The 72,089-nt window shown below is 34.0% G+C and overlaps 4 protein-coding genes across 4 annotated transcripts; 2 read left to right on the forward strand and 2 right to left on the reverse strand.

The window, feature by feature from the left end:
* Positions 1 to 9,892: 9,892 nt before the first annotated feature.
* On the forward strand, positions 9,893 to 11,536 carry LOC107779545 (uncharacterized). Its single transcript, XM_016599994.2, has 4 exons — positions 9,893 to 9,922; positions 10,031 to 10,205; positions 10,403 to 10,532; positions 10,750 to 11,536. Exons 1-4 carry the CDS (start codon positions 9,893 to 9,895, stop codon positions 11,342 to 11,344), a joined length of 930 nt encoding a protein of 309 aa, XP_016455480.2. The 3' UTR covers positions 11,345 to 11,536.
* Positions 11,537 to 16,346: 4,810 nt separating this feature from the next.
* On the reverse strand, positions 16,347 to 22,536 carry LOC107779542 (uncharacterized). The gene is made up of 5 exons (XM_016599991.2): positions 22,151 to 22,536; positions 19,021 to 19,121; positions 18,545 to 18,661; positions 18,360 to 18,461; positions 16,347 to 16,715 (listed from the first exon to the last, which is right to left on the reverse strand). Exons 1-5 carry the CDS (start codon positions 22,383 to 22,385, stop codon positions 16,545 to 16,547), a joined length of 726 nt encoding a protein of 241 aa, XP_016455477.1. The 5' UTR covers positions 22,386 to 22,536; the 3' UTR covers positions 16,347 to 16,544.
* A 966-nt stretch (positions 22,537 to 23,502) lies between these two features.
* Positions 23,503 to 28,941, reverse strand: LOC107779543 (uncharacterized). Its single transcript, XM_016599992.2, has 3 exons — positions 28,657 to 28,941; positions 28,472 to 28,534; positions 23,503 to 23,734 (listed from the first exon to the last, which is right to left on the reverse strand). Exons 1-3 carry the CDS (start codon positions 28,848 to 28,850, stop codon positions 23,629 to 23,631), a joined length of 363 nt encoding a protein of 120 aa, XP_016455478.1. The 5' UTR covers positions 28,851 to 28,941; the 3' UTR covers positions 23,503 to 23,628.
* A 6,000-nt stretch (positions 28,942 to 34,941) lies between these two features.
* LOC107779544 (heavy metal-associated isoprenylated plant protein 3) lies at positions 34,942 to 37,590 on the forward strand. The gene is made up of 4 exons (XM_016599993.2): positions 34,942 to 35,364; positions 36,151 to 36,386; positions 36,565 to 36,652; positions 36,892 to 37,590. Exons 1-4 carry the CDS (start codon positions 35,085 to 35,087, stop codon positions 37,293 to 37,295), a joined length of 1,008 nt encoding a protein of 335 aa, XP_016455479.1. The 5' UTR covers positions 34,942 to 35,084; the 3' UTR covers positions 37,296 to 37,590.
* The last annotated feature ends 34,499 nt before the right edge of the window (positions 37,591 to 72,089 follow it).

Raw genomic sequence — 72,089 nt, forward strand, 5'->3', positions numbered from 1 at the left:
CAAACTAATTACAAAGACTACCCATACGGTTAAAAATAATTACCCGCCCCTTCACTTATGTTTAGCCAAGACGTTGCATTCACAAATCATGACGTCATTGTTGTTATGATCATCTTCCCCCATTTTTCACTTATGTGCTTAACTCATTATTTAGTACAACTATTTATAGAGATTATGGAGAAATCAATATTGTCCTAATATATATGATGAAAATATATCCTTTTTGTGGATACTCACAGGGAATGGTTTGAGCTTAAGCATTTATACTTGTAGCCCGAATGTGATTTTTAAGTAAGATGTTATACTATAGTAAAAGAAAAGATATTAATCATACTGAAATTTGGATTCATTTGGAGCTGATTTGAGGTGCTTGGGATTGAATTTTTAAAGACCCACCATTATTGAGTTTGAAGCTTTTGAATTGAAATTTTAACTTTAAGATTTGTTGTTTGATTCAAAGTAGATATTTTAAAAAAGTTATTTATAGTATCTTTAGAAAGTTCATACTGGAGATTTTTGAAGATTTATTATTAGAAAAAATCAAATGCACAATTGAAGGACCTTAAAACTGAAAACACATATAGTGGGCTCGTTGAGTTTGTAGTTGTCTTGAGCTGATTCTGCTTGTTATTTGAAATATTGATTAGAAGTTGTAGCAAAAGCTTGAGCCAATTTGATGGAGATTTTGCAGTAGAGTTGTAAAATTTGGGTTGAAATTAAATTGAACTAGCAAAGATGATGGATTTGTACTGTATAACAAAATGGTATACATGTATACCACTTTACTATATAATTTTTAATTTATACAATTTATTCCAACAGTATACTCTTATAATATACAGTATAGTGTAATATTATACCGTTATAATTTGGTCATTTTTAAATTTATTGAAATTTTTTATTGGGATCTTTTTAAATGTTTAATGGAGTTTTCATGCCTTTTTCAAAATTTTATTAAACAAAAATATTTTCTTTTAAATGTTGAATGGAGGTTGTGTCTAAAGTTGAGCCAATTTGGTGGATTGTTTGCACTTGGGTTGAAATTGAGTTGAACTAGAGAAGAAGATAAATCTATATTATATACCAAAATAATATACTTGTATATCAGTTTGGTATCATAAAGGACTGGACTCTTTTTTGAAGGAATTAACCAGAACTCTATCTTGTAAGTATATAATATATACCATGTGGGTATCATAGAGGACTGACGAGTATTTTTTTTTGTTAAAGGAATGAACTAGTCCTCTATGATACCATGTTAGTATATGATATATACCAGGTTGGTATCTTTTTCATTGGAATCTTTTTCAATATTTCAATAGAGTTTTCACGCCTTTTTTTTTTCTTAAACAAAAATACTTATGTTGAAATGTTGAATGGAGGCTGTGGCTAAATTTTAAGCTAATTTGGTGGAGATTTTGCCCTAGAGCTGTGAAATTTGGGTTGAAATTAAGTTGAGGTAGCGAAGTAGAAGAATTTGTATTGTATACCAAAATAGTATACTTGTATATCAGTTTGGTATCATAGAGGACCGGGCTCATTTTTGAAAGAATTAACCAGAAATCTATCTTGTCAGTATATAATATATACCATGTGGGTATCATAGAGGATTGACGAGTATTTTTTCTGTTAAAGGAATGAACTAGTCCTCTATGATACCCTGTTAGTATATGATATATACCAAGTTGGTATCTTTTTTATTGGAATCTTTTTCAATTTTTCAATAGAGTTTTTACGTCTTTTTTTAATTTTTTCTTAAACAAAAATACTTAGTTTTAAATGTTGAATGCAGGATGTGGCTAAATTTTAAGCTAATTTGGTGGATATTTTGCACTAGAGCTGTGAAATTTGGGTTGAAATTAAGTTGAGGTAGCGAAGTAGAAGAATTTGTATTGTATACCAAAATGGTATACTTGTATATCAGTTTGGTATTATAGAGGACTAGGCTCTTTTTTAAAGGAATTGACCAGAACTCTATTTTGTCAGTATATAATATATATCATGTGGGTATCATAGAGTACTGGCAAGTATTTTTTTTGTTGAAGGAATGAACCAGTCCTCTATGAGACCTTGTTAGCATATGTTATATACCAGATTGGTATCATCAAGACTGAGTGTTATTTTGGAAGGACTGCCACATTATATCATGTCTGTATGGTATAGACCATAAAGGTATCATAGAGAACTGAGTGTATTTCTGGAAGGAATGAACCCGACCTCTATGATACCTTGTCAGTATATGATAATATACCATGTGAGTATCATAGTATGCTATAACAATATACTTCAATTGCTACTAATATGCTATTTTTTGTATACTATATGCTAAAGTAAGTTATTTTCTGATAATTAGTATAAGAAAAATAAAATAAAATAAAAAGATGTACTATATCGGTTATTATTTTATTGATATAGTAAAAAAAAAAAGGGGGAGAGAAAAAATAACAAAAATAAAGGAGCCAAAAATATGTGTAGAATTAGATTATGAGGAAAAATAGGAAATACAGAAAAAATAATTTAAAAATAATAAAAATAATATTAGAAAAGGAGAAAAAAGAAAAAAATGCAATGAAAAAAGAGAAGAAAACACATGTATAAGTTGTTCTATTAATTGATTTAGAGAAAAAAGTGAGATAAAAGACATAAGGCATATTATATCAGTTATATTAAAAAGTAGTGAATAAATATTTACTATATTAATTATCTTTTATTACTGTATAAAATAAAGAAGAATAAAGAAAGAGAACAAAAAAATGAATGCGATTAGATTATGTAGGAAAAAAAAAGAGTAAAATGAAATTAGAAAAGGAACAAGAAATAGAGAAAAATGAACAAAAGGAAAGAAACAAAATAAAAATAAAGGAGCCAAAATTATGGATTCAAATTATGGTAAAAAAGAAAATAAAATAAAAACAATATGATTGAAAAACTATTTGTGATATTTCCATATCTATAAGTGGTCTTCTTGATTATTTCAAATGCCATCTAAATATATAAGTGGTCTTCTTGATTATCGTCACGATCCAAATCCTAATCTATTGTGATGGCACCTATCGATGGTACTAGACAAGACGTCATTTCCAAATACTCCAAATATTTAACAGAAAAATAAATCAAGATATTTGAAATAGGCAAAGTTTTCATAAAGGGGGGGGGGGGGGAGGGGTGTGTAAAACCCAAAACACAAGTGCGAAAATAACTCCCAATATCGGGGTGTCACTAAGTCATGAGCATCTATACATAATCAGTCTAGAAATGAAATGACTGCAACAGTTTGGATCCAAATACAACGAAAGAAAGGATAAGGAGGGAGAAACATGGACTGCGAACGCCAGACAGCTACCTCGATATCTCCTACGGTCAGCTACACGAAATATCAACACTCTCCGCGTCCAAAAACTCGTGGATCTGCACACGAAGTGCAGGGAGTAGCGTGAGTACAACCAACTCAATAAGTAACAATAATAAATAAGGAACTGAAAGATAGTGACGAGCTACACAATTATAATTCATTTTCAGTAGTCTCAACAAGAAAAGTAGACATGCTTTCAAATCCGGTAAATTAAGTCAAATCAGTTTATTCGTGCCAAATTCAAGTAAAAACCAGATAAAAGTATCCTTCAGAAGTTTTTCAAAATCAGTGATATATGGCAACTATGTGCAACAACAATGAAATCGTATATAGCCTCTCAGGGCAACAATCATTCAGTCCTCCTATTCACTCCAACCTCACAATTACTCATTCTTCACAGCCACTCATTCCTTACAGTCACTCAGCACTGCACTCAGTAGGTACCTGCGCTCACTGGGGGTGTATACAGACTCCGGAGGGGCTCCTTCGGCCCAAGCGCTATATCAAGCCAAATCATGGCATAAATCAATGAAAATATATTACGCCGTGCTGCCCGATCCCATAAATATCCTCACAATCACGCCCTCGGCCTCACTCAGTCAGCAATCTCTCCAGTCTCTCGGGCTCTCAGAAATCAGGAAAATCAGCCCAAACAACAATAATATGATGTATCAACAAGACTAATAGAGACTGAGATATGATATACGAATAAAACTGAGACTGAGTACAAATAGCATTTAGCAGGTAATTCAACATGTATCACGACTTTCGTGGGTCCCAACAGTACCAACACATAGCCTAATTATGGTCTCTAACATGATTCACAGTCAAATTTCTATAACACATGAAGAGCATATAGTTAACAACAAATTTATTCACCTTCTCAGTTTCACGGAATGGACCAAGTCACAATTCTCACGGTGCACGCCCACACGCCCGTCACCTAGCATGTGTGTCACCTCCAAAACAATCATATAACACCAAAATTCGGGTTTCATACCCTCAGGACCAGATTTAAAACTGTTACTTACCTCAATCCGAGCAAAACTCTACTCCAATATGCCTTCGTCTCGCGAATCGGCCTCCAAACGTCTCGAATCTAGCCACAAGCAGTACAATATAATCAATAAGGACTAAAGGAATCAACTCCACAAGAAAAATACGAAATTATAAGCCAAAATCCGAAATTGGTCAAAAGTTGGCCCCGAGCCCATCGAAATCCGACAAAAGTCATAAAACCCGAGAGCCCATTCACTCACGAGTCTAACTATGCCAAATTAATCAAAATCCGACATCAAATGGCCATTCAATTCCCCAAAATTAACTCTCCAAATTTCTAGCCTCAAATCCCCAAATTTCACCTCAAAAACATACCAACTAGGTGAAAAATTGGTGGAAAAATATCATTATTAAAGAAAAATGAACACAAGGAAATTACCTCAGTAATCTCTTCAAAAACCCTCTCAAAAACCTCCAAAGTCCGAGCTCAAAATGATGAAAAAGGTGAAAATCTCGAAGTCTCGCATTTATAGGTTCTGCCTAGGTCTTCCGCACCTGCGACAACTTAGTCGCTTCTGCGGTCTCGCAGGTGTGCCCCAGAGCCCGCTTCTGCATCTAACTCCGCACTTGCGTCCCTTTTTCCGCTCCAGCGGACTCTCTTCTATGAGATAATTCTCCGCTTCTGCGGAGTCAAGCTTCAAGGCCAAATCCGCTTCTGCGGCCCTTCTGCCGCATCTACGGTTACGCAGATACGCAAAAGCCATCGCACCTGCGACCTTCTGCTGCATCACTCCTTGGCCGCTTCTGCGGGCACGCACCTACGGTTCCCACTCTGCAGGTGCGATTATACCAGCAGTGGAAAACCTTCAGCAAGCTTACAACTTCAAAACTTCATCCGTTAATCACCTGAAATCAACCCGAGGCCCCCGAGACCTCAACCAAACATACCAACACATCTTAAAATATCATGCGGACTTAGTTGAATCCAAAAATCACCTCAAAAAAAGTCAAAAACACGAATTCCACACGGATTCAAGCCTAATGAACTTTAAAATTTCCAAATTCTACAAACGACGTCGAAACCTATCAAACCACGTCCGATTGACCTCAAATTTTGCACACAAGTCATGAATGACACCACGAACCCATTCCAACTTTCGGAATTCCAATCCGACCCCGGTATCAAAAAGTTCACTCCCGGTTAAACTTCCCAAAAACTCAACTTTCGTCATTTCAAGCCTAATTCCACTACGGACCTCCAAATCACAATCCTGATACGCTCCTAAGTCCAAAATCACCTAACGGATCTAACGGAACCATCAAAATTCAAATCCGAGGTCGTTTACACATAAATCGATATTCGGTCGACTTTTCCAACTTAAGTTTTCAATTATTAGACTAAGTGTCTCAATTCACTCTGAAATCTCTCTGGGCCCGAACTAACCAACTCGATAAGTCATAAAATAATAGTGAAGCATAAAAATGAGCAGAAAAGGGGAACGAGACTACAACTCTCGAAACGACCGGCCGGGTCGTTACAATTATTTCAAATGCCATCAAAATATATAAGTGGTCTTCTTGATTATTATAAATCAAAATTATTTTAAAATATTATTTTCTATAGATACCTTTTATATTTTATAACAAAATAGATATTTATGGTATATACTACCATTGAGGCATGAAATATGCTATTTATGTTTTTCCTCTCTCTTTCTTTCAATTAACACAAGATTCTCTCTCAGTTGTTTTCTTCTTTATTTCTCTCTCTTCCTTCTATCTTTTTCTTTCAATTAACACACGATTCTCTCTCAAAATCCCAACAAAATTTTTCTTCTCTCTCTCTCTCTCTCTCTCTCTCTCTCTCTCTCTCTCTGTTCGAGCAGAATACCTGCTTAGTTTATATGTCGGATATTGCAATAGATTTGTACAATTAGTTTTTACGCTGGATATTTGCAATGGATTTGTACTGCAATATTAGAAAGAAAGAGACTGTGAATTTCTCTACGCTGAATATTGCAATGGATTCCTCTACACGAATACTGCAATATTTTTTACGCCGGAGAAGATTTGAGGGCCGGAATTTTTGTTCGTCTCCATTTTTAGTTTTAATACGATGTATACAATATTTTATTTGGCCGAAAAATGCCATATTCGACGAATTTTCTTCCCTTCTTTGCTATTTAGTCACATACAATGATACAAACACGTTGTATTCTGTATAAATTCACTCAAATATATTGTATTTTGGTATAAATATATTATTTTTTGCCTGTATTTATGTATTTCGAAGGTTTGTATTTTTTTAATACAGCTGAATACACATGTATTCATGCATGAATACACATGTATTCATGCGTGAATACAAGATATAAATATTGAAATACACTGAATACAAACATTAAAATAGAACATAATATAAATAGTGAATATATTTAATTTCAAAATACAGTGAAATACAGTAAAATATACTGAATACATATAGAAATACAGTTAATATAATCAATGAAATATATTGAATACAACAGTAATGACATGTATTAGAAATAACTAAAATGATGCTAATACAAATTCATTTGAATACAATGAATATAAAATAGCGAATACAGTAAATACAAACATTGAATGAATGCAACAGTAAAAAAATATTGAAATACACTAAATACTAAAGTTAAATACAACTAAAAAATTATTCTAATTAATTGAGTTGATAATGAGGCATGTGAGAATTGATTTTGTTAAGTTATATTAGGAGTGTATCACGCTAATTGATATTATTTCCGTTATTAGACAGTTGGATATACCTATTTTTAATGTGATTTTTACTGTTGTATTCATGAATGCATGGTGCGAATACATGTGAATACATGCGCGTACATCTGGACTGCCCTGATTTTAGGCGCTTTTTGTTATTGTATTCATGAATACAGCAGCGCGAATACATGTGAATACACTACCGTAACAACTGAATAGTAGCTGTATTCATGAATACAGCAGCGAGCATACATGTGAATACATGCACGTACAGCTGGACTGCCCTGATTTTAGGCGCTTTTATACAGCAACACGGATACATGTGAATACTTGCGCGTACAGCTGGACTGCCCTGATTTTAGGCGTTTTTTGCTGCTGTATTCATGAATACAGCCGCGCGAATACATCGAATACACTACCGTAACAACTGAATAGTAGCTATATGAAATAATTATGTATATGATAAGAATAGAAAGTTAATAGCAACAAAACAACAGTGATTTCTAAAAATTCCTCGATTTCAAATGCCATCTACCTTTTACCAAATTTGCCCAACAACTTTTGGAAACCAATAATGTTGAGTAATTTAATTTTCATGAATACAAACGTAAGAGCAAGCTAAGTAAGTACATTTGAGAACACCGAAATCGACTGCTTGACAGCTTAAATAATTTGGATAGCAAATACCAAAGTCAAGTTGATAGTAAACAATAGTAAGTATGTAGTATTTTATTAGTCCAGTATGTGTAGTTCATTTAATCTTAACTTGCCTCGACACGCCATGTGTTGTTTATTGAGCAACTTTCTACCTCCTTATTCCTTTTTTCGGCCATTATTTTCAAATATTGAAGATTCCAAGGCCAAGAAGATAGATAAAACCACCCCCTCCACCCACCCCCCAAAAACCAACGAAAAACAGTCACTTGCTCAAAATGTTTTCTTATATTTATCTTTCACCCGGTGTCCACGTGTCCGGTACTCCCGATTCGCGCTGCGCAACACATGTTAGAGGGGAAGTGTTCTCTATCAAAAATTTTGGTCTAGGACACGAACCTGATAACTTTAGTTAAAGATGGAATGATCATATTCATCCCACTATAATTCTTGCTAGTGTTTAAAATAATTTCATTAAAAATGAATAACTTCCTAAAATTTTAAAAACATAAATAAAAAAGGATAACTTCCTAAAAATTTTAAAAACATAAATATAAAGATGACGATAATTCTTTTTTTTTTGGGGGGGGGGGGGGGGTCAAAACTTAATTAAGGGGTTGCATTTATGGGTATTAAAATACATAGTACAATATTATTGCAATAATGCATACGGAATACTATATTAGTCAAAGGTGAGTTTGTTCTTTTGTTGTGTATTCCACCAATTTAATCCCTTCTCAGTCCCCACCCCCCACCCCACCCCCACCCAAACATAGCCTTAATCTTTTTCAGAATGCATGTAATTGGGCAGTTGCGGTAGTTTTTCTGTTTTCTTTTTTAATAAAAAATAATTAGCGTAATTTTATTAAGTTGTTCATATTGACTATAATTTATATGAAGTTTACCTTAGGAAGATTAGAATAAAAATCGGTAAAGAAATTAGACCCAATATCATAATTAACATGCAAAGGAAAATTGAAATAAACTAATTACAATTTGAACAAAATCTTTATACTAAGTACAACCATAAGTCTAGACATTGCTAATTTCTTCAAAATTTATACTCTCCTCATACTCCAATATATCAAGCTGAATGTCAGTTTTTACTAGCAAATTCACTCATAATTAATCTCATATTCGAGCCTGTCACTAATTGTCACCCAAATGAATCTTAATTCCTGGTAATAATATTTTACTTTATACTTGTTTACCCAAAAACCGGATAGAATTGAATTTATACGTAGTTCTAAGGATACGTGGTATAACTTGGTACAAATTGAAAAAAATAAGTAAAGATATATCGAATATTAACTGTAAAAAGGAATGAATACAAACCCAAATTGAGTAGAGAATGATTGATAAGTGAACAGGATGAATCAATATCAAAAACCCAAAAAAAGATAATATTTGCTAGATGTTATATAAATTTCAATAAAATCTGAATCTGAGAATGTATGAATGTATGAATCAATCACTACCCTTTACAAATGATAGCAACTCTTAATATAGTGGAGGAATTCTACTTTGGATATAATTAAAAATACATAGTGGGGATCCCGCGATAGATTAATTAATTAGCTTTTCCTTGATTCAAGCCGTGATTCTCTCCCCAAATGCGGCTATAACGCCTTTTTTGTTCCTTGGCTCAGTCTCGATCTTAGTCGGTCTCTGGGTCTCGAGCTCGACCTTGACTCAATCTCGGTATTGATCGGTCTCTGGGTCTCGAGCTCAACCTTGACTCGATCTCGGTACTGATCGGTATCTGGGTCTCGAGCTCGACCTTCCAACTTCACATCACAGCTCGATATTATAATGACGAATCTCGGTTCATCAAGCTCCAATCTTGATTAGTCACACGAAGGACAAACTCGATTTTGACCGTATACAATACTATCTGTACTGTTCATATATGTGGTATAAAAAAAAAGTTTAACGTATAAAAATTTACACTATTAGATCACTTGACAGATAAATATAACTAACTATTTATAATAATAAGTATGAATTAGTTTCCTATATATTAAGCAGGTAACCTGATACAATAGGTTAAAATGAACCGATAATATAAAAATTCTTTATCGTATATAAGTAAGAGGACCAATGGAAGGTTTCTTTTTGTGCAAATAATATATTATGGTTGAAACTTCAACTAATCACTCAAGAGTAGTGTTAGATAATTGAAGTTTAAGGTCTGTCCTTTGACTTATGTATCTTTCTGATCAATAAATATATACTACTGTTTGCTTTTTCAAAACCAGTCATCTAAGGTAGACCATATTAAAAAACAAGCAGAAAGTAGAAATCATCAAGACGGGGAGAGCTCCTTGTTGTGACAAAGAAAATGTGAAAAGAGGGCCATGGTCTCCTGAAGAAGATGCAAAACTAAAAGAGTATATAGACAAATATGGTACTGGTGGAAACTGGATTGCTCTTCCACAAAAAGCTGGTATCTTCAATAATATATTGATTGTTCAGTGTTTTATGGTTGAATTCTATATACATGTGCAAAAAGCAAGTATAGATAGAGTTAGATATACATTTTAGAACCTATTCTTCCGACTTAGAACTCACAACATCTAAATTTTGGATCTGTTATGTCACTTAAACGAGTTATTAATTCGTTGCATGATTACTTGTTATCAGGGCTGAGAAGATGTGGAAAGAGCTGCAGATTGAGATGGTTAAACTATCTTAGACCCAACATTAAACATGGAGAGTTTTCAGATGAAGACGACAAAGTAATTTGCAGCCTTTATGCTAAGATTGGAAGCAGGTATGTTCTATTACTTTCTCCATCTCATAAAAGATGAAGTAGAGGAGGTTAGAGGCGGACTTAGAGTATCAAGTGTGCGTTTTCTGAACCTATCATTTTCATTATAGACCATAGATAATTTTGTGTGTAAAACTAGAAAAAGTAGAATAAATATTACATGTTGAACTAATATTTTCAAAAGACTCATAAAATTTAAATCTTGAATTTGCCTATACAGATGGTCAATAATAGCTGCTCAGCTACCAGGCAGGACAGGCAATGATATCAAGAACTACTGGAATACCAAGCTCAAGAAGAAACTCATGCCTCTTGTCTCTTCACCTCAACAAATTAGGCCAATTCACCAAACTACATGTCATTCATCAATTTCACCTCTTCAAGCTAATTCATCCCTAGTTTCATCACTATATTCTTCTATATCACCAGCTCTTTCATTAGCAACAACAGCTCATAAATATACAAGTAGCCATTTTTATCCCACTTCAACAGCTACAAATTTCCCAGGCTATGAAACCAATATTATATCTACCCAATCAAGCAGTTTCTTGAGTACTTGTAGTTGTTCAAGTGGAGGTGAAAAATTGGTTAGCTATTTAAATGATGGGGTAGATGAGAAACAGAATAGTTCTAAGTTCTCAATTACAAATGGTAGTACTAATAAATATGCTGAAGAAAAGCCAAGTGGAAAGGGTTGTTATGAAGAGGAAAATCAATTAGAGTGTAGTTTGGAGGAGATTAAGCAGCTAATTAGCACTACTAGCATTTATAACAACTACACCAACTTCTTTCTTGATGAAAATAGGACAGAATAAAAAGTCATATGATGTACACTAATGATTATGATCATGAAAGAGTGATGAACAATATAATGCTGACTGTTTGACTTCAAATCAGAAGAGTTCAAACAGGTTTTTTTTATTCGAGTTATGTATATTGACATGTAAAGATTCTTTAGACGATCAGTGAATTCGAATATGTGATAACAGTTGGTTATCAGTTTAACCAATTACCAATTAATGTTTATCAAAAGATTTATCTATAATTATCAATTAATTAATCTGGTTGATAAATAGTTTTATACCGTCGCTGAATTGAGCTTAAATATATTTTTGTTTGTATAGTTAAAACTTTAGTTTAATTTGTGCATGTGTTACTACTGCTGTCCTAACTTCAAGTATTCAGATGTACAATGTACCAGAAATTAGAGAAACCATCAGTTCACCGTTCAAATTTCAAACTGAAATTAAATATGCACAATTTTTTGTCTTCTCCATTGCAGTCTCCCCGTTTTATTTATTTATTATTTTTATTGTTTTGCTTTATTTAAGACAAGAGTGAGTTGCTCTGGTGGTAAGCACACTCCATTTACAACCAAAAGGTTGTGAGTTCGAGTCACCCCAAGAGCAAGGTGGAGAGTTCTTTGAGGGAGGGAGCCGAGGGTCTATCGAAAACAGCCTCTCTACCCCAGGGTAGAGGTAAGGTCTGCTTTATTCCTTTAAATTCGAGGGAAGTCTACTTGGGTGCTCATGGTCTAAATATTTTCTGTTAATCCGGTTCCAATTTTGAGATTTTTACATGGCTGAGCATTTTTTTAAAATTATTTAACAAAATGATATTAATTTTAGTTTATTCCTTAAATAGCAATTTTTTTTTACAATCTTAGCATACTGTAAAGATTATGCCACAATTAATGAATGCACAAATTAAGGAATGCCACTAAATAAGGAATTTAATATAACTGACTTTTCTCTATCTCACTTTAGGTTTGGGTGGTGGGGATCATTTTTCAATCTACATATATTCTTTTCAAATATTACCTAATAATTTTGCTATTCCAATTTTTTTCCGCCTTCAAGCTACTTCTTCTTTGTATATACACAGTGGCGGAGCCAGGATTTTCACTAAGGAGAGTCAAAATATAAAGAAATAAACTCACCAAGAAGTCAATGAGTGTCATTATATATAGTATATATACATATTTAAAAATAATTACCGAACTATATAGTGTAATTTTCCGGCGATACAGTGTAATTTTCCGGCAAACATGTGACTCCGCCGCTGTATATACATACATTTATATTTATAATTTATACATTACTGCATATATGACTTGTGGCACATGCACATATTTAATGTATCATTTATATATTTTGGGTGTAATCTAAATATAATTTATGTATATTTGACATGAAATATTTTTTGGACTTCTCCATGTCTTTGCAAACATAATAAAATATAATGTATATTTCATAATGATATACATTAAATAAACAGTGTATATATTTTGATGTAATTGTTTTTTTAAAAATACGTGGTATATTCAACGTTGTAGTATTGTTTTAACTGTTATCCTCAATATATATAAGAGTAATATTTGATATTATTTTATAATTGTTTGATTTCATATGTATATTATTATACATTATATATTCTAGATTTATTAGTTTCATATTTTATAAATGATACAAAATGAAAGAAAATATATAAGGAGAGTATTTTATAGCAAGAAAAAAGAAGAGATTATTTGAATAGTTACGAACGTGATTCTCGGTCCACCAACAAATTTGTAACATGTTAAAACAGAATGTGTAGTATCCTAATTTGAATTATAAAAGAAAAAACTATAGGCCATATTGTTTCATTTTCTATAGAAAATAATTAAACATATCCTTAAATTTAGGTGTATGATTCCTAACTTTGAGGTGTATGATTCATTGCCCTTGTTTGAGAAGGAATCTTTGGGGATTTAATTATGGGCAAAAAAATAGGAATGATATGTTAGGGTTGATTATTGTCTAGCTTGATTTTAGGGATTTTTATTGAATCTGCTATGCTATGCTATGTTAATATTCAGGTGTCATAGAATGACAATTAATTATTGCGGCTACGGGTATGCAATTTTTCTTTAAATATTGTCTAGTTATGTTTTTTGCCCTTTAATTTTGGATATCTTTTCATAAGCTAAACTATAAATCGACCCATAACGCTCGCGACCAAGTGGAATTTTATTGCTTTGATTATAGAGGGCTTGGTAAAGTGAAATTGTAAAAAATACAATAACATAGGTTAAGATTTCGTAACATTCTATTGGTTTTCTTTTACCATAGTGAAATTGTCCCTCTTTTTTGTTAGAGGTCATATCAGTTGAACCTCATAAATTTTGTGTTCATTTTTTGTATTCTTTATATTGTGTGATTGATGGTATATTCGTATACATTTTGTTACGTGTTTGTCATAACATTTCCTAGTGACTTGATGTTGATGGCCCTCTTCTTGTTTAAAACATTTAAGTTCAATGATTGAGATGCTCCAAAATCCATCTTTCATGCATTAGTGCTTATCTTTTTCTTAATAAAGAGTATAATTAAGAAAAGGAGGAATGATTCACGCCACGAGTTGCTTAGTTCAAAATGTTAGATTTTGCATCTGTTACTGTTACTGTTTTCTAGAATAATTAGTTGTTTAGTTTTAGGAGGAGTCTGCTAGAAGATTCAGAATTTTAATTATAGTAAGAGTTTAGTAATTTAGTTGTAGGAGGAGTCTACTACTTTATTTATTTGGCTATTTAAAGCCCTATGATTAATAAAATTTTAGAGACAGTTTTTCAATCCTATTTTCAACCTTCTTGCTGCTTGCATATTTTTTCTAAAATCTATAACACATGGATCATTACCTCGAGCTAATGAAATACAGAAATTCGCTAAAAAACAACCAATTTCAATCACTTTTAAACCATACGCATTTTTATCCATACTGATTTTTAACCAAATTTTTAACAATGGCAAGCAGCGGTCTCTCTTTGAATACCCCACAAACTTTCACTGGTAAAAACTATCAGATTTGGTCAGTGAAGATGAAATCTTATCTTGAAACTTATGATCTATGGGAAGTTGTAATGGAAGACAAACTTATACAACCACTTCCTGCAAATCCTACCCTTGCCCAAATCAAAGCTCATTCAAATGAGAAAACCAAAAAAATACAAAGCCAAAACTATAATTCAAAATTCAGTTGCAGATTCAATCTTCTCTAAAATCATTGCATGTGAGACAGCAAAAGAGGCTTGGAAAACACTCAAACAGGAGTATCAAGGAAGTGAACGAGGCAAACAAAATCAGATTTTAAATTTGAAAAGAGATTTTGAATCTCTTATGCAAGATGATATTCTGACCGAATTTCTTTAATTGTCAATAAAATCAGGTTACTTGGCGAGGATTTCAAAAATAACAGGATTGTTAAAAAAATTCTTGTGACAATTCCATAGAGATTTGAATCCAACATTTCCTCTCTGGAAGAGTCTAAAGATCTCTCTACCATCTCTGTTGCAGAATTAATAAGTGCTCTTCAAGCACAAGAGCAAAGAAGGGCCTTCAGACAAGACAAAGTTCTGAGGGTATTTTTTATGCAAAATACCAAAAAGAAAAAGTCGATTATCCCTTATTGCAAATATTGCAAAAAGAAAACACACTTAGAAAAATTTTGTTGGTGGAGACCTGATGCATTATGTGAAAATTACAAACAAAAAAGTCATGTTACAAAAGTGTACAAGTTCAAAGGTGCTCATGCACAAGCACTAATAGCAGAAGAAGGAATTGATGATGACCTTCTTTAGATTGCAGTAACAGAAGCAAGGAGGAGTGTTAGATTTTGCATCTGTTACTGCTACTGTTTTCTGAAATAATTAGTCATTTAGTTTTAGGAGGAGTCTGCTAGAAGATTCAGAATTTTAATTATAGTAAGAGTTTAGTAATTTAGTTGTAGTAGGAGTCTACTACTTTATTTATTTGGCTATTTAAAGCCCTATGGTTAATAAAATTTTAGAGACAATTTTTCAATCATATTTTCAACCTTGTTGCTGCTTGCATATTTTTTCTAAAATCCATAACACAAAATTAGTTAGACGCCGCTGATTAAGACGGGTGATTAGACAATATACAAATATTACAAGGCCGGTTAATTTCCAACTGTAACACATAATTCATATATATCCCCTCAATAAAGAGAGAGACTATGGGAGTTATTCTGATTCTATTATACAATTCATCTGCACTCTTTCAATTACATATTAATAACCCTTTTGATATGACTTTAGAGTTTGAACATTTTTATATCATAAAAATAGTTACTTGGGAGGTACAAAAGACATAATTATAGAAAGTGGAGACTCAGATCTTTGTAATAAGTGGAAACTCAAGTCAGTTTAGAAGCAAGTCATGTTAAAAGGAATCCTCAAAGGGAAGCAGTCCAAAAAAATCCAAATCATTTTTATTTTTATTTTTGATGCTGTATAATTTATAAGTTTTTCATTTACTAGTAAAGTTTATTGACCTTTTCACCCCTTTTTTGTGAGCTTGTGAATAATATAATAACAGATACACGTAATGGATTTTGTCAGCTACGTCAACAGTTTATTTAAAAGAAGATCATGGGAAAATGGTTCTCTAAGAATGTCTTCTCTTGTGTGCAAAAGGTCAAAAGGTGTTAGACACTTAACTAGTTAATTCATCACTCGAAAAGACAAAGGAACACATTTATGATTGAGTTATTTTATTACGGAATATTAAGTAGTACCTATTTTGTAAAGTTTCTCAATTATGGGTCATCATATTTTGGCTATACAAAGAGAATCATTATACTGTAATTAAGAAACTCTTTTAACTTTCTATTTAGCAGGCGGCATAAGCTTATTGTGACGGAAATATGTGAACAAAGTAGTATTAGTTCAACTTAAATATATCGAAAGCTGGAAGTAAACAGTTGCTCTACAACCTGAACCTGAAGGATCTTTAGCTTAAAATTTATGAATATGACAGATTTCAGAGTAATTCAACTTAAATTTTTATAGACAGGTAGTTTGTCATCTTGAGGGGGCCAATTTACATTTACAGTTCAGAATAATGGATGAACTATTTTTAACATCCAGTGTCCACAGGTTAAGCTACATTTTCCAATTTTGTACAAAGAAGAATAATATTTACAAATACACAAAGGCCAGGGAGCTCACATATTTATCTACAGGAAGTCCCATCGCCAGTAAACTTTATCTACAATGCCTCCACCATTTCGAACTGCAAGGCGGATTGTTTCAGATGCAGGAGGAACCCCCCAAAGTAGCGGCACTGCGACAGTCATGGTTAGCTTTTCCTGCAAATCACCCTTGATGGCTTTCTCCGCAGAGACAATCTGTAGCATGACAAAGTAATTTGTCAAGCCATAATAATAAGTGATGAATTCCCTAATAAAAAGACCAGTGACGCCTAATTGAACATTTAGCGGTTAAAAGAACATGTTTATACAAATCAGCAAAGAGCAATTTTGTGTATGTTTGAGTACTGGTACAAAGACTTGATATGAAATTCCATATTGAACAACCAAAGGGGTATCCAGCGCGAACATGACTAGATGTCAACAGACGGCTTAAATGAGTAATCAAAGCCGCATAGTCCAACTAGCAAAAGAACAAGAAATTGCAAGAACACCTTCCTAGGACTTCTTTGTTTCAAACATCTAGCTAAGAAGCGATGACACAGTTTCCTAGTGCACTTATTTTTGGTACCTTAATGTTGTTTAATGCGGGGTGATGGTGAGTCTTGTGATTAGTTCAAGGAAATGTCTTAAATAAGTCTCAAAATTCCTTGTTTATGTTTCAAGAATTACCTGGTTTAATAAGTTGACCAATACTAATGCTTTTATGATAGGTTATAGCCAGTGGCGGAGCCGGGATTTTCATTAAGGGGAGTCAAAATATAAAGAAACAAACTCACCAATAAGTCAAGAGGTGTCATTATATAGTATATATACATATTTTTTTTTAAAAATTACCGAGTTATACAGTGTAATTTTCCGGCGAAGGGGTGTCGGTTGACACCCCTTTGGTGCATGTGGCTCCGCCACTGGTTATAGCCAGTGCCGGAGCCAGAAATTTCACTAAAGGTTGTCAAAATATAAAGAAGTAAATATACAAAGAAGCTAAGGGATTCAGCATATAGTATATATACATAAAAATAAATTTTTGACCTAGATACGCAGTATAATTTTCCGGCGGTGTCAATTGACACCCCTTAGCCTAAGGTGGCTCCGCTGGTTACAGCAGTACCTGAATATACTTTAGTGGTTATCCAGAAGAAAGAAAGCACATAGGTCAAAATTTGCGTCAAGAGTTAGCTTCTTTTTTCTTTGTTGTTGGGGGTGGGGGTGGGGGTGGGGGTTGGGGGGGGGGGGAGCTGTTTGATATCTTATGTGGACTTCCTCAGGAGTTATACCAGAAGAAATGTTAGATATGATCCCCAATTGAATTTTCTCTGAATGGATATACTCCAATTAGTTTCTTGGAATTATGCCACCCAACAAAATCCAACTCACTAAAACATCATTTAAGTAAACAAAGCCACTAACCTCATTAAGTAAGGAATAACACTACGGCTGCAACTTACAAGTATAATTAGAACACTCCACGTTCCTTTTTTTTTTTTCCAATTAGAGAGAGTTCTCCACTAAAAAAATGTATTCACAAGTCAACCAAAATTGAAAAGAATGACTTACGAGTCCTATGATAAACAAAATAGAATTAAAGTTTTTGACTTGGGTAATTGATCGCCAATGATATTTGAGGCCTAAATATGTTGATCCAAAGCCTACAATAGGACTATAAGTCAAGACGTACAAAAGCAGGCCGATAACTAGACTTTACGAGATGATTACAAATGCAGTGGATTCACAAAGGAACAGAGCAAGGCAGCCTTGTGCTTATCATGCAATTGCAATCAAAATGGTACATGAAAGGATCATAGCCAAGAAAAAAAAAATTAGTGATATAAGTGGATCTACCTCACCACCGTGCTCCAGAACAGTGTCTTCCACAACGTCACTCAACATCTCTATAGAACGGCAAAAACCAATTATGCAGAGTTTCCTGCCCATGTCAAGGCCCTGGTAAATTCACCAATTCCAATTCCCATTAAGATGAAAGGAAACCTTGAATAATAAAAGTCAACAAGTAGCAGAAATTTTACATTAGTTGCTGCGATGTCAAAGAGAGCACCCAAACAGAGGCCTTGATTTGGATCCATGTAACTGCTCTCGCGAAATCGTTGAAATCTTGGAGATGCTTTCAATTTTCCCTGCTTCTTCTGCATGTCAAAATAAAATATCAGACGAACTGTGCATAATCATTTGCAGAAGCAACTGTCCTTACTAAACAGAGTAGATTAAGTACGGGAAGAGGGGAGCAGGGAGTATCCCAAGAAGATATGTAGATTATGCGACGTGTCTCATAAACTTCTACAAACTGCAGACCTAATCAATTTTACAAGTATGTTGTGTATCTTCCAAAGTCGAATAAACTAATACACCTAACAGTGTTGAGAGATCCAATGAATGAGATATAATTGTTGCAAGAAAATAGAAGAATGAATATTCATTTATATGGCAAGATAAAACAAGGATAGAACTAATGTTTCCTCCCCAAATGGGGGGAAACTAAGCATACATCAAAGGAAGACATTTGTCGCGGGACCATGTTGCCCCCAATTTGAATCAGTCCATCAGCAGTGAACAGTGTGATTTTCTCCTCCTGTACCCACTGCACAGCTGCACATATCAGAGGAACACTTCAAACAAAATGATTGAACTCAAACAGAAAGTTAATCGACTATGACAACCAAGTGACTATAAAAGTGAAGACATATCCTACTTAAATGATGAACTATATGTATACAAAACAGGACATTCCACACATAGTCAAAAGGAAGAAAAAATTAAAAAGAAATAAATGCCTGTAAAACATCAAACCAATAATTACTCTTTCATTCGAGTCTGTGCAAAGGGACCTTTGGAGTCAGAAGTATGCATTTTACATGATTGGACATACATCTTTCTAGTGTTTGATTTTATGCTACTTATTTTAACGCGCGCGCGCACACACACACACAGAGAGAGAGAGAGAGAGAGAGAGAGAGAGAATTCATCAGATATTTGGACCTGCCATAGAACAATAAACTTGCCCATAAACCAATGAAAACATGGTTGATGTTTCAGGACAGTATTGGAGTCACAGGACCAAATGTGACATGATACAAATGAAACTTGACTGTCCTTAACCAATCCTAACAGAGATTCCTCACCTGTTATCTTTCATCTCAGATCAAAACAATAAAAAGTTCGTAATAAATTAAAAAATATCCGATCCTCGATGAGGCAGATGTGTGAGCACCAACTTTGAAGAATTCTAGATGCTTCTTGCATATATGCTAAACATCAAGTTCAGCGGTGTTCAAAATTTTACAAAACTTTCTCTCTCTCCTATAATTAGCTATGCATTTCTTGCCTGACAAAATATTTTATCTTTTCCCAATAAGAATTCCATTACCACAATTTAGGTTATTAAAGTGTTAAATGGTGTTTGCCTCTCTACCTTACCGGGTAGGGGTAAGGTCTACGTACACATTACCCTCCCAAGACCCCACTTGTAGGACTAAACTGGATATGTTGTTGTTGTAGTTATTGTTGTTGTTGTTGTACAGTGTTAAATGGTGTGTCTAAAGAAGCCTTGAGAACATACTTACCAATTAATGGTTCATCACATAAGTGCAATATGTTCATAGTAAAGTTAGAAGCCACCATCCCTGGTTTTATGGTGAGTCCTAGTCCCAAAGAAAAGAGGGGGAATAAAGGTAAAGCCATGTTGAGGGGTGTGATATATGGCCAAGCAGAAACATAAACTCATTAGAATCTCAAAAAATTTGTTTCATAACAAGCAAGTCTCTACTATTTGGTTGATAAAACACTACTTCTTCCTTTTTGAATTTGAATAACCATGTTCACCATTTCTGCATGGTTTCGTACTACTGAGAAGTTTAACATGATAATTGTTATCCATGCGGCCATGTTAAAAGAGTCTCTACCAAAGATACACGAATAAGCATTATGGCTGAGAAAAACATCAATGAGATACAAAATGACACTGATTCGTCCATCATGTTGCACCGAAAACCAAATTCCTCATCACTTAAGTTATCTCCTATTTTCTTAGACGATGGAGTCATGGAGGTGTTGCTCATTTTTTTCCCTTTGGTTTTCAAGGACAACTATTAACTATGGATCACAACAACAGATGCATATAACAGCATCAAGCACAGTGTCCTTGATTCGGAACTGTACTAGGATTTTCTGTATATGAAATCTGATTAAACTGTTTAACAAATTGTTTGCACAACTTGAGATGTAATGCATTGCCCGTAGGATATTTTGGAGTCGTTATCGAAGCATTCCAAGCTAACGCCATTTCTACCTTCCTTCTATTAAGGGTGTATGGCCACAAAATCCACACTTAAAAACTGTATAAACATCTATTGACATACTAGTGCATCATGGTCACTAAATTAAAATCCGTCAAGGAATTACAGCTAGCACAACTTTTTCAAATTTGGCCTCGTTTATCCAAGAGAGAGAATTGAACCTTAAATCAAATATGGCCTCGTTTTCTTAAGCAGAATATAAAAATATCAATAAACTTTAACTTTGAGGTGGAGAGAAGAATGACCTAATGACTCCAACATTAACTGACAAGGAAACTAACACAAGTACAATTCTTTCTAATATTGAAGAGAAAGACTACTTCCCCTTCTTTTTTCTAGAAAGAGAAGAGCAACATTACACTTCCTAATAAAACGTCTTTAACCACACACCCCCCCCCCCCAACCACCACCACCACCACCACACACCACACACACACACACACATAAACTAAACTACACAACAGGAAAATCATTAATCTAAACAAAGATAGAGTGATAGTAAAATGAAAAAGGCAAACTATAGATAGAGAATGAACATTCAGCACCTAATTCGTATGAAAGCTTAAACAAGTGTCTCTATGGCATTACTGGAAACAAAAGCTAAATCCAACACATACATCAAAATATATCCTTATTTTATGCTCAGTCAAGCCTTAAAATTTTTTCTAATCTACCATTAGATACAGGGGCGGAGCATATAGAGCCAAGGGGGTTCACTTAAATCACCTCGGTTGGAAAATTATGCTACACAAGTAGGGAAAAAACGAATTTGTTGGTCATATATAAATTGTTAGAATCCCCTTGGAATAAAGGAAGATTTTAGTGCAGTGGCAAATGTGAATTTAGAAATTGCTTTAGGTCACAGGTCCAAATAAGAAATGTGACATTTTGGTTTATTTTTTTTGAACCACCTTGCATAATTTCTAGCTCCTTGACTCATTATATATGATACCAACTAGTTGAAATTAAGCTCAATCGTTGTTGCTACATTTCACTTAAGTATGATATTTGATAGTCTCTTTTATTTTGGATATGGGTCTTAGCGCAGGATAAGTGTAAGATTTAAATATCCTCTAGAACTGAAGCCTAATTTGCCTTAAAAATATACTATTGAAATAAAATAGACTTGAACAGATCAAATATATTTAAACAAAATTCATATAGCCGAATCCAACTAGCTTGAGATCGAGAAGCTTTGACTGATATCATCATAGGCTAAAATGAACAGTAAAGAAGAACATCTCAAAGATCAAGCAGCAAAAAGGAAAAAAAAAAGTAATTTTTTGCTTTTAAGTTTTAAACAAAAAATATCAAGAGACATACAAGGATCATCAGAGTCAGAAGATTCCCAAGGATAAGGTCCAAGTGCATCACCGCCAAAGAAACCGCCTGAACCGGACGCCTTCGCGACGAACCGGATGGAGCGGATCGACGATTGACTCGAGAAAAGCGGCGGTTTACGATAAGGCAAAGATGATGAACCGGAGGAACACGGGGGTTCTTTTAGGAGAGGAATAGAATAGACGGAGGTGAAACAGACAACTGCGATCTCCGACATTGTTCGGACGGGAGGAGGAATCTCAAGGGAGGAATCGGAGAAGGAAAATGATCGGAATCTGAGAAAGTAAAGAGGGAAAAGAAAAAATGGGGAGAAAAGGAAAGGAGAAGAAATTGACGCCACAGGAATTGAGGATGACACGTGGACAAAAAAATCGGTTTAATTACGTTGGGGGCGGTGGTTAATAGGATTATTATTATGGGAGATTGAACCGGGTCTGAAACGGTTGGTCCTATTGCCTTTTACGTTTCTGGATAATTTTTGCATGAAGTATTTTAAAAGAATTCTTTTGGGGGAAAAAAACAGATGTGCTTAAAAGAGTAAGTGTTTGGATGCATATTTTCTAATAAGTAGTTCGAATTTTGAAATAAACAAGCAATATTCTTTTCAATTTAATTTCTCTTAACTGGAAACATTTTTATGATTATCTGATTGTTGGTGATTTCTTATATACCTGTAGAAAGTTTAATTAATTAGTGTTTTACACAGAAAAAAATTAAGTGTTAAGCTGTTTAATAATTGTAAATATATACTTACAAAAACACTTCTTCGCATACTTGTAGATAAAATTTATTCATAATTTGAATATTGTGAAATTAGTTAAAATCATATTTAGTTAAATTTTTTATATTTTATTTTGGTGAAGTTTTTATTCTTTATATAGATTTAAGACTGGGCTAGTTAAAATCACTGGGTTTGTTGTTGTATATAGATTTAAGACATTACACTTTCAGGACACTACTTGTTATATTTAGAATTCCATGAAATGGTTAAAGTTGAATGATTAAATGATTAAGAATCCAGTGCAATTAATTAAAACACTCAATCTCTTCTATATTAACAACATATCACTAAAAGGGAATATCAGAAACTAGAAATGAAATATTATGTGATAGTGTTGAAAGAAATAATAACTAAGAGAACCAATATCGACACTTCCATTAGTGGAATGAGATACGACCTTTCTTAGAGAAATTCTTCCCTTTGATGAAATAAGCACATTTTCTGTCGACCCAAAATTATTGAGGGGGGAAGAAACTAAACATTAAGATCCTTTGTTGACGCAAAAGAAACAAAATTTAGGACACTACTAGCAAAGCTGGGAATCATGAACACATGAACAGCCAACAAAATTTAGCTATATTGCTAGTTCCTTACAGAAACTGTTAAAAACATTTACAGAACTCAAATAAGTAAATTAGTATCGAAGGAGCTACATAGACAGAAACAGAAAAGGGGAGGTTCAACTCATTGACATTAACTTCGGACCATTATCTGGCATGCCCATTCCAGCTGCCAATTCAGCATCCAGTTGTGTGTGTGGTGCAGGGCCCATCATTAGCTTCACTCTACATAAACAACAACTAGCCAGGTAAATATACAAGGTTTCTCTACCTGTTTTCCAGATTATAAATCACAATCATAAAACCAGAAATAAGTATACATCAACTAGCATAAGAAACCACGGGCTAACAACTAATAACTCAAACTTGTATATGTGAGTTGCATATTTCTAGCTGATAAACATCCTATTTTTTTATAGCCAAATGAGAGGAATTTTTACTCCCATACACCATCTCCTTTCACTACGTATGTCATATTTACACCTCAGGATATATCCTTAACTATCCAAGAAACCAACCCACTCAGCGCTGACTAAAACGAAATAGAAAATCTGATAGAAAAAAATTGTTCAGGGTGACTTCAAAGCTCTAACCTATTGATTTGTATATGTAACTACTACAAGAACAAAGGCTATTTACAACCGAAGTTAGCACCTACCACCATAACATTCATTTATTCTACACTAGTAGCATTTTTTAATGCAAAATAGTATTTGCATTCAATTTGACTGGTACGTATATCTTGATAAACACATTGCATTTAATAAAATACCTATTGCAGTCAACTTACTTCGATTGCAAAAGACAACTTTTATTTACAATTACCACAGGTGATATTCAACACAAAATGCTGAAATTTCACACTTCAGCATTCAAAAATCCAAGTTGAATACTCCCATAGCCAGAACCACAGGAGTCATACACATATATTGTCTTGTCATTCAACTTTAAAACTCCTAAAAAAATAATGGGAACTAGTATCTAACTACATCTTGAAGTGTGAAATTCCAGAATACTATCTTGGATTCATGAATGCATAAGTGTGAAATTTTAGGTACTATCCTAGGGTTCTACCTATAGAATTTTGAAATCCAAGATACTATCCTGGATACAATGATGAAATGTAAAAGTTCACATCACATGCATCAGTTATAAGTGAATGTTTTTGTCTTTTGCAATTGAAGGCATGTATTTTATTAATACACCTTCTCAATGATACATGTATAAGATGAATTGAATACAAACACTATTTTCATTTATTTTGCATTGAGAAATACTACGAATGCAGAGTAAATCAATATGCATGTGGTAGGTGTTAACTTTGGCTATAAATAGCCTTTGTTCTTGTATTAGAAACATATACAAATTAATAGTTATTGTTTTTTACTTTGAACAAATGTCTAGAAAACCTGTTAGCAGTGAAAGGCACTTCCAACAAAATAAGGGAGGAACTAGTCTTTGATGGTGTCCATGTCTAAGAACGAAGAATTGCACTTTGTTACTCCCATTCAGGCCAAATTAGAAATCTTCCGGTATCAGTTTGATGCTAAACGTCGTCGTATTAAGCTCGCTCATAGGGAATGTAGTCCGTTGGTTGAGTCTCCTATTATCATCTCTGATTTTGATGATCCTGCTGATCTTTGGGTTCTTGGCTTGCGATAAACATTTCTGTGCAATAAAAATGGTGATATTCTAAGGATCAATTTGTTATCCTTATCATTAGGTATTTTTATTTATTTTTTGAAAAGTTATTTTTGTGCAATGAAAATTGTGCTCTTCTTAGTATCATTTTATTAGATATGGGCAATCCGGTGCACAAGACATTCCACATTCACGCAAAGTCCAGGGAAGGGCCGCCCCCCAAGGGCTGTGATGTAGACCAATGTTGTGAAAAGCGCTCGCTTCAGCGCGAAGCAAAGCGAGGCGTCGAGTCTGTGAATGTTGGGTGAAGCATAGCAGGAGGTTGGAAGCGAGCGCTTCTGCCAAAAAGTGAGAAGCGACAGAAGCGCTCGCTTCTGTGTTCAAGTCACTGCCAACGAAAAAAAACTCAGTCTTCTATCACAAAATCAGCAAGCAGCAGAGCGGCGACTAGGGTTTTCAATTTTCAGCACTCTTCAAGTTCAAAGTTCTTCGAGTTCGAGCCCGGGTATGATTTCTTCCTCCTCCTCCTCCTCCTCCTCCTCCTCCTTTCCTTCCTTCTTTGCTTAGAATTGCAGCAAAATGCTGCCAATTTTTTTTTCTTCTTCAGTTCTTCTTTTTCTCGATCTCTTCTTCTTTTTTTTTCGTTTTTTGGGCTATTAAATTAAAACGAGTTGCTGCCAAAAAAAATTTTGTTTTTCAGTTCTTCAGTTGTTGTGACTGCCAATTTTCTTTTTATTCTTAAGTTGTTCTTTTAATGGCACCAAAAGAAGATAGGAAAGACTCGACTTGGGCTTAATGATAGTGGAATACAAGAATTTGACAATCTTGTAGAAGAATAGGATGCTCATCTTGTGCTTTCATTGATGCTACTCTTTAGTTTTTACATTGAAGTATTGAACATTTGTTTATAGTTACATGTGTTGTCTATGCAATATTTATTTTAGTATTTTTTTTAATTCCGTTTCACTTCAAAAAAGTGAGTGTTGCTTTAAGCGAAAAGGGGCTTGTCGTTTTTCCTCGCTTCATGCTCTTCACAATACTGATGTAGACAGCCTGCCTAATGGAAGTATTAGTGGATGATTCCACGGCTTGAACCCGTAACCTACAGGTCATGAGGAGACAACTTTACCGGCGCTCCAAGGTTCCCCTTCCCATTTTCTTAGATATATTAATGCAAAATTATATGCTTTTTAAAATTTAATGTCTAGTTGTTTTTGTTGCTAGAATTTTTTAACACCAGGACAATTTGCATCTCATTTGTCCAGGTTCGAAATCCACTACAATGTCCTGGAGTTCCAAATTTAGCAATTTCCATGATATTTTCAGAAATTTGAACTTCAGGGTAAACTACTGGATTTTCAATTATTCTTATTTACACTTTATACATAAAATAGTATCTATAATAATTTCAGCCATGTCTTTTCATATTCATTTTTTTACGCTTGAATGGAACGTGACTGCAAAGAAGAATATGAAAAGACACTACTTAATTAATTTGCATTAAAATAGGCATCTAACAAAGGGTAAATGAATCATCAACCGGCAGGTGATAATTTTTGCTAAAAAGGCTTTATTTTTGTGATAATGATGTGCACAAAACTTGGAAAGGAGAAATGGCTAATAACAACGTTCCTCCTTCTAAACTCAACATTGAAGAGTTGAAAAAAGACACTGAGGTTCTAAGCACTCAGCTTCAGAACTCCAGAAATCAATATTGAAGGGACATAGAGGCTGAAACTCAAGAGGATCTAGTGATTTGATCGTGATGGAGGGAACTCACCTTGACTCCCTCTCGTATCGTTCTTCCAGTTCCTCTAATGGAATGGACGATTAGTTTTTCTAGATTAATATTAAGTATTTTACAGTGTTTTGAAAAGCGAGCGCTTCGTCGCTTTAAGCGAGAAGCGAGGCGAAGCGAGAAACCGTCGCTTTTTCCTGACTGAGGCGACATGACCGGCAGAAGCGATCGCTTCAGCCAAAAAAGCGCGAAGCGACCAAGAAGCGAGAAGCACAGAAGCGCTCGCTTCTGTTCAGAGGGGTCATTTTAAAAAATAAAAAGTTTGAGTCTTTATTTTTATTATACAAAACAGACCCAAAGTGAAAAGACCATTCTTTCTCCTTCCCAAGGTTAGGAGCAGCAGCCAGCTAGGGTTTCAGCCTCCAGGTAATTTTTCTTCTGCTTCTTCTTCCATTCTTCTTATTTATTAATTTTAATATGTATTTTAGTTTATAAAATTAATTATTATATATATATATGTTATATTTTTCAGTTTATTTGATTTTTTTAATGTGTATTTCAGTTTATAAAATTAATTATTATATATATGTTATATTTTCAGTTTATTTGATTTTTTTAATGTGTATTTCAGTTTATAAAATTAATTATTATATATATGTTATATTTTCAGTTTATTTGATTAATTTTATATGTATTTCAGTTTATAAAATTAAGTATTATATATATATATATGTGTGTGTGTGTGTTATATTTTCAGTTTATTTGATTTTTTTAATGTGTAATTCAGTTTATAAAATTAATTATTATATATATTATATGTATTTTCAGTTTATAAAATTAATTATTATATGTATTTTCAGTTTATTTGATTATGTATTTTCTTATATCTTAATAGGGATAATATGAAGATAAAAGAGGAATTCAAGATTTTGACAATCTTGAAGAAGAACAAGAAGAGTAGAAGAATAAGATGTTGATTCTAGTAATTTAGTAGCTTTGATTTTGCTTGTCCTATGGTTTGTGGAGGATTTGGTGGTACCTACTTTTAAGTCTTTAAATTGAACTTTTTGATTATTTATATTGTGTCTTTGCAAGGTTTACATTATGTTTTTTTAAAATTGCGCTTCACTTCAATGAAGTGTGCGCTTCGCTTTTGAAGCGAGGCGATCCCCTGTCGCTTTTTTGTGCTTCTCGCTCTCAAAAAAAACACTGGTATTTTATAAAGATGATTCTTCATCTCGGAAGGATTCTCTTAAAAATCAACCCTACATGGAGGACTGGTTTTTATTCTATTTGCTAATATGAAATAATTTGTAAAGATATCCTTCATGTTAGAAGGGTTGTCGTAAAAATAGAGTACTCTAAATGTCACACTACTTATCCCTATACAGAATTACAGACACACAATCTAGGAGTGGACTCATAGAATCAGCTTTAAGCTCCATTACCTCAGAGAAATAGAACTAAAAATAAAATTGAACTCCAGACCTTCACTTAATTTCAAATTTGACTCATGCGAACCAATATTAAACAATTATACATGTAGAAAAAGAAACTGAATTAGGTGGAAAACATAATCATACCGCTTCCTGTGCTTTTTGGTCTTGAAATGTTCGTCTCTCACCGTAACATTTGCAAAATAACGACTGATACAATTAGGCAAGACAAAATTAAGGACATTTATAAGTAAACACAAAACAAAAGAAGAAAAATGTGTTAAATTGAATTAAAATATCTACTAATTGAGTTGTAAGGAAGTTGGAATTACTCGCAATGGAAACAGTAATATTGTCCCATGCCGGGAAGATCTTCGTCGACGGGCAATGGTTTTCGCTCCCCTTCCGGCCGTTTGAGCTCATCAAAAACGGCATCGTCGCCTTTCACAAGGAATTTGGTGCGGCGAAATTGTTTATGGGAGTACCGTCGCTTCTTCACGCTCCGGTGAGGACACTTTCCCCCCATTGTTCACTGCAAATTGAGGGTTTTACGATTGACGGTTCAGAAGCCGAAACCCTAGAGTATGTAGTTATATATAACTTCCAGCAATACGATGTCGTTAAATCCGGATCTCGTTTACGTTAACTATATTCTCGGCGAGGGGCAAGAGTTGCTTAGTCATGAAATGTTAACCCCCTCAAGTACCGATATTTATTATTTGACCCCCTTCATTTATATGAGATGTTTGTATGAGTTTTTAAACAATTGTGATGATCTCGTACCAGGTAGATAAAGCAATGAGATAAAATTTAGACAATTTTTTAAGTATTACATTTGGATATATGATGTGTAAGAGGTGTGAATCAAAGTTTGAAACACTTAACGTATTGTCATCGAAAAGTAAGGGCTATTTGTATACGGTAAAATTAGTTAGCGACAGTTGGACAAATAACTAAGTGACACGTGGACGGTAATTCCATTTCGAACTTTAAAATCTCCATGTAACTTAGCAGGAAACTTTTGATAAAACAATCGTGAGAAAAAGGCAAATAAATTCGTAAGAAATATTTGACAAATGTTTATGAATAAGATACATTAATTATTTTAGTGTCGAAACTTTAATTTTTTTCTTCTTTGTCAATTCATTTGTTATTTTCAATCTAAAACTCATAGAATGCCTCACTTACGCGTTTTCTCCTTGGCAGCTGCTCACTATAAATGCCTAGATCTTATTTTCTCTATTCGGTGTGGGACAAAGAGAGACCTAAGCCATTTATCTCATAATTTTTTCAATTCACTAAATCAAGATGTAAATTTATTTTTTTTGTTTGAAGAAAGATACGGTGAGTACGAATTCCAAATTCACAAACTAAATTTTTCTTCAAATATAACTAGGTGGATAGAATTACGATCATTTCTTTAAGATTTAATTGATTGTTGAAAAATTTTCTTTTCTTTCAAGAAAAATAACAAAAATACCATTTCGGGAATTAGAAGTCTCAAATAAGGAACAAAATGATAATGAGACATTTAAATACCTTGAACAACGCATTAAAACTTTATATAATAATTCTTCTAAACAAGAGTTAAACACACTGTACATAAGTAACGGGTAAAAATTATTTTGCCAATTTTAACTACGAACACAAGATTCAATTACTTCAATAATATTATTAGTTAATCAAGATAGTACGTTTGAAAATAAAGTTAGAAGATTACTCAATCCTTAAATCTCACTTATAATATTTACTATACTTAAATTAGAAGATCACTCAATACTTAAGTCTCACTTATAAGTTAACCGTTAATTATAAATGTAACTGTATATTTTTTCTACTTAAAAGCTATACTTACGTTAAATCAATAATACACAATTTAGTTTATGTTCGAATGATATTAGTTCGATTAATTATTTTGTTTTTAATTTAATTTCTTCATATTTAATTCTTTTGTTAACATTAATTAGATTTATGATTATTATTTTATTATTTTATTAGTAACTATATTTAGTTTTAAATATTGATAAATATGTCATGACATTATCTTCATGAAATAAATTAATTAAATATGATGATTTTATTAATAATTATGTCAAAAATATTACTTTAGACCTTTTCTTTTCAAGAACTTATTAGAGTGAGATTATTACATAATAAACGATTTGAATTGAAAGAGGAATCTAGAGAGAAAACATCCCCAAGTAATGTTTCAAGTAGGAAAACCCCAAGAAAATTTCACAACTAAAATTGCAACAACGAAATCCCTAGATAGATCCCCATGAAAATCCCCAAATAAATTCTCAAAGCAAAAATCATATCTAAACTATAAATTTCTCAAGTAATTCCCCATGTAAGAAAATCTCCGGGAAAACCCCAAAGAATAAATCTCCAGATAATTACGCAGACCAACAATCACCAGGTAATTCCCCAAATATGAAAATTCCCAAGTAAATTCTCTAGTAATTATCCACAGCTAAATACGTAGATAGCTTTACCTAGGGAATTTTCTACGAAACAACAAAGGAATTTATTGTTATTTATTTACTTGCGAATTTACCTATAAAAATGATACTTGCAGATAAATTTTCCAAATAATTCCCCAGGTGATATTTTGGCGCAAACTGGCGCCAAAATTACATGGGAATTTGCCTGAAAAAATATTTTTCGCAGATAAAATATTCATCAACTTAGGAATTTAAAATTTTCGCATGAAAATCCGTAGAAATTTCATGCGAAAAAAATTTTCATGTAAAATTCCCAGGTAATTCACACTTTTCTTGTAGTGGATGTGAGTCAGCAAATAATTGGCATCAGATGCAAGTATGTGACCGGTGCTGGATGAATCCCGGAGGCAGAGTAGCCGGTAATATATTCGAAGATTTGATATCGGATAGCATTCAATGAGCATCTGTTACAACGAATATCAGCATTTATAGCCAACTGTTATGCAACCACCAATGACGGTTTTATTTTCATTCAAGTAGAATTTGATTTTGGGATCTTGTCTCCTTATATATAGCTATAAATAGGAGAATTAGCCTCCACTGTAAGGCAAGAAAATACTATGTACACAAAAGCTATATATTCTGCTCTCCAAATTATAAAATTATTTACTTTCTTTTGCTCTTAATATTGTCTGCTACGGGAAAGACTAAGCTCATAGCCAAGCTTGTGTTTTCTTTAATTCTATTTCATAATCTTATTTCTGTTTCATTTCATATTTTCTTGGGTCAAATCAATTCACTTATCTATAATTCATGTAACAAATTTAACTGTACCGTTTTATGGGTAAACAATAATAAACATTAACGTTTACGAATCAAAAATCATTTGTTAGTAGTAATACTATGAAAGATAACACGGAGTTTGTTTGTTCGATGCAAAGTATGATTTTTTATTTTTTATGTCACAATTTATGTGACACTCTTTGCTTTTGAGAGTTAAACAAATAAATTTTTTACTGCAATTTATTCGTATTTACTTTAATATTTTAAATTGTTAATTATTATAGCTTATAGTAGTAAATCCGAACTTTAGGTCATAAATTGGAAGGGAAGCAGTACTAAAAGAAAACGCCTTCAACGAAGTTTCTTGATCTTTCTTTCTTAATTACTCTTCATCTTCTTACTAAAAAGATCGATGTGAACCACTAGTCTAAATCAATGGCACGAAACGAAACTTCTTTCCTCACGGTAGGGGCCTCTCTCTTCCCTCCTTTTAGGCCATCACTTTCCAATTCCCAAACGGCAAAAATGGTCCTTGCTAGCTAACTCATATTCATTTTCTAATACATAGGGCATCTCCGATCTTTATCTCATTTTGGTCCGATTTTCCCATTTTGAAGACAACTTACTCTAACCATTCCCTCATTTTTTCCCCAAAAGAGAATATTCTTTTTATATTCTTCTCTCTCTTTTATATTATATTATTGTCTTTCATTTTAATTTTAATTTTTTAAATTCCATTAAACAAATTCCATATTTTATTTTCATTAATTTATAATTTCCATTAAAACAATTTCATAAATTTTTAAATAATATAATTTTGGAAGCAATTATTATAGATTTACTAATAATTCAAATAAAAGTGAAATCATTGTGATACAAGATTAATTAAATACATATTATACGAAGACAATTCAATCAGAAAATAATCGGATGGTTGAGGCGATGAATAATGCAACCGAGGCAAAAAAAGAAGTTTTGGATGTTCAAAAAGAAAAATTAAGAGAAAAAGAAATGAAAGAAGAAAATAAAGTTTTAATGATGGATATGGATTCTATTGTCGATCCGACTCATCGTGAATTTATGCGACAAGAACAACAACGAATAATGTATAAAAGAAGTCAACAATATCCACACTCACAACCACAACAATCCTCAGCCACATTCACTCAATACTATAATGATTTTGGTGTATCTGGAAACGACATACCTCCCTACTAAGTTATTATGTTATTTACTGTAATTTTAATTTTTATGTATTTTAATTTAATGTATTTTCAATTTTCATGTATTTCCAATTTTAATATATTTTCATTTAATGTATTTTCAATTTTTACTTTTCAATTTTAACAACATCTAATTTTTTATATTCGCACCTTTCAATTTTAGCAACATCTAATATTTAATATTCGCGCCATTCATTTTTTGAGATGATTATATATTTTTTGTACAATTATAACTTATAATAAAATTAACTTATAATTTTACATAAAAATAATAAATGCACGAAAATTAATTTATCAAAATTATACGCCAAAGTTAAGATGTAAAATTAATATTATAAATATATTACATAAACATAATTAGGTATATATAAAGAGATAAATTTAAAAAGTTAAATAATAAAATAATAATAAAATATGCATGAATAGTAATGGGGGAGATGAATAGTGTACCCCATATTTGGAGAAACACTATTCATCCCCCATTTTGGAGGCAAAAATAAGGGAGGGTTGGAGTTTCATTATGACAAAAATTGCCCCCGTTATGACAAAATGGGAAGGGTCGGAGATGATCTTACTAGTTACTACTGGCCTGCTTCCTTTAATGGAGGTCCGGGGTCCCCTAAGAAATGACATAGAAGTCACATGATATGTATTCAAACTTCTTTTTCACTATGTCATTTTAGTTCTTGTTACCATTCCTCTACACGGCATGATTCATGAATCGTGCGTGTCTCTCTCTCTCTCTCTCTCTCTCTATATATATATATATATATATATATATATATATATATGAGTATACTTGGAGATACATTTTGAAAATTTGAAAAACTCCAAAAAGTTATTTTTCAAAATTTTCACTCACAAAACTTAAAAAACAACCCAAAATTATATTCATGTCCAAACACAACTCTGAATTTCAAATACCATTTTTATTTGAATTTTTTTTTCCCTGTATTTTGAAATTTTACAATTTTTATGTCCAAACGCCTACTCAGGGTCTCTTGTTCTGTAATTCCACACGTCAATGGAATTACATATTAATGTCAAATTACATATTAATGTCAATGGAAGTTTCGCTTACTGAGTTGATGTCGAACACAATATCAGAGGAGAATAAAACATGTATATATGTTTGTTGGGAAAGTCGACGGAGGAAATGATAGTCGATAGTTGGGGAAAATTTGAACTTGTTTCATATATTTTAACCTCCAATTACGAATAGTACATTTTTGGTTCGTCTATAACACGTATTAACGGATATACCTGATTTACAAACTATCATTCATGTAACGTATGTTAGTCGTAACAATGGAAAAGAATATGTGCGCGCGTAACCAGCAATTGTTTATGCTAGTCGAAGATTGTATGGACTAAAAGCGATTAATTTTACCGGAAAGTAAATATACGTGACCACATCTTATAAAGATGAAAACTAATATTATCTTCGGTTTATATTATGTTTTTTAAGATTTTTACATACCTCTTAAAAAGATATTTAATAATCTTAAATATAAAAGAGTATTTGTTTAAACTATACTATATATTTTTCTTAAACATATGAGTACTAAACACTCTACTAATTGGATAAATAAGAATGAATTTTAGAAAGAGATAAAAAATAAATTACTTTTTGTTTTTTTTGTGAATATCAAATATTCTAAAACAAGTATTTAATTTACCAAATCAACTAATAGTCGGAACCGACAGGCTTTATGATTAGCTGTAAAATATCATGTTTCTTCATGTGTTTACATCAAACCAATAAATATAAGACATATGTCTTGCATATATATATATATATATATATATATATATATATATATATATTTTTACACCTAACCATGGTTAAGTGATATGTATTTTTACTTTATTTTGTTGATTCTTAAAATTAATTATTTAGTTAGGTGTAATATAATTATTTTGTTTGTCACTGAATTTGTTCAGGGTGTGTACCAAATTAACATACTTATGAAATTCATTTATGTGGTGTATGTATTAAATTAATAAATTTATGACATGCATTGACACACAATTTTTAAACTTAATTGTAGTTAAATTAATTAATACCTATGTAATAACAATCCGAAAGGGACCTAATGCATACGCGTCCCACTTTCTCCCCTAAGAAAAACTGAAAAAAGAGTCCTACTCCTATAGTGTGTGGGAGGTGGTGGTTTCCTATTAAAATACTTGTCCTGAAATAGTGAAATAAGTACACTAATTAGGAAACTGAACTAACTCATTGTCTATATATTGTCCACTTTGCCTCTCTTTTCTCTCTTCATACCATTCTACTATTAATTCCTTTCAATGACCAAATTTACGAACTCTAGTATTCCCTTAATTCAGCCTCTACGAATTCTCCAATTCCTTAAAAAAGAAGTAACCAAAGCCAAAGGAGTAGAAAAGAAGAATGAAGCCGGAGAGATGACCGCCGGTGGTGGCGGTGACGCTGGAGAGAAGACCATCGGCAGTGGCGGTGACGCCGGCGGAAAATTAGACGATGGGCTCGCTACCATCCTGTTAAAACTCGATTTGCATTGTGAAGGTTGTGCCAAGAAAGCCAAACGTTCAATTCGCCGATTTGAAGGTAATCGACTTACCTAGGTCTGATAAATATTTTTCTTTGTAATAATTAATATCACGTATGACCAATATTTGCATCTAAATACAATTACTAATATATATTATTACAACAACAACAACATGATAAGATCTGCGTACACACTACCCTCTCCAGACCCCACGGTGTGGGATAATACTGAGTATGTTGTATATTATTATCTACAATAATTAATATAATATTATTTAAGACCAACATTTAACGGGATTCAAAGGCCTAATTTATAAAAGTACAAAAAATTATATATGTGATATTTTTATTTGGATTTTCTTTTCTATTCTAATTTTTTCATACGTATGTCTTACATTGTTTTAGTGTTACGAAAATGTTGTCTTTTATTTTGATTCGCTTCGCGCAGACTATTTAACTAGTTAATTTAAATAAACATCATTATCTACATAATAATACATTATTTAGTAGGCATTTGGACATAAAAATTATAATTTATGAAAAAATAATAATATTTGGAGTTAAGTTGAAAAATGATATTTGAAATTTGAAATTATGTTTGAAAATACATTTATATTTTTGTGAGTAGAAAAAAAAAATTAAAATTTGAAAACGTAGTCAAAATGATTTTTTTGGTTTTTGAATAATTCATTTTCGAATTTTTTCCAAAAACTTACAAAATTTCATGGACAAACATATTTTTGAATGAAAAAAAAATCTTTTCAACGGACAAACAGATCCTTAATCTGATACAAGCAAATTATATGAAGGTTTGGGCTAATTTTTATTTATTTTTAATTGAAGCTGTGGAAGACGTAAAGGCGGATTACATCAGTGGGAAATTGACGGTAAAAGGGAATGTGGATCCCTTATGGCTCCGGGAGATGGTTGAAAACAAGACAAAGAAGAAGGTGGAGCTCATTTCGGCTCAACCCAAAAAGGACAGTGGCGGCGGCGACGACGACGGAGATAAAAAATCCGATGACAAAGTTGAGAAAAAGGCCGAGGAGAAGAAAGGGGAAGATAAAAAGCCCAAGGAGGTAATTTACTTTTTTTTCCCCTTCTAACGTACACTTTATAGTGTTTATCATAATTTAAGTAAGCCAGGAGTTACAGTAATTACTGTTTAGTTTTTTATCAATAAAATAAATAAATTTGTGGTTGGATTATTAGATTTTTTCCTAACTTTCTGCTATTTTCTCTTTGGTTATTGTTTAGCCTCAATTTAACACTGTGGTACTGAAGATTCGGCTGCAATGTGACAGGAATGCACAAAAAGCAAAGCGAATTATAAAGAAAATCGATGGTAAGACTTTTTCCTTTGTAATTTGATTTAATTTATAGGAGTATATACTGATTGTATGTAAAAAATTACGCTATCAAATTATTAACCTGTCATGTTATAAATTTCATTTATTAGGAAAAATTATTTATAATTATATTTAGGTGGTGCGATAGTGTAAAAATTCGTGTTCAAATCCTATTCTTTAGACATATATATTGTTTTTGTTGTAGTTGATTGCTTTTCCGTTTACCCTTATACAGGAGTGGAAGAAGTGAGTGTATCTCTAGAAAAAGATTTGGTGACAGTGAAGGGAACAATGGACGTAAAGGAGCTAACATCATCTTACTTGAAAGATAAATTGAAGAGGAACATAGATGTTGTTACACCAAAGAAAGATGGTGAATTAAAAGTGGCAAGTATAGAGCAAAAGACAGAGGTGATCAACAAAATGGAATACTATGGTTACACTACTCCAAATACGTACTATGCAATGCCAATTTACAATCACAATTACATGGATCAAGCTGATTATGGCTTGGCAATGCACAATCATCAAATGGTTACAGGCCAAGATTATGATCATACTGGCTATGTGCCCCCACCATACTTAACAGCGCCTCAAATGTTCAGTGATGAAAATCCTAACGGTTGCTCTATTATGTGACAAGATTACAAATATATAAGTTCAGCTAAAATGTAAATATATAACTATATATAGAGTTTAGTATATACAGAATCATATAGATGAAATCATAGTTTTTGTCTAGGAAATACAGGTTAGACAGAAACAGTTAAGCTGCAGCATGTGAATTATTTGGTTTCATTTATTTAGTTCACAAGAGATCAGCAAAGATACCTTAATGGTTTCTTGTGGCATCATTTGAATTGTCTTCTTGACACTATTTGTTTAGACTTGTAAATTTTAAGTTTGCAATAATATCATTCAATTGTTGTGCAAATTGTATAACTTCCTATTTGTTACGTGTTCTTTTTGTACCATTAATCAGTTTAACACACACACAGTGCCAGTGCGTACACACAATAATTGATGTTTTGACCTTCGGATAATAAGAGACCACTCGGCACGCGGATTTCTTTTGATAAATCATAATAATACTGGCATTGGTCTTACTTAACATTTTAATATTAGATTTTGTATACGAGTTTGCGCGAATAGGCTATTTCCGTGTTACACTATTTAAGTTTTAATCCCATTTAAATAAGCTTGGCAAAAATAACTTGCGGGTCAAAATTTGAAGCTTGTGATTTAGAAGTGTGGCAAATCTTGATGGATCGCCAAAAGTTCGGATGGAGGGATAAAGACTTGTCTTCCACGGTCCTAGCGGATCACAAGGATTTTAATATAAATTGTGTCGTAATTTTGTAAATTGGTTCAAATGACTTCAAATATCGATAATTTTTAATAGTTAAATTCTATTCAACCTTGAAAAATAAATATATCTGTTTTTTTTTCTTCAAAAAGATTTTTTCCAATCTCAACAATTGTGTTCTTCAATTCTTTTCAACCTAACCAAATCAAATTAATTATGGATATAGGCTCAACGGAATATTACCATCTGATTCTAAACACAAATAAAGTAATAGGTCTTCAATATTTTTATAACATATCTCAATTTTTAACAATTTTATAAGTTGTGTGCTCATAATTTATTGTTAGAAGAAGAATGATAAAGAGGAAGAAGGAGAAGAATAGGGAGGAGGAGAAAAAAGAGGAGAAATTCTGGCAGGTACCTATAGTGGCTACTTCTATAAACAGGTACAAAAGTTAAACACTAAGCCTTAAAAAGGCCATTCGGTGAAAATACTTGCATGTTCCCTAGAACTAGAAGATGGGACTATGGTTTTCCATCACATCCACAAATTGGTAGTTGTATAATTGGATTAGTAGGTACCTTCTTTGTAAACTTGAAATTACAAGCAGTCAAGCAAAACTTAGAAATTTAAGTTTTAGATTTTCTACTAACACTGTGAAAATATAATATTTTACACGTTTTACTGTAGGGTTGTCTCTGTCACATCCACAAAAAGTTAAATAATTTCTTGTAATATTAATCATGTTAGTTTTCGTTAGTGTACGTGGTGATTTCAGATTTGGATGCATTGTGACGACAGAATGGCAAGAACCTTTCACTATAAAACAAACTAAATACCTAACATTTTTTTTCTTTCAAATTCTTCTTTTTAATATTTTAGGATTGAAAATGAGATTAAGAAACACGTGTGCATACTTACGGATGTGTCTAGAATTCATTTTTCTTCTACCTAATGAAGCCATGTGGGAGTTAGTTCAGCCAAACCTTGTAAGTCGAACATTATACCGTGTAAGATTAATTTTTTTTTATGTATATATATTAAATGTTGAATTCCCTTAAGTTCTTTATATATTTATTTTTTATATTTTTTAAATCTTCTTGTTGAAAATCATGCTTCTATCTCGGCCGAAAGAAAGTAGCCACAGATTGTTAGAAAAAGACGCATTTCCATTGTGTGTTTGAATATCGGTTTCATGTGTACGTCACTACTAAACCATTTAGAAGGGTAGATTTATAGCATCCAATTTCAACATCTCTCCCTCATCTTCTTCTTACCGGCTGCTACTCCTATTTAATGGGGTGGATTTGCAATAGAAGATCCACGTACCTACATAAAACAATATCTACTGGTTTAAATTAACTAAAACTTTAAAAACATTTAACAAAATGTTCATTCCACAATTCTTAATTTACTATCATATATACTTTGCCGACTATATAGTCATTATGTAGTTGTTTGTTAAGTTTTTGCTTCAATTGAAATGATTCGAAGTAGTGAAATTGACAGAGACACAAACATTCACACGAGTTAAACCACGTAGTACGTACACGATTATCCTACTAAAGTTAAAGCTACCATTAAACTAGAGTGTGACCACCAAAAATATGAGAGAGAGAGAAGTGTAGCTTCAATTCCACATCATCTCCATAATTGTAATTGCAGTCTTACCTAATACATGTTGATTAGATTTTATTTATTTAAATATATAATCGTTAAACAACTACTTCATCCTCGTAAGCTATTTTATTTGTTAGGACTAAACCGACCACCATTGTAAATTCATTTCCTAAGACCAGCATCGGATTATGTCTCTCTCTCTCTCTCTCTCTCTCTTTTTTTTTTTTTTTTTTTTTTTTTTGAAATGAATATCTTTGTCGCTTACACATCGATTAACATTGTCCAAACAGATTAAAATCTTTATTTTTGTATAGCCGTCCTACAACCGACATTTTCAAAGCCACGGACTGTTGCACACGTATACTTAACTTATCGTCAGACAAATTTTAGTAAAGCTTATATTTTAATTTTGTAACGTTTAATTTGATGATCTTTTATTAAGGTATTTTAGTTCGATTAAAATTGAATAAACTTATATTTATCTACTCACGTACGAAAAGAAAAAAAAAAGAAAATATTTGATCTTCTTGGCTAGAAATAGAGTTTATTACCTAGAAGGTCACTTAACTATTGGAAATAGGTGAATAAATTTATTTTTCTTTCTTTTGTATCAGAAAATTTATTTACATCTTTTGATATTTCACTGAAAAAGTCGCTTTTATTTCTTTTATCTATATCTATATCTATCTATCTATATATAATATTATAAAAGCATGAATTCAATGTCGGTTTATAAAAATAACCTTATAATATTAAGCATAATAACTCATAATAAAAGGACATAACCGGAATTCTAGATATTAGTTTTATAATCCTATTGGTTTTAGGACATAATACTACACGTTAGGAATCCTACATGATTACCTTTAGGAATTCAATTAGTTTAATTACTTTCGGACGGTCTAATTCATATAAAATTGAATAAGTAAATATCTTTAGTCATTTAATCCTATTACTTTTAGGATATACTTCTTAAAAATTTCTATTACTAATTTAATTCGAAAACGTATTATAATGTCCTATTACTAATTTAATTTGAGAATGTATTATATTGTCCAAATCCATTTAGAAAAAGGAGAGCCTATTTTATTATAAAAGCATAAATACAATATTAATATACCAAAATAGCCCAAAAATATTAAGCGGAAGAACTCATAGGGAAATGACATAACTGCAATAACCTATTTTTGGATTACAATACCGTCTTTGTTAATTTTTAATATTTAAGATTTTAAAATTAATAAAATTTTATCTATTAAATTCTTATTAAAAATATGTAGGAAGGTTTAATAAAGTCAATTTCATAAGAATCCTCCGTATTGGCAATACATTACCACTCCATAATGTCCAATACAAAAAATAATAATTTAAATGGACAACATAAAGAGTTAAAATTGAGAAAAAAATAACCCCACGATAATATATTTTTATATTATATTTGAACTATTTTTCTACTCAAAAATATTTTTTTATCAATTTTTTTTTGTGTAATATTAAAAAATATCCAATTATTAAACATGCAACTAAGAAAATATTTAAGAATATAAATATATGAGAAAGAGCAAAAAAATGGTTGTTAAGAGTCAATACCATTAATGATTCTACAAACATAAAGATCTAAAAGTGAAATGTCATATCAATCTTTTACTCTTTGAAAATAAAATTTATAGTGGATAAAATTATAATTAAGATTAAATATTCAAAACAAGAGATGAACTAAAATTAAGATCTGAATCAACATAGAATAAATTATTTTTATGTTAAAACCAAATAATTAAATCTTTTAATTAATTATTTATCAAGAGAATCCAATTCAGTTATTTTTTAAATTCATCATATGAGTAAAATTCTTATTCAAGTTAAATAAAAAAAATGGAGTATACATAAATTTATTCCATAAAAAGAGCGTTAGAACACAAAGTAAAAAAGGTTAGTATGTAATTAAGAATCAAAATGATATACAAGTGATTGAGGAAGCACAATCAAAACTAAATCCTAATCAAGAACAAGCTTTCAAGACTATATTATAAAGAGTCGACTCTGGTATAACGAGATTATTCTTTGTAGATACCTCCGATGGAATCGAAATAATATTTCTATGTCATGCATTACTTGCAAATATCATATCAAGAGGCATGACACTGTTAGCAATAATAGCAAGTGGTATATCAACAACGATTTTATTGTGAGGCCACCTACTTTATATTTGATATACCTCTTCAAATAACTTAAATAACCATCGCAAATATATCAAAGCAGAGCAATGCTGCTAAATTTATAAGGAAAGCAAAATTTATAATATGGGATGAAGCACTTATGGAAAAGTGTCAAACGATCGAAATAATTATCCGGAGTTCTTATTAATGAACCGTTTTATGGAAACTTAGTGGTTTGAGAGGTGATTTCTGTCAAGTACTACCAGTAGTTCCAAAATCGACAAAAGAGATTGTAAAAGCTAGCTTGCAAAGTTATACTTGTGGCCTCAAGTGAAAATGATTCAACTGACAAGAAATATAAAGTAAGAACAGATCCAGTATTCAGTGTCTTCTTGCTTCGTGTCGAAAACGAAGAAGAGCATCCAATAAAGATGATTTGGTTTTTTCTCAACACTTGGTTATCAATCCCAATAGTAATAGTAGTGCATTTAATAAGAGAAATATTTCTATCAGTATATTAAAACGTAATTTGTGCAAATCGCATGATAGAATTAAAAAGATATCTTATCTAGCAGAAATGAATATGTTGATCAACTAAGTAAAAGGTTGATTGCAAAATTTTATAATAAAAATAAAATATTTTTCAGTTTTTGACCCAGTAGAAAATGATACCAATAATTACTACCAAGAAGAATACTTAAATATTTTAATACCCAATGGCCTTCTACCATACATGTTTGTTGTTAAGTTTATTATTTCTTACGTATGTTAGTGCCACCGTATATATAATAGACTAAGTTAAAATTGACATTCCATTGTATATATGTTAATTTTGAAAAAAATATATGTCCGTCAAGCTACTGAAAAACTTAGATACGCCGAATAGCTTATGTAATAGCACACATATGGTATATAGAAGTTTTGACAATAACGTCATACATACAAAAATTATGATACTGGTCAATATGCTTCTAAGTATATTCTTATCCTTGAATTCCATTTTCGTCTTCCGAAACTAAGGAATATCCTTTTAAATTTGTGTGAAAATAATTTTTAGTATGTTTATGTTTTGCAAAATATAACAAATAAAGCACAAGGACAAACATCCTAAATATTAAATTATATTTACCGCAATACGTTTTCTTGCAAGAACAACTGTATGTTGCACTTTCAAGAGGGATATTAAGATCGACAAGAAGAGTTTTGGTTAAGGCAGAACAACCAAAGCATTAGGAGGAAACATACACAAAAAAATATTGTCCACAAAGAAGTGTTCGCTAAGATACCATCACATTAAATACTTTTAAACTATAACACATAATTATCTAACTAACATGACAAAATTGATCATTTGTGTAAGTTTTGATGATGTCCTTTTATTTTAAATTCATGTATTATGTTAATGTAATAATATTTTTCGACATTTAGAGGATTGTTGTACTATTACACATAAAAATTTCTCTCATTAATTCTTTTGTTCCTTCATCTAAATAAATGTTTAAATCATCATGTGTCATTATTAACATGCAATACACGTTCATAGATACTGGTATACGAAAAATTACTTATCTTTTCGTTGTTTCACTCAAAAGGTCACTCAAACCGGAAGTGATTAATGACGTGGCACCTGATTTGTAAGCCAAAAATAAAAAATATTAAAACCAATTCAGTTTAACCAGAAACCTCCTTTCCGAACCAATACCTGACCCCTAAAATCCCTTTATATGCTAAATAAATATCTTTATCTGTCCGAAAATGATAAATGCTTAAATACGGAGAGTTTGGAAGCACCATGTGTGATGGTTTTGGACTTCTGAAGCATCTTTTACAAGAAATATGAATAATTGATAAAATATAATAATTAAACTTTTAAGAAACGCGCCACGTGTTGGTCTGGTGACCTAATTATTTTTTCGTAAGAGCTTGTTTACTAACACTTAAAGTGATCTAAGTTAAATGATCTAACATAATATATTCTCATTAAGAGTCGGATTGGAGGTTTTTTGTTTAAAAGAGTTGGAGTTTAATAATTTCTTTTTTTGCCTTAAAAATAGGTAGCATGTTACTAAAAAGTGGTGGGACATTTTAATGACCTTTTGAGTGAAATAATAAAAGATAAGTAACTTTACTGATACAAAAAAAAAAAAAAACCTTTTGAGTGAAATAACAAAAGATAAATGACTTTTTCGATACAAAAGAAAGAAAAGTGATTTTGTTCACTTATTTCCAATAGTTCAATGACTTTCTAACTAATGAACTCGCTAGAAATAATGTAAATTTAATTCGATCTAAATCCCTTTTTATTTTAATCTCAATTAACAAGTGCTATAGTAAAAAACTAATCTCTCTTTTGGAAAATTATCTTATCCCAACGAATATTGTGTGAAGGAATAACAAATTACATGCCCATGTGTAATATTCAAACAAAAAGTTAAATGTTTCAGAGTGATTATATTGCTGGTTACACCACATATCTCAATATTTATTCAAAGAAATAAATTAATAACGAAGAAGGGTGGGGAATAACCTAAATTTAGAGCCATAATATATGGAAGATAGTGCATTAAATAGTTTAAATTAGGAAAGAGAGAAGGGTATGTGCCAATTACTCGTGAATCATGATGAGACTGACCTTCAAATGGTTCTGACTCAGCTCTGACTATGAAATATTTTTATAAAAGAAATTATGACTTGGCTATTGGCTTCTACCCTAAATCTGAAAAATAATGCAGAATTTTTCAGAACCCAAAAAAATCTACGTGTTTAATATTTAAATGAAAAGGAAATTACCAAAAGAGGAATCAAAAACTTCGAAAAGATTATTAAGGCCATGCTTTTTTGTTTTTACAATTACTTTATAAAATGAATGCTTATTGGTTAAGAATCAAAGACAAAAAAATGTAAAATTTTGTTTATTATTCAAGAACTTGCATGTTTCATACATGTTGGCCTAAGTAAGTTTGTTTTGATGATTGACAAAGGAACTCAAGCATGAACCAGGTTCATACACAATGTACACAAACATATGCAGATTCGAGCACAAGGCATGCACGTAAAGAAGATAAACTTAAGTAGTTATATCTGATATCTCTTGAGCGAAAATATTGCATAATTGATAAGGAGCAAGACTCCTTACTCGAAGAGAACTTTATCCTAGATAAGGGAGGAGTTAAGTTGAAGATAACTAGAACTCTTCCACCAAGGAAGAGTATAGCACTATACTTCTAGTTATTTCTTATTCTACTAACTCTATATATTTTAGGATGTTCTCATTTTACAGATATGCACAAACGTTGAAGTTAAATGAGAGTTGAGAGAAAAATAGCAAGGCATGTTACAAGCAATTCATGTGTGATTTAAGTGTGCGAACTTGAAGCTATATGAACTAGATAAAATAACTAGTTCCAAGTGTCTGTCTTTTATTCTAGTTCAATTGTAGTAGGGCTTTTGAGTTGTACCTTTCAACTTTCTCTAGAAACATTTGTACTATGTACTCTGAGTGTATTGTTCAAGTTAGAGTTAACTTGAAATTGTCGCAACAGTCTGAGGCTGGTTGCGGGTTAGAAGTAATCCTTAGGTTTACAAGAGTTTTGTAAATGCTATTTTTGGCTCAGTGATTTAGTGAAGTATTGGAAAAAATTCTACTGGGTAGTAGGTCGTAGTTTTTTCATCTTTTGAGCCATGTGTTTTCCACGTAAAAATACTTGTGTTCTTTACTTTCTGCATTTATAATTCTGCAACAGTAGTATAAGGAACACATAGAAGAACAAAGTCCTTTTATAATCTGTGTACGCAAAAAATTAGACACCATACAAATCACCCTCCCCCCCTCTCTTGTGTGGTATTGAAGTATAAAACATTAATTGATATCAAAGCAGGTTATCCTTAAAGAGGCTAACACCTTAGGAGAAGATCAAGATGAGTGCATCACCTGGAAATTGGAAAGGGCAATCCACTGCTAGGGCACCCCTCTTTAATGGCCAGTACTACTCTTGATGGAAGAACAAGATGAGAGATCACATACAAGGAGAAGACTATGAGTTATGTGACATTGTCACTGACGGTCCCCTCGCTACTTTAAAGAAAAATGCTGAAGGAGTAGATGTGCCAAAGGCAAGAGCTGATTGCAATGCTGATGATCTGAAGAAATGAGAAAAGAATGCCAAAACCAAGAAATGGTTTGTTTGTGGACTTGGTCCAGATGAGTACAGCAGAATCCAAGACTGTTCCACTGCTAAGCAAATTTGGGACACACTATAAGTGGCTCATGAAGGAACAACTCAGGTGAACAGATCAAGAGGAACTCTATTGTACTCACAGTATGAGAACTTTATTATGAAAGATGGATAAACCATTCAGGAGATGTACATAAGGTTCACAACCTTAACAAATGAACTAAAATCTCTTGGAAGGATTATCCCTGAAGAAGAAAGAGTTGAGAAGATACTTACTAGGGTCTTGCCAATCACTTGGGAAAGCAAGATCACTACCATCTAGGAGTCAAAGAACATTGCCACTCTCTCACTAGATGAATTGATTGGAAATCTCACTACCTATGAACTTAGGAGACAAACCATAAAAATGGATGTACCTAAGAAGGAAAGGAGCTTGGCACTCAGAATCACTGAAGGTTCTGATCTGGAAGATGATAAAATGGCTATAATCATTAAAGACTTCAAGAAGTACCCAAGGAGAGGAAAGGGTTCTTCAAGAAGTGGAAGCTACAGCAAGGCAAAATCTCCTGAGAATCAAACCAATAATGGTTGTTACAAGTATGAAAAGACTGATCATCACATCAAAAATTGTCCTTTGTGGGAAATTGAATGGAAGAAGGAAAGAGATGAACGAAGGAACAGGAAGAAGGAACAAGTTCAACCCAAGAAAAGCAACAACAAAGGATCAACCAAGGCTATGGTCGCTGCTTAGGGAGAAAGCTTAGAAGAAAGCTCAGATGATGATGAACGACCACTTATGGCCATTGGAGAATCTGATGAAGAAACTGAAGTAAGTGTTTTTTATCTCAAAGACAAGATTAAATTTTTATCTAAAGAAAGGTTATCTGAGTTACTACTAGAGCTAATTAATGAATTTGAGGATGTGAATAATGAAAAGGAACAACTGTCAAAAGAATGTGTGATTTTGAAAGCTAAGTGCAAAAACCTAGAACTTAGGGCTTGTGAAACTGAAAGTGAAAATACTATGTTGAAGAACCAGGTTCATGCACTTGACAAAACTGTCCTAAAACTTAGATCTGAAAATCTAAAATTGAAATTAGGAACGGGCAAAAAGACAGTTGATCATACACAACTCACTTTAGAAGAAAATGTAAGAAAAATAAAAGATGAGTTGTATAAGAGGGATGAACAGGTAAGAGTCTTAAAGGAGGATCTAAATAAGGCCAAGCATGAGCTAGACAAAATTTTTAAATAGAACAGGTCCTCTGATGCACTTTCATGGCTACAAGAACATCATAGTAGCAACAAAAGAGGACATGACGTTGGGAACTCTTCACCTAAGTGGGATCCCAAAAGTAAGTACCTCACACTCCCTGAGAACAAGATTTGTACACACTGTGGTAATATGGTCACTATAAGAGTGAATGCACTGCAAAAGAGAAGGCAGATCAAAAGAACAAAAAAATTTATTCTAGAGAAAAATAGGCTGCCAAGTTGGGCTAAAAGGAATGTGATTTATCCTTTTGCCTATAGAAAGAGACCCAAACTAGTTTGGATTCCTAAGACTAACCCCTGATTTCTTTTTGTAGGTCCAAATGAAGGGGAGCAGCCAAATATGGTACATGGATAGTGGTTGCTCAAAGCACATGACATGAAGCAAGAACCAGTTCATTTCACTTGAGGACCTTAAATGAGGTAATGTCTCATTTGAAAATGGAAAGAAAGATGAGATCATTGGGGTTGGAAAGGTAGGTAAGACTGATTCTCACTCTATTGAGAATGTCTACTTGATAGATATACTGAAGTATAGTCTAATAAGTATATCACAATTGTGTGGTAGAGGTAACTTGGTAGCCTTCACCTCTACAAAATGCTTTGTGGTTAATCTTATCACTAACAAGATATTTTTGTAGGGAAAAGGAGTGAACAACATATATGAACTCACTTGCTTAAGTCTTTTGGATAATGATCCCTTCATTGGCATAAGAGACTTGGACATGCCAGTCTAAGCCAACTCAACAAACTAGTCTCCAAGGACTTGGTGATAGGGCTGCCTAACATTAAGTTCAAGGAAGATAAAGTTTGTGAGGCTTGTGCAAGGTGAAAACAAGTAAGATCCTCTTTCAAAAGCAAGAAAATGGTAAGCACTACCAGGACAATAGAACTGGTCCATATGGATCTTTGTGGACCAATGAGAACATTGAGCAGAGGTGGTAAGAGATATGTTATGGTGATTGTTGATGATTACTCTAGATTTACTTAGACATTATTTTTAACATATAAAGATGAAGCATTTGACATGTTTACTTCTTTTATTAGAAAAACTCATAAACAACTAGGTAATCAACTTGAATCAATTAGGTATGATTATGTTACTGAATTTGAGAATGCCAAATTTGCTGAATTTTGTGATGATCATGGCATAAATCATAACTTCTATACTCCTAGGACTCCACAACAAAATGGAGTAGTTGAAAGAAAGAATAGGACATTGGAAGAAATGGCTAGGACTATGCTTCTTTCTAGTTAACCGCCCCATAGCTTCTGGGCAGAACCAGTGAACACTGCTTGCTACATCATAAATATGTGCATGACTAGACCTCATATCGAGAAGACTCCCTATGAGTTACTTAAATGGAGAAAGCCAAATATATCCCATCTTAGGGCATTTGGATGCAAGTGCTTTGTGCACAATAATGGTAAAGACTCCCTAGGTAAGTTTGATCCCAGAAGTGATAAGGGAGTATTCTTGGGATATTCTTCACATAGTAAAGCTTATAAGATTTATAAAAAAAGAACTATGTATGTAGAAGAAAGTGTACATGTGATTTTTGATGAAACTAACATTCTTTCTGAGAGGCAGGAACAGGATGCTGAAGCAATTGGGCTGGTAAGAAACACAAATGAAACCACAGCCTAGACTGAAGCTGCACCAGAGGAAGGAACGTGTGATGGAACAGGTCCTTCCACCCATGGCAACCTGGCAGGGGGAAATGAACCAAGTGGAACTGATCCTCAAACCTCGAGGGAACCTGTCCATGAACCAGTTCCTCAGTAACATAACACTGAAGGAACATCTAGGGGAAGCCAGTTGGTTGTGAAACCTTACAAGTATCAAAGTTCTCATCCCATTGAGAACATAATCACTGATCCAACCTCTGGAATTAAAACCAGATCTTCTTTAAAGAATCTTTGTGCTTTTGATGCTTTTTTTATCTCTTATTGAACCTAAAAATGTTGTTGAGGCTTTGCAGGATGCAGGCTGGGTGAATACAATGAAAGATGAACTTAACCAATTTGAGAGAAGCCAAGTTTGGCATTTGGTACCAAGACCCAAGGACAGATCAATAATTGGAACAAAATGGGTCTTCATAAACAAACTTGTTGAAGATGGAACAGTTACAAGGAACAATGCAAAATTGATGGTTCAAGGATATAGTCAAGAGGAAGGCATAGACAATGATGAGACTTTTGCTCTAGTTGCAAGATTGGAAGCAATTAGACTCCTTATAGCCTTTGCTTCTTACATGGAATTCACTCTCCATCAGATGGGTGTCAAGAGTACCTTCCTCAATGGCTATCTAAAGGAAGAAGTGTTTGTCAAGCAATCTCAGGGATTTGAAAGCAAGGAATCTCCTGATCATGTGTACAAGCTTGACAAGGCACTTTATGGGCTCAAGTAGGCTCCAAGAGCATGGTATGAAAGATTGTCAAAATTCTTGCTTGAGCGTGGCTACAAGAAAGGTAAAATTGACAATACTTTGTTCTTGTAAGAAAAAGATAAAGATCTCTTAGTAGTTCAGATATATATTGATGATGTAATCTTTGGAGTAACTACTGATAGGTTAAGTAAAGAATTTGCTAAACTAATGGGGAGTGAATTTGAAATGAGTATGATGGGTGAGCTTAAATTTTTTTAGGCTTAAAAATTAAACAAAATTCAAATGGAACTATGATCCATCAATAGAAGTATGTGAAAGAGTTGCTTAAAAGGTTTAAAATGGAAGATTCCAAAGAAATTGACACTCCTATAGCAACAACCATAAAATTAGATATAGATGAACCTGGTTCATCTGTTGATCAGAAGATGTATAGGGGAATGATTGGCTCTTTGTTATATCTCACTGCTAGTAGACCTGACATTGTTTTCAGTGTAGGCATTTGTGCTAGATTTCAGGCAAATCCAAAGGAGTCTCACTTGACTGCTGTCAAGAGGATCTTGAGATACCTAAAAGACACCACTGACCTTTGCCTATGGTATCCAAAAGGTAGTAATTTTAACTTAATGGGATATGCTGATTATGCAGGTTTTCTTATGGATAGAAAGAGCACCTCAGGTATGGCACACTTTCTTAGCTCATGTCTTGTGTCTTGGGCCATCAAAAAATAAAATTCTGTGGCCTTGTCTACTACTGAAGTTGAGTATGTTGTTGATGCCTTATGCTGTGCTCAATTGTTGTGTATCAAACAATAATTAATGGACTTTGAAATTGATGTAGGTTGTATCCCCATCTTTTGTGATAACACTAGTGCAATTAGTATGACTAATAACCCGGTTCATCATAAAAGAACTAATCACATAGATGTTATGCATCACTTTTTGAGGGACAACTATGAAAAAAGATTGATCACTGTAGAATTTTGTGCTACTGACAAGCAAATAGTTGGCATCTTCACAAAATCTCTAAGTAGAGATCACTTTGAAAGGAACATGTTAGAATTAGGGATGATTAAGATCACCTAAAAGGAACCAGTTCTAACTCAATATTTGGTTAGATAGTTTGTGTATTTTTGTATATAAGTAGATTAGGTTTTGCTTAATATCATACTTTCACTAGTATACTCTTGTGCCATGTGCTAAAATATCTCATTAATATCTAATGATATTATTTTTATTTTCTTAGAAAAATTCAGACTATTCTCAGTGAAGAATCAGGTTCATTAAGATTACACGGTATGTACTCTCTACTCCGCATATTTTGAAATATGTGTAATTGTATCATGATAAAAAAGAGAGTCCGATTTAATCTCATTCTCCCTCAAATCTTATCCGTTACAAATGAATCAGTTTTACCAAAAGGAGTCCCACGTGCCATAATTGCCTAAATTCTAGGGAAGACTCCAACGTTTTTTCAAACTGACTTCCCAGTTTGATTAGACTTATGAGCTTCTAAAAAGCTAATGTTACCCATTTAAACTCTCCCTCTTTAAATTGATTTGGCCTTACTCATTTTCTCACTTCTAATTTTCCAGCCACCAAACAATTCTCTCTATCTTCTCTCATCTCTTCTATACACACATCTGCACACATTAATGATAAACCTTTCTGAAAATCCCTCATAACCACCTAAAGAATCATCAACTACACCATCTATCACACCTTCAACCACACCCACCTCTAGAAAGGAAGGTTCAAGATGTTTGCTCGTAAAGTAGATGCTGGAGGAGAACAAATCAAGAAAATAAATGAGCAGTTAAGGGAAAGCCAGGCAGAAGAACCCCAAAAATTTGAAGAATCATTTAAGTCTGCAACTGAGGGGGAAGAAACTGTTTTATCTGAAATAAAGTAGGTAACTTATGGTCCTAAGATTGCGTCTGAAATAATTTTTGGGGTTGCTGAAAATCTAGAGAACAAATTTGTTATGGTTTGAACTATTGCTGAGGTTGAAATCACTGAATTTGGAAATATTGGCTGTAAAAATAAAAAGAAAAAAGAAAAAGAGAGTGAGGGTGCTCAAGGTGATGTGAGGGAAAAGGGGAAAAATGAGTGGTTGAATCTTCACCTAGTCCAGTTGAGTTGACTGAGGAGACTGGGGCTATGGTGTTGTGGAGTGAGGATGCTGCTGAGAAGGAAGAAAGCTGGAGAGAAGAAGGTGGTAGTGGGTCTGGCGATACAAGTGCAATTGAGGGGTTGGTTAAATTGAGGAAGAGGTTCCAAGAACCTATTCCATCTGTGCAGGAACCCATTGAAGACCTACTGAAGCGAGTGTTTGACAGCTAAAATCCAAAAAAGAAGAAAAGTTCAGGAGTTAAAATTCCTGAAACTGCTAGGGCAAACAAGAAGAGAAAGGCTGCCTCTTCTATCTCTGTAGAGACTCATCCTACAAGAGGAAGAGCTACAAGGAGTCAGAAGAAGCAGAGTGAGGCTAAGCCGGAAAGAGCCTAGCAGAGAGTAAAAGAAAATCTGCTGCAAAGGGAAAGAAGAAAGTGAGTGACCCTGTTGAGGCAATTGAAATTGAGGAGATGGGCCTGGTTCTTCATGATAAAGACAAGGTAGAGGATGTGCAGGTTATGACTCCAAAGGCAAAGAAAATAAAGACTTCCAAAAAGAAGTCACCTTCAAAGACTGTTGATGCAGAGCCCTCTAGCTTGGCAAAAGGAACCAGGTCTGCCAGAAAATCTAGAAAAGTGCAAATAGTGGAGGAAAAGGAAAGTGAAGAAGGAGAGGAAACTGATGAAGAGCAGGACAAAATGATTAAGTTTGGGAAAAGAACCATATTGAAAGGAAGACTCCTCAGGGACTTGGATGAGGAAGGCATGGTGATGCTGCTAGAAAAACTACAATTGTAGGGTTGGAAGGACATGATCCTTCATATGGAAGGAAGGCTTGCCAGGATTGAGATTGTGGAGTTCATGACAAATTATGAGATTAAAAATAACAGAGTCACCAGTGTGGTGAAGGGGGTGACTATGAGCTTTGACGACAAAGAATTAGGAGAGATTTTGGGAATACCCGCTGAAGGGTACAATGATTACACAAAACTAAAATGGTCAAGCTTAGAAAACCTCCCCACATCACTTGCCATTACGAGGAAGTTTGCTGACAATGTGGAAGAGCTTCAGCCCAAGGTTGTGTACAAAAGTGAGATGAAGCCTACCCACAAAGTATTGTTTGAATTTATTAACAAGGTTGTATTGCCCAGGCAGGAAAGAAGGCACATTGTCACCTTCATGGACTTGGTCCTTATGGAATGCCTGGATAGTGGGAGGCAGATCAATTGGCCGGGGGGTTATCATTCAGCTCCTTGATAGGGTTCTAACTGGCACCAAAACTTATGCCATATCCTATGGTTTTATTCTCAGTGTTGTGCTTTCTCTCTTCAAGGTACCCCTCAAGAAATGGGATGTTAGTACAAGCAAAGATCACTTTTGGGCTAATACCTTGACTGCATGTGACTATGAAGTCCATACTGCTCCCAAAGAACCTGGTTCATCCAAGAAGGTGCATGTGAACAGCAAAGTGAGAGCCTCGGTGTAGGAGAGTGGGGCTAAGGAAAAGGCTGAAGAAGAGGCTGGCTAAAGAAGAAACTGAGAGGAATGCTCTCAGGACTGAGCTTGCAAAGGAGAAGGAGAAGAATGAAGGCATTCTTCATGATATGTTGAAGTTGCTCCATGCCAGAAACCAAGAACCTGGTCCTTCCCAGCCTTAAACTCTTCCTAGCCTAGTTAGAAAATCAGTGACCCGAATGGGATATTTTTTTGTTCTTTTTGCTCATGTTGCAGTACTGTTATTTTCTTCTATGCTTTGTGGATAACTATTATCAATGCTAATCAACTGCTTTTTCTCTAATTGTTTGTTGATATTTCTTAGATGACTAATATTCTTATATTGATAAAGAGAAATTGAATCCATGATTGCATTTGAAGTAGTCCTAGTGGCCATGAGTAAGATATAATAAAATCTCGCTATCTAACATAATTATGCAACTTTTTGATGATGCCAAAAGGGGAAAGATAGGTTGTGCTTTTTACTTTGGACTATGATGTTTATAACCTAATGAACCTGGTCCTTGATGATTTGTGACTTTAAAATGGAAAGTGTTCTAACATTGTATTGATGTTGAGCTAAGTTGAAACAGGTCTTATGCTTATGAAAAGCACAGCGTTTGTCATCATAAAAAAGGAAATTTGTTGGCCTAAGTAAGTTTGTTTTGAAGATTGACAAGGAACTCAAGCATGAACCAGATCCATATATAGTGTACACATACACGGGCAGATTCGAGCACAAGGCATGCACGTGAAGGAGATAAGCTTAAGTGGTTATATCTGATATCTCCTGAGCGAAAAGGTTACATAATTGATAAGGAGCGGGACTCCTTACTCGAAGAGAACTCTATCCTAGATAAGGGAGGAGTTAGAAGTTGAAGATAACTAGAACTCTTCCACCAAGGAAGAGTAAAGCATTAGACTTCTAGTTATTTCCTATTTTACTAACTCTATATATTTAGGATGTTCTCATTGTACAGGTACACACAAATGCTGAAGTTAAACGAGAGTTGAGAGAAAAATAGCAAGGCATTTTGCAAGCAATTCCTGTGTGATTCAAGTGTGCGAACCTGAAGCGACATGAACCAGATAGAAGAACCAGTTCCAAGTGTTTGTCTTTTATTCTAGTTCAATTGTAGTAGGGATTTTGAGTTATACCTTTCAGCTTTCTCTAGAAGTATTTGTACTAGGTACTCTGAGTGTATTGTTCAAGTTAGAGTTAACTTGAAATTGTCGCAACAGTCTGAGGCTGGTTGCCATAAAGGGTTAGAGGTAATCCTTAAGTTTACAAGAGTTTTGTAAACGCTGTTTTTGGCTCAGTGATTTAGTGAAGTGTTGGAAAAAATCCTACTGGGTAGTAGGTCGTGGTTTTTTCACCTTTTGAGTAAGGTATTTTTCACGTAAAAAAACTTGTGTTCTTTACTTTCTGCATTTATAATTTCGCAACAGTAATATAAGGAACATATAGAAGAACCATGTCCTTTTATAATCCGTGCACGTGAAAAATTAAATACCATACAAATGAGCCCTCTTGTGTGGTATTGAAGTATAAACATCAATACACGTAATGTGTGTGAAATTAGAATTCTCGTCTGTTTTTTCCTTTATTGTTGTCGAGTCCATGCACTCAAAAACGTTTTAAAATTGAAAAACAAAGGAAAAAACAATGTTCATTTTCTCTTAAAAATTTTGGAAATTTATGGTCAAAATTTTCATTTATTTATTTAGAATATTTCCCAAAGTTAATCACATATATGCATGATTCATAATGGTCATGTCATGTCATTAATTTCTATCGGATATTGTATGAAAGGGAAAGGTGACAGTTTTTTTTTTTTTTTTTTGTTAGTATAATTTGGGATTTTGAGGAACTTGGTGGAATTTTTCTGTCTGATTCGAGTGGGTCCCTTTCCACGTCAGTCTTGCATGCTGCCACGTCAGAGTTTAATTTCTATGCAGTCCAAAAAGGTCCACATGGACATAGGGACGGTTACCTAGTTTTTCAACGTTAAATGTGAAAAGACAACAACTAACAGAAAACAACAACAATAAACCTGACCCCAGCTTAGTTCAGAAGTGGAGTTTGAGAATAATAATGTTTATACAAATCTTAGCTTACCTTGCATAGAGATGCTATTTTGATAGATCTTTGGCTCTAGAAAAACATAAACTCAACAATAATAAAAAGAAAATAAAATAGTGAAAAAAACATGAGAAATGAAGTAGTAACAACAAATAAAAAAAAACGAATTTAAAACAAACGATACTAATAATCTTTGTTTGTTTTAATTTGATAATAATAGGATCTTCTAATAATACTACTTAAACCACAGTTATTAAAGAAGGACAAGACACATTAAAAAAGATAAGATAAAAGTTACTGCATGCAGTTGGAAATAAAACGATAAACACGAATAAGGTTCAAATGAAGCTTCCTTTTTAAAAAAAAAAATTAAATTAAGAACTAGGGAAAAGAAGTCAAGAACCGCTAACCTCTGTAGAACAAGCCATTAATTAAATAAAACATTAATGCTAGCTGTTCCAAATATTATTAGCATTGGTGAAACACAAGCACGAGCGCTGATTTCGTACAGATGTGTTTTAGGTCTTTATTTATGGATATACCTCATTGGGTTAGTGTAGGATCTCTATAATATGGTGAAAAAAATATTTACCCTCTTTTTTATATTTCTTAAAAATAAATACGTAAAGAATAATTATTTGTAATTTTATTTTGTCTTTTAATAATTATATTTTAATATAACTAATTATGGATATACCTCATAGGGGTGTTAGTGTAAGATTTCTATAATACAAGGGAGGTAAGTGCTTGATTCTATATCATAAGGGGTGTATCCAAGCAGAGTCATATTATAAGGGTTTTTAGTGTAATTAGCCCTAAAATTTTAATACTATTCATACAGTTAAATCACCTATAGCAAGTTATTATTTGATTTTCTATGTTACCATATCATGGTTATTATAAATTTTTTTTTTTGTTATTATAGGTTCATTTAGTTTGATAGCGTAAATTTTTTTAGGACTATTAGCTGAACTTGCAGCCCATATCAGTTATAAACTCTAAATAAACCTATTTTATTTTTATTATTCATTTTAGACATCGTACACATCTTTTTTATTTTTTAGCCAGTTAAGCTAGTTAACAAGTTAGCCATAACTCTAGGGATTGTGATTTGAAATCACTTATTTTAGGGATTATAGTGGATAAGACACCTATATGAAAATACACGAATATGATACCCAACAAAAAAAGGGCCTCTATTATTCTCTATTTTGGATTTTTGGTCCTTCTTTCGGTCTCTCCCCCAACGAAGCGAAGTAAAGAATTTGGTTTCTCTCTCCCTTCATTTTCTCATTTTCACTCAATCTCTCCCATTGAAGTAGAGATTTATGTTCCCATTGAAGTGAAGATTTCTATTTCTAAAAGTTGGTTATGATATTGACAAGATCCGAAAAAGGTACATCGCACTGTTGTGGGATCATAGACCGGCGAAAGAAGAAGATAATGCAGTCAGTTAGTCGAAGGTTAAATGATTATTAATCAGTCAGAGAAATTTGAAGATGAAGTAGCGTTGCTAGAAGGTGTACATGGACCGGGTTGGTTCGGTTTTTATCAAAACCAAACCAAATCAACTATATTGGTTTATATTAGTTCGGTTTTGTCGATTTTGTCGGGTTTTTCGGGTTTTTTGTTACTTAAATATTATTTCAATCTTACTTTGTTAAATATCTAATAAATATATATATATTTAGTAAAAATATAAAAAATTGACAAACATATTATCCATTAAAATATTCTTATGGGAGAATTCTATTAGTAACACATAATACTTATTTTTTTAGTCGTCTAACAATAATTTTTCGTTGATGTACACTTTCAGGTTAACCGAATTTAGTAATTAAATATAAAAATCAATATGATACCTAAATATTAATAATCACATCACATTCGAAAAAGATATAAGAATTTAATAGATCTTAACATATGATATGAATATGGAAGAACAAAGAGATAGACACATTCAGTAACACTTGATAAGAAAGTGATCATACAACATAGTATTTAAGGTCAATAAATATGAATCCACTTCATATTCTATTAATTTTTATATCCCGCAAGAGAATCCCAAATATATCTAGACATTTTTAAAAACAATTCAATATAAAATCTTAAAAGTATATATAAAAATTATATATTTATATGTCGGGTTGGTTCGGATTTTTTTACTCAATACAAAACCAAATCAAACCAAACCTAGTCGGGTATTTTAATCGATTTGGTTTGACTTTTCGGTTTGGTGTGGTTTTTTGGTTCGGTTTGTACACCCCTAGTTGCTAGTACTAGAATTTTAGTTATAATTTTATTTATTTTTTGGGGGATTGTTTTCCTGTTGATGTCTTATCAATTAGTTTATTTTCAATATATACAATTTTTATATGTAAAATAAAGCAGTAATGAATATGAAAAATTTACATTACACACATTATACATGCAAACAGAGTAATACAACTACACATTCATTATTCAATGATAAATGAATATTGAATCTGCAAGCTCGAATAAATATACAACTATAGCATTTATAGACGGATTAAACAGAGTTATTTATAAATTATACATGCAAAGGAATTTACATGTAGCACATGATAAAAATTTTACACACAGCTACACATGGATTTAAGGTTGTCCAACGGGACGGGACGACATTTAGTCGGGACGGGCCTAAATGAGACGGGATAAATGGGACGAAACAGTACACCCATCCCATTCCGCTAACAAATGGGATATGACGGGACAGTTTCGCGGGCCTTAAGTGGGCCGTTTTAAAAAAAAAATTTATTTAAGCATTAAGTTTGGCAACGGCTAATTTTTTGACAATGACTAAGTTTTTAAAGTTTGCAACGGCTAGTTTTTTTTACTTATTTAATAAACTTAAAACTTAATGAATTATAAGAAAATTAGGAAACTAAGTAAAGAATTATAAAATATTAAAATAAAAGACTTGTAATGAAATATTTAGCAATTATAATAGAGTTGTAATTTATTCAATATAATTTCAAGCCATTAAGTAACTACGTAGGAGTGTAAGACAATTCATAAAAAAAATTCAAGGCTTAGAGCTTTTTATTTTATTAATAGAACTTTCAAATTTCACATACAAATATAATTCTTTTGAAGAGCACCTAATCTACGCAGCCACCATCTAGGAAGGGTTCTGTTTGAACTAGGCCTCTTAGTAGCCAATTATAAATTATCATACTAATATTTGTAAGCTCCTATATAGCTTCGTTGTAATTTATCTATAATTTCTCTCGGACATTGTTCTGGAATTGGCAATGTTGATTGATGTTCCATGAGTTCCATGCCGTCATCGTTCCCAGTGCTAAATATCTCATTGTATTCTTATTTTTCCCTAGTAGTTAATTTTTCAAAACCAAGATTTTTTGTTTCTGAATTAATCCAATCTCTCGATAAAAACAAAAATTTTTAGGTTGTCCTCCACTAATGAATGTCTATGATCTCCGATTTGAAATCTTGACACGCTAAAAGCACTCTCCAAGCTACTGATGATGCTTGAATAGCAAGGATATCTCGGGTCATTATGAAAAGTGTTGGAAAAGCCTTGCCACGCTCCCTCCACCATGCCAAAAGTTGTTCGTTGTCTTCTTCGTCTTTAATACTTTTCAATCCTTGATTAAGATAAGAATCAAGTTCATCATCAATAAAGGAATCAAAACCTGTTATATCATCCATACCTTCCCATAGAACTTCTACTCTAACCTTAGAAGTAGAAGGAGCAGTTTCACCACCTGTTGTTTCCATAAATTTATATTTATCAAACATTGATCTAGCATAAGAATATATGTTAGGTTGGCAGTCTACAAGAGATGGTTGTTCATTTTCTTGAATTGCTAAATTCTCATAAATTTTACGAACAAGTCTCTTTGCACGTCTTAATTTTAAAGAAGGGTAAGTAGAGTAGAAATTAAATAAATTTGTGGAATAGGGAAAAATTACTTTTTAAATTTTGCAATCATTTCATTAATGGCCAGTGCATAAGTTAGATTTGTTTTACACTTACCAAATACAATAGAAATTCCACAAATATACCATAATATTTGTGTAATAATAGGATAATATATACCAGAAAATTATTTTGTAGCATAATAAAATTTTTCTAAAAGTTTAGTAAGCTCTTTGATCTCATCCCAATTAGAATCAACAATTTGATCAACGAGGATACTATTATGCATATTAAATACCTTTTGTATAGGCACCCGATAATCATAAGCAACTTTAAGCATTTCGTAAGTAGAATTCCATCTAGTACAAATATCTTTTGGAACTTTTCTCTATGGAAGGTTAGCACTAGCACATTGTTGAGCAAATTCACGAAGTCTACTCGCTTTATTAGCACGAAAAATATAGCCGCAAGCATAAAGAATTGTGCTCCTTAAATAAGTGCCTGGCTAAACTCCCCGTCCCACCACTAGTCTTGTGTACAAATCGTTGCTTGCATTTTTCACATATAGCACGTTGATTGACTTTATCATGTTTAAAAAGTTTTCATACAAGTGATATTTTAAAATTATATATTAAAATTAGGAGATGGATCGAGTGCACCGTGATTAAATATTGAAATTTGAAGAAATTACTCCAAATACTTGACGAATTAATTTGAAGCTTGAAAGTTGCTCCAAAAATTTGCCCAAATACTTGAAACTTAGTTGATCACTTGATTGTGAGAAAATTGAGAGAATAATATAGATAGAATGCAAGAGATTTGAGAGAGAATGATTGATTTTTGAGGGAAAAAATGAAGAAGGATGGGGTATTTATAGTTAAAAATAAGGCCAAAGTATAATTTAATAAATTTAGGGGTTATATTAAAAGTTTGGGGGGTGGGGTATTTTTTTGGGGGAGGGGGAGGTAAATATGGCCGTTTATGAAAGTTGGGAACTACTAAATTTGCAATGGAGGTCGTTGCCCAGCGACTATAATTCAAAAGAAAAAAAATAAAAAAAATATGCGGGACGGGACGAAAACGGGATAAACGGGGTGAAATGGGCATCACGTCCCATCATGTGTACCGTTTAACGTGGGCCCATCTCGTTTAGATTTAAGTGGGTCGGGACATGACGGGATATGGGATGGGACGACCCGTCCCGTTGGACAGCCTTACATGGATTATATATGGTACATGTGCAAACATGGCTATATATATCTATACATTCATTACTCAACGATGAATGAATAATCAACATGCAATCTCCAAAATATTCATCTATAACATTTATACATGAAGTAAATAGAACTATCCACAAGTTATACAAGTAAAGGGGAAATACACATAGCATCAGGGGCGGCTCAACGGATCTCGTGGCCTAAGGTGAAATCATATTGAGAGGCTCTTCAATTTATTTTATAAAATATTTACACTAACAATAAAATTTGCTTTTTAATCATTTAAGACAAAAAAGCGAATTTCAAAAAAACTAAAAAAAATAGGAAAAAGAGCACAAAAAATAATGTGGTGGACTATCGAATGGCGAGGTCCAGAACTCAAAGTGAAAATTTTGATTTGACTATCATCACAATCAAGAAAAAGAAATAAACGTACACAACATTGTAGACAATAAATTACGTTGAGAAAATAAAATCAAGACCGAAAAATATTGCAACAATCGTAGTATTTTATTTCAAATATTTGAGTGTTACAATCTCTATGAATCCTCTGATTCTTCTTTTCAACAGTAAATAAAAGAGCCTTTGAGATTAATCTTGAATTTTAATTTATTTTAATCCAAGTGCTTGAGGCCTGATCTTGATCTTGGCATATTTTTAATCCAAGGGCTTGCAGCTTGTTCTTGAATCTTCGTCTTGATCTTTTAATCCTTAGCACACTTGGATGCTTGTAGCTTTTAGAGAAATCTGCAGCGTTTGATCCACGAGCTCCCTCTTTTCTTATTATAACTTCTGGTCCCTTTTTTGGATTATGAAGACCCCTATTTATAGTTGTGGGAGGGAAGAGTTTTGATAAGAACAGACTCTTTCCGACCAATCAAATTGAAGTATGACAAGGCCGCATTTGATTGGCCAGAACATGTCACTTGCACACGTGGCGCGGTTTCATTGGCCTTTTAATTTGACTTGGCATGCCTTGTCATTTTGACACATGGCATAATCCTATTGGCTCTTCCGTTTGACTTGGCGCGCCACGCCATTTGACATGTGGCACCAAACTGGGCCTCCAGGAAGATGACATATTGGGCCTAATGAAGTGGGCTCATCATTTGTAGCCCAACTAAATGGACTAGCCCAATGGATTAAGACTTATTTATTTAATTCACATATATTGGACTTATATAATTAATTCAATTATATTAGCCCATAATATTTATTTGGACTAATATATATTGAATTTAAAATATAGTCCAAATTATTTTACGGATTTAATTCCAATAAAATTTATATGCCTACAAATGCCCCCTACTTCAAGTCTTACCGGATATATCAAACCTTTAAATACTAGGCTTGAAGTATTAACTTGATTGTGCGATACACTTTATGTATACCCAAAAGAGATAATAAATCAGTGTCTTCAACACGTCAAATGGAAACGTGGAAGACCCAAATCAATGCCATGTTTGTTATTAACTTTTTTTGTTCAAGTTAGAATTCGCAAAAGTGCCTAACATTGCTAGTGGCAAGAATAGCAATATCAGTAATCATTACAATAGTCATTAACATTGCATTGTTTCAAATTTTGTTGAACGATTGGATCCACGCTTTGTCTTATACAGTATGAGACTTTGTTCTCTGATGGGATTAAAGCTACAGTGGGCATAATCGAGTCCTTTTAGGAGTTTCCTATTCCACCGCCGTCAACAAATTGAGTCATTTTAGGAGTTCGATTTATAATTTCAATCCCACATCGGCAGTATACTATTGTAAGCGGCCTATGGAGATCTATATAAACCCCTGGGCTCGTATTTGTTGAATATCTGCCAATTTCTCGAGTGCGTATTTGACAAGTAACTTCTTTTTATTTTCTCGTCCTTTCTTCTTTGTTACTCTGCTGTCTCCTTTTTTTTCTTTTTAGAAGTAAATTCATCAAACTTCGAAGTACTTTAAAAGTTCGAGACGAAAGCATTTAAAAGTTCGTGATGAAGATCTTTAAAATTTGCGGCGGCAAACTATAAAAGTTCGCGATGAAGACCTTTAAAATTTGTGTCGAAGACCCATAAAAGTTCGAGTAAAAATTCTTAAAAGATCGTGGTCAAGATCTTTAAAAGTTCATAGATAAGACCTTTAAAAGTTCGCGGTAAATACCTTTAAAAGCACGCAATGAAAACTCTTAAAAATTCGTGGTAGAAATATTTAAAAGTCGGTAGTGGGGACTCTTTAAAGTTCGTCACGAGCATCTTCACAAGCACCTTTAAAAGTTCGAAACATACGCCTTTTAAAAGTTCGGAACGAAAACCTTATAAATTTGAATGCCTTTAAAAGTTCGAGACGAACACCTTTAAAAATTCGCAACGCAAACCTTTAAAAAATTCGAATGCCTTTAAAAGTTTGAGACGGACACCTTTAAAAGTTCGCAACGAAAACCTTTAAAAAGAAGTTTGACACAGACATCCCTTTTGACTTTGATGCAAATATTGTCATCATTTCAGTGAAGACACCACTTTACTCTAGCAGCTTGCCCTCTTTAAATCAAATAGGATCCAAAGTTTAACAGAAGAATGGTATCTCAACTCGATTTTCAAGTGGTGGTTGAATGGATTATATTCCATCGTATTTCATTCGAACAACGATTGGGGAACTATCTATCTTTTGAACTCATGCGACCGAACTCAGAATGAAACTTTAAGCTGCCTACGTACCTCGATAAAAAGAATAAAGTCATATCGTAGTTCAGAATGGGTGATTTTTTTTTTTGCGTAGGCCGCCTCTTTCGAGATTTTCAACCTAGCAGACTCTTGCGACTGAATTCAGAATAAAACTTTAAGCTTTCTACACACCTCGGTGAAGAGGATCAAGTCATACCGTAGTTCAGAATGGGTGATTTTTTATTTTATTTTATTTTCTTTTTATTTTTTTATGTTCTAATTTTGCCTAGGCCGCCTCTTTCGAGGTTTTCAACCTAGCAGACTTTTTTATTTTTTGGTGGACCGTACACAGTTTAGACTCATGCGAGACAGGAGTGTAGGAACATACAGTTTAGGCTCATGCGACAAGGAGCGTTGCATCTTCAAGGATAATACTTCTTCAAAAACTTACCATTGATAGGGCCGATTCTCATACCATCTGCATCAACTAGCTTGTAAGCCCTACTTGAATAAGCTTCTTGTATGACATATGGCTCATCCCATTTTGAAGTGAATTTCCCTACAGGTTTATGGTAAGTAATTATGGGTCTTCGTACGGTAAGGACTTGATCTCCTACTTGAAAGGATCTCGGGCGAACTCTTTTATTGAAGGCGCGAGACAATCGAGCTTGATAACATTCAAGACTCTGTTGAGCTTCCAACCTCTTCTCATCAAGAGCCTCCAACTCTGCTAATCGAAGTCGAGCATTTTCTTCATCAGTGATCCCTTTTTGAATAGCCAGTCGTAATGAAGGTATTTGACGCTCGAGTGGTAGGACGGCTTTGACTCCAGAAACGAGTGAATAAGGAGTCGCTTGTGTTGGCATGCGGTGAGTCGTCTTATATGCCCATAGAGCTTCTTCAATACGGTCATTCCAATCTCATTTGGATTTGGAGACGACTTTCTTTAACAAGTTGCATAGAGTTTTGTTGAATGCCTAAGCTAGACCATTGGCGGCAACATTGTACATCGAAGAGTTACGTTGCTTGAAGCCAAAGAGATCACAAATCTTGTTCATCAACCTATTATCGAATGGATTTTCATTATCTGTTATTATGTAACGAGGAATGCCAAAGCGATAGATTATGTTTACTCAGATAAAACTTGCAACATTTTCCTTCTTTACCTCCTTAAGAGCAACAACTTCAACCCATTTTGAGAAGTAGTCAATTGCAGCCAAGATGTATAGGTGCCCACCAGAGGACTTTGGCAGTGGTCCAACAACATCCAATCCCCAAGTGTCAAACGGCCAGGATGCCACAGTCGAGTGTAACATTTCAGGAGGTTGATGAATAAAATTCACATGGAATTGACAAGCCTTACATCTTCCAGCATAGTCTAAGCAATCTTTTACCATCGTTGTCCAATAATATCCCATCCTTTTTATATGGAAGTGGAGCTTTGGTCCAGACTGATGTGACCCACATACTCCAGAATGTGCCTCTTGCAAAGCTTGGAGTGCTTCTTCTTCTTTCCCTAAGCATCGCAAGAGTACTCCCTCGAATGACCTTTTGTATAGAGTATCTTTGTAGTAAAGGAAGCGAGGTGCACGGCGGCGGATTTCAGTCCTTCTCCTCGAATTTTTTGGAAGTATTCCATAGCTTAAGTAGTCGATAATGGGTTGTCACCATTCTTCTTTCTCAGCTTCAGAAACAGCGACAAGATGCTTGAGTTCATTTCCTTCACCTTCAGCCTCATTTGGCGGCGGTACTACCCATTTTTGGCAGACAGTAACTTGCGCTTGATCAGACAGGGTTAACGATGAAGCTAGGGCAGCTAAAGTATCAGCCTTCTTATTTTCTTTCCTTGGCACATGTTGAATAGTTACGTCACCGACCCATACCATTAATTTTTAGCATAATCATGATATGGGCGTAGTTCAGGTTTCTTGACCTCGTAACTACCTAAAAGCTGGTTGATCACCAACTGAGAGTCACCAAAGACTTGCAATTGCAACCGCTTCATTTCGACAACCATTTCAATCCCAAGTATTAGTGCTTGATACTCAGCAATGTTGTTAGAGTAGAGTTGCGTCAATGTAAAAGAGTAGGGCAAAACTTCACCTTGAGAAGTGACAAATACTACACCAGCATCAGCTCCTCCGCGATGTGCAGCACCATCAAAGTACATCTTCCATGGAGGTTGAACTTCAATGACCATTGCGTTCTCATCAGGAAGTTCATCAGTTAGCTCCTAATCATCATATATAGGGTGATATGCCAAGAAGTCTGCCAATGCTTGTCCTTTTGCAGCTTTTTGAGGGATGTACAAATTTTAAATTATTGAAATTGGAGGTACCACCTTGCTAGTCGATCACTAAGGACAGGTTTTGACATCACGAACTTGATGGGATTTGCTCTAGAAACCAAACGAACGACATGAGCTTGAAAGTAGTGCTTCAACTTTTGGATTGAGAAGACTAGCGCCAAACATAACTTTTTAATTAGCGAATAATTCAGCTCATTTGGTGTCATCATCCTGCTCAAGTAGTAAAGGGAGTTTTCTTTCCCTTCGCTATTTTCTTGGGCCAACAACACTCTAACAGACCTTTCTTGTGCTAAAATGTATAGTATCAGCGGCTTTCCAAGTATATGGGCTGCTAAAACTGGAGGCTTCACCAAGTAGAATTTAATGCTCTCAAAGGCATTGCTACACGCTTAGTCCCATTTAAAAAGGACACCTTTCTTCATAAGGTGACAGAATGGTTGGCACCTCCCAGCTAGGTTTGAGATGAATCTCCTAAGGTACGCTAACTTTCCTTACATACTTTTCAATTCGTGAATATCCCGAGGTTCGGGCATTTTCAAGATTACATCTACTTTGGATTGATCAATTTCTATCCCTCGATGTCGGACAATGAAACCAAGGAACTTTCCGGAAGTAACTTCAAAAGCGCATTTCAATGGATTCATCCTAAGTTGGTGCCTCCGGAGCAACTCAAACACCATTCTCAAGTCTTTCAAGTGGTCGCCCTTCTCTTTTGATTTACCACCAAGTCTTCAACATAGTATTCGACGTTCTTGTGGAGAAGATGATCAAAAATATTCTGCATAGCCCTTTGGTAAGTAGCACCAGCGTTTTTCAAGCCAAAAGGTATTACCTTGTAGCAATAAATACCCTTTGGGGTGAAGAATGTAGTAAGCTCTTCATCTTTTGGCGCCATGCGAATTTGGTTATAGCCCGATGAACCGTCCATAAATGACATTTCCTCGTACCCAGTAGTAGCATCGATCATCAGCTCTGGAATAAGAAGCGGGAATTCATCTTTCGGGCATGCATTGTTGAGATCCCTGAAGTCAACGCATACTCGAATCTGGCCATTTTTCTTCCTTACAAGGACAATGCTTGAAACCCATGTTGAGTATTTAACTTCACGAATAAATCCAGCTTCGATGAGTTTGTTAACTTCGGTTTCAATCAAGGAAACCAAGTCCGGCCTAAAGCGCCTTTGGGCTTGTTTAACATGACCAGCACCATTCTTGATGGCAAGGTGATGGACTGCTACTTTCGAGTCCAAGCCAGGCATCTCTTTGTAGCCCCAAGAAAAGACATCCCTGAACTCCTTGAGTAACTCAATATAAGTGCTTTCTTCATCAACTTCTAGTAAAGCACTTAGGTAGGTGGGTCTTGGTTCTTCATCGGTGCCAAGGTTAACTTCTTTTAAGGCATCAACTATAGTCTTCACTCCTTCTTCAAGTTCAGATGGAGCATCTTCTGCATCTTTATCTTCTTGAGAGTTCCCATCGTTGAAGGATATGTGATAATACGGTGAAACATCATCCAATTCTGCATTATCCTCCATTGAAGATGGAACACCATTCTCGCCTTGTACAATAACATGATACGAAGAACCCACACTTTCTTCATCTTCGTCACGTTCCTTAGTATAGACCACAGTATATGGCTTTACCTTTAATACTTCTTTGCATGAAACCACAAGTTTTGTTTGTCGCCTCATTCTAGAAGGAACCAAACTTTGGAAATCCTTAGAGATCTTTTGGATTTTGGGCGAAGCGGGTGTTCTTATGCTCTGAAAATTTCTGTGGAACTTTTTCACCTTATTTAATGGACCCAATCTCTCAAACACGGAAGTCCTCAAAGTTGATTTTCCAAGTTGATCAAAGATAGAAGGCCTGTTAAAAGCGGCAGATTCGTCTTCTACAGTGATATAATTGATGCTCGCCCTTCTTATGGAGATGCGCACTGGTGACGGTTGCTTGTATCCCAAACCTTTATGCGGTTATCTCATCGCAGCTTTTGATGGGAGGTTCCCTAACTTTGATGGCTCATTGGGATTGTATCCAGCTTTTGCAAATAACCTGTAAGTATTAGGATCAAAACCTTCATCTGTTCGCTTTGTAGGGAGTGCCACATTCTGCAAATGATTTTGGGCTACAAACCCTGATTTTGGGCTACAAACCCTGCAAGTGGCTTTGAGGACAACTTTACTTCCTCAATTCATTTTACCGGAAGAGTTAACTCCTTTAGCATGTTAGTTTGGAGATTTGATAATTCGCCTTCATCTTTCTTTCTTTTAGGGACATATTGGAGTGTAGGACTTACTTTCTTGCCATAGTACACAATATCTCCTCTATGAGATTTATTCGCGTTGGGTTGTACCTCCTCAGTAACAACTTTGGCTCTACCAGCAATCACCTCAGCTCTTTTAGTTGTGGGCTCGTCATTCTTGCTTTTCATGCCATCATAAGCTTTTAGCTCCTTCACAATGTGGTTCTTCAAGTAAAACTTTGCATCGGCGAAGTGTGACTCAGCCTCGGTGAATGGCTCATCATCAGCAACTATCTTCTTCTCGACTTCACCCTAGTAGTACTTCAAACATTGATGGTAGGTAGATGGAACCACTTTATTCTCATGTATCCAAGGCCTTCCGAGCAAGACATTGTATGAAGTCTTTGCATCGATCATATGCAGCCATGCACTTGATTGCATATCTTCAATGGTGATTCCCAACCTGATCGCACCTATGGCTCTTTGCCCCCCTTGGTTGAATCCTTGGATCATCACACGACTTTTTGAGAGTTCGTTCATGGGAATACCAAGTTTTTTCACAGTGCGAAATGGCAAAATGTTCACTGAGGATCCTCGATCAACCAAAATTCGATTTACCTTTTCATCACGCATATAACCAACCAGGTACAATGGGCGGTTATGAAGAGTGTCACCTAGAAGAAGATCGTCATTTGTGAACGTGACTTTTTCCTCACAAGCATTAACTTCTTGAGGAGTGGACTCGGTGAGCTTTTCCGAAGATGGTGCCAACGGTAGGTCATCACTCTTTTCTTCCCATTCGTCAGCATGGTAATAGGAGGCATCAATACCCCAACGGGAAATTTTCGTGCGGAACCAACTTGGTAAAAACTCCTCCAAGGTCACTGGATGTCGTGGCTTTTGAGGGTGGTGCACCTCCACTTTTGCTTTCTTTAAGTGCTTAACTGGATTCCATCTCCTTGGTCTTTTTACCATCATTTTTCTTGTTGGTTGTTCTACTGATTCTTTTCGTGGGCTCCTTCTGCGGTGCCTACGACGAGTCACCAACGTCCAACCTTCATCATCATTAGATTGATTGATTTCAACTTTATCGTTCTCCAGTAATTCTTCATCTTTACTTTCTTTAAAACCACATAATTCATCCGGACTGAATGAGCTAAAGGTGATATAGACTTGGTTTGCGCTTGCTTTCTCATCTTGAAGCACGATCTTCTTATCGCGAGCCAAGTCCATAACTTTGTCCTTGAAGACAAAGCATTTCTCCAGAGGGTGGCTCACAAGTCGATGGTATTTGCAGTAATTCAGGTCATTTGTTTTCCCAGCTTCATTTGGTCGCTTAATCTCCGGAAGCTCAATGAGATTTAACTCAAGGAGTTCTTCAAAAATAGCTGGCACATCAGAATCCAGAAATGGGTACTCTTTCTCTTGAAGTTTTTTAGAGTCAACTTTCCACTTGGCTTATCTTGAAAAGAAGTGGATTTCATACTCTGCTTCTTGCTCACTTTCATCGTGAACTTTACAGGTGATGTGTTGACATTCATAGATTCTTTGCTTTCAGACTTGGGTATGAACTTGCCCCACTTCCTGACTTCTTGCTTATCGTTGCCTTTGCGAGGTTCATAGATGGACAGTCTTTCATTTCCAGCAGAGGCCATGCTCAATTCCATGTCATGGGTTCGAGTTGCAAGTTCTTCAAACGTGCTAGGCTTGATACCTTGCAAGATGTAGCGCAATCCCCAATGCATGCCTTGGATTCATATCTCTATGCCAGAAGCTTCACTAAGCCTGTCTTTACAGTTAAGGATTACATTCCACCAACGATTGATAAAGTCAATGACCGGTTCACCCTTCCGTTGGCGAGTATTTGTGAGTTCCACCATGCTCACAGTGCGCCTTGTGCTATAAAAATGATTGAGGAACTCTTGCTCTAGTTGATCCCAACTATTAATAGATCCCGCCTCGAGGTCTGTATACTAATCAAAAAGCATTTCCTTTTAGTGAACGGACAAACTGTTTGACAAGGTAATCTCCATAAGTCCCAATGTTGTTGCATGTCTCAACGAAGTGCGCCGCATGTTGCTTTAGATTTCCTTTACCATCAAACTGCTAAAACTTTGGAGGTTGATAGCCAGCAGGAATCTTCAACATATCGATCCTTGCAGTGTACGACTTTGCGTATGTAAGGGAATACTTGGTAGCAACTTCGTACTTGCTTTTAATAGTTCCTTCGATGAACTCCTTAAGTTGATCGATTGGAATCATCCCTTCAGACGAGACAGGGATAGCCTTAGCGGATGCTACTTATCTTGGGGGAGAATCACTCTCTGGAACTTCTGGGAGTTTTCCAGGTGCGTGGGTAGATTCTTCTTCCATCAAGATTCCCACCCTATCTGTTAGCTTGTCGATTCTATCATCTTGATTTTGCGTACATTTGGTCAAGCCAACGATTACTTCCGTCAAGTTTGCCAAATGCTCTTCCACAGATGAAGTGTTTGTCACCATGGCTTGCGTGATTGTTGTAGATGATGGGGAGTAGCATGGACTGTCACACAGATTGATTTTCGAATGGCTCACACTATGCGGTGTAAGTGGGGAGGATCTATCACTTGAAGCATCATCATCTTCCTTCACAACCGAGTTCTTGGATCCGGAGAGGTCAAGCAGAACCAGAGTTTTCTTGATCTTTTCAGCAACATCGCTTCCTCCTTCGGGTACGTTTGTGGAAGATCTTGCTCCTTTTGAGGATGAAGATCCGAAAACAGGGGTTGATGCGGACGACACTTGGGGTGCTTGTTGTCCTAACGAGCTTGCTTTGCTCCTCGTACCTGGTCCAAAGCTTCCAAAGGTAACATCGAGGATGCTTTCCACATTAGCATAGAACCTGGCATTAGCAGCCTTGGTGAAAGTTGAACTGGAGTTGATTTTCTTTGAAGCCATTTCAATATTCTTGAACTTTGATGATTGAAAAGTTGAGATGAGAGGTAGAGATTGTCCCCCTGGGCGTGCCAGAATTTGTAGACAATAAATTGTGTCTAGAAAATAAAATCAAGACCGAAAAATATTGCAACAATTGTAGTATTTTATTTCAAATATTTGAGTGTTACAATCTCTATGAATCCTCTGATTCTTCTTTTCAACAGTAAATAAAAGAGCCTTTGAGCTTAATCTTGAATTTTAATTTATTTTAATCCAAGTGCTTGAGGCCTGATCTTGATCTTGACGTATTTCTAATCCAAGGGCTTGCAGCTTGTTCTTGAATCTTCGTCTTGATCTTTTAATCCTTAGAACACTTAGATGTTTGTAGCTTTTAGAGAAATCTGCATCGTTTGATCCACGAGCTTCCTCTTGCTTCTTGTTATAACTTATAAAGATGAGATAAATCCAGGATCAGATAAAACTTGTAAAGATGATCCTGGAACAGGAATGCAGACCAAGTGTTTGATCATATGTCTAGGCAAGCATATACTTAGGAGCAGTAACAAATAGTATTGTTAATATCCAACTTGCTCGTGCTTAATGTTGAAATAAGTGGCAATGTTAGATTTGTACATACAGATCCTTCCCTTATATATCCACTAAGTGGTATGATTGAGTGTCCTCAATTGCTCTGAAATTGAAATGTATGATTCGTTTCGTTATACTTGTGCTTGTTCATATTACTGCAGATTAATATAGAAAACATGGATAAATGGGATAAATTACTACTGAATATGAGGTTGGCGTTATCTTGTGCAATGTGATCTTAACTGATGTGGTATTGATGTCACTTCTACCTTAATTCAGATGCCCTCCTAATAATGTTTTTTCTGAACACTTAAGCTATATGTTTATATGCTGCAGCCTTTAATTCAAAAATAGATTTATTATCATGTTGGGTCTTGGCTATAGGCTATGGCTTAGTACCATAATGGTTTGTTCGTTGCATTGCATTTATTTCATATTGGGAAGCCTTGAGCGACGATAAAGTTGTCTCCGCGTGACCTATAGGTCACGAGTTCGAGTCGTGGAATCAACCACTAATGCTTGCATTTGAGTAGGCTAGCTGTCTACATCACATCACTTAGGGTGCGGCCCTTTCCCGGATCTTGCGTGAACGCGGAATGCCTTGTGCACTGGGCTGCCCTTTTTTGCCCTTTTCTAGGAATTATTTTTGGGAAACAAAATTCTTTTATTACTTTCATTCATCTGCATACCTGTTTCAAGTTTCCCATAAAAAGGGGGCTCTTATTCGGATTTTACATGCTTTGAAACTATTTTTCACTTCTTTGGATGAAGGATCAGGGTTGCAATTAACTTTATGAAGTTGGTTCAGTATATTACAAAAGCCTCCCAAATGTCAAAAGAAATATGGTATCATTTGCTAGTTTAAGACTAATTATATATTAACACTTTATTTCTTTTCTTTTCTTGTTTCCTTCCCTCCATGAAAGTGGTCGTCTGCTTAAATTGGTATTTTTTGCAATAGTATATGGTGATGCTTAAACTACCTTGCTACAGATCTGTTT

This window comes from Nicotiana tabacum, chromosome 24 (assembly GCF_000715075.1).
Source record: "Nicotiana tabacum cultivar K326 chromosome 24, ASM71507v2, whole genome shotgun sequence".
Taxonomy (NCBI): Eukaryota; Viridiplantae; Streptophyta; class Magnoliopsida; order Solanales; family Solanaceae; genus Nicotiana; species Nicotiana tabacum.

Excerpts from the sequence above, each read along its gene's own strand:
- LOC107779545 (XM_016599994.2), top strand. The coding sequence starts at position 9,893 with ATGGTTGAAACTTCAACTAATCACTCAAGA. Across the intron at positions 9,923-10,030 it reads CTTCAACTAATCACTCAAGA|ACCATATTAAAAAACAAGCA; the intron begins GTAGTGTTAGAT and ends CATCTAAGGTAG. Across the intron at positions 10,533-10,749 it reads TATGCTAAGATTGGAAGCAG|ATGGTCAATAATAGCTGCTC; the intron begins GTATGTTCTATT and ends TTGCCTATACAG.
- LOC107779543 (XM_016599992.2), bottom strand. The coding sequence starts at position 28,850 with ATGGGGGGAAAGTGTCCTCACCGGAGCGTGAAGAAGCGACGGTACTCC. Across the intron at positions 28,535-28,656 it reads TATTACTGTTTCCATTGCGA|TCGTTATTTTGCAAATGTTA; the intron begins GTAATTCCAACT and ends TAATTGTATCAG. Across the intron at positions 23,735-28,471 it reads ACCAAAAAGCACAGGAAGCG|AGTGAAGCTAATGATGGGCC; the intron begins GTATGATTATGT and ends TTGTTTATGTAG.
- LOC107779544 (XM_016599993.2), top strand. The coding sequence starts at position 35,085 with ATGACCAAATTTACGAACTCTAGTATTCCCTTAATTCAGCCTCTACGA. Across the intron at positions 35,365-36,150 it reads TTCAATTCGCCGATTTGAAG|CTGTGGAAGACGTAAAGGCG; the intron begins GTAATCGACTTA and ends TTTTAATTGAAG. Across the intron at positions 36,387-36,564 it reads AAGATAAAAAGCCCAAGGAG|CCTCAATTTAACACTGTGGT; the intron begins GTAATTTACTTT and ends GTTATTGTTTAG.
- LOC107779542 (XM_016599991.2), bottom strand. The coding sequence starts at position 22,385 with ATGTCGGAGATCGCAGTTGTCTGTTTCACCTCCGTCTATTCTATTCCT. Across the intron at positions 19,122-22,150 it reads TTCTGACTCTGATGATCCTT|CTGTGCAGTGGGTACAGGAG; the intron begins GTATGTCTCTTG and ends TGATATGTGCAG. Across the intron at positions 16,716-18,359 it reads TTCTGGAGCACGGTGGTGAG|ATTGTCTCTGCGGAGAAAGC; the intron begins GTAGATCCACTT and ends GTCATGCTACAG.